Here is a 69641-nt window from a genome sequence, read left to right as displayed (position 1 = left end):
CAGCACTGCCTGCATCCCACTGTCCATCATGAGTCACCTGAAACCCTCCATTACGGTACTCCCGGGTCAGGGGGAAACACTCTGCCTGCAGCGAGCCATGGCAAAGAGAGGGAGGAAGAAAGAATAGTGGGCAGTGGCCAGCGCTGTGGCGCAGTGGGTTAAAGCCCTGGCCTGAAGCGCTGGCATTCCATATGGGCGCCGGTTCAAATCCCAGCTGCTCCTCTTCCACTCCAGCTTTCTGCTATGGCCTGGGATAGCAGTAGAAGATGGCCCAGGTCATTGCACCCACATGGGAAACCCAGAGGAAACTCCTGGCCTTGGATCAGTATAGCTCCGGCTGGTGCGGCCATCTGGGGAATGAATCAGAGGATGGAAGACCTCTCTCTCTCTGTCTCTACCTCTCTCTGTAACTCTGTCTTTCAAATAAATAAAATAAATCTTAAAAAAAAGAATAGTGGGCAAATGATACAGAGGATGGGAATGGCAAGAGGATACGATATTGGCAAGAAAGTAGTTCTGGTGGTCACCTGTGAGGTAGGTCTGGGCTAGAGGGAGAAGGATGAAGAGGAAATGGGGGCTGAAGGGTGAGTGAGTGCGGGAAAGCAGGGGTGTGGCTGAGGCTGAAGGTAAGAGTAGGGTGTCTGGGAGATCAGAGGCCCATGTCAGAGAGTCTGGCAAAGGCGAGTCCAGAGACAGGGGAGCTGTCCTAGGTGCTGACCGGGGCGGGCTGGGCGCGGTGAAGCAGCAAGGAGGTAAAAGCAGTTTGAGCTCAGAACAGGGCAGTGGGAATCCCAGGAGATGGGTGGTTGGGTGAGTTCCAGGAAGACAATGAAGTCACCCAGGATGACAGCGGACTGGGGATGGAGCAGGAAACTGTGGGGTGAAAGCAGAGTGGTCAGTGGAGGGAAGCTGACCCTGGGCCCCTGGAGAAGACAGGGATGGGAGCGGGTAGACAGAGGCCCCATCTGAAAGTAGAAGCGAAAAGTCTGAAAGCCCCACTGGGGAGCACGGAGGCTGCGACGTCTCCAGCCCCTGACAGAGACATTTCTGGGCTGTGGAAGGAAGAGCAGCTGCCAGCAGAGAGGCCTGCAGGGGAAGCGGCGTCTCTGGGGGACAGCCAAATCTCTGTCATGCTGGGAAGAGGAGAGGCCATTGGGCCAGAGACTCAGAGGGAACAGGGAGGCTTGTTGACCACAGGATTGGTTCTAAAGGGAACTGTGGGATTTTGCATTGCAATGGAGCAAGTCCAAGCAGGGGGAGAGGAGGGGTAAGCCAAGGGCAAGGCAGCACAGATACGAGGCAGGGCTGTGTAGGCTTGAGAAGCAGTACTGCAGGTTCTTCTGGGAAGAGGCCCTCCAGGGCCTGGAGAGCACCTTGAACAGATCTCGTAATTCCCAGGACTCCCCCTGTGGTGTCCCTGGAGGAAGAGGTAGCCCCAACTCACTAGGAAACGACAAGACCCTTAAGAAATGCTTCCTATACGAGGACACTCTAAAAAGTTCATGGAAACGTGGAATTCAAACATACATTTGCAGTGCAAAAAATCTTGAAATCCATATATGATGTGTTCATAATATGTACTTCCCATGAAGTTCTTGAAGATCCTCTATAAACCTCAAAAAAGCTGGGGAAAAGCTGGATAGAAATGAGATAAAGATAGATAGATAGATAGACAGACAGACAGACTTGATAAAATAAATGAATGTCCAGAAATATCTGGACCCCAAGCACCTTCCTTTCTACTGGAAAGGCAATGGCTCCAATCTTCTGTCCAAGCAAGTCAAACGGTCAGCAGCCTGCTGGGCCATAGTCCCAGGGGTCATCTCTCTTCTTGCCAAAGCTTGTGAATTACCTGCCCAGCAATTTCAGAACCTTTGGTTATGAGTTTTGATTTCTCATTAACCTTTACAAGGTTTACCTTGATAATTAAATCACACATATTATATACCAGTTCATCCTCTCCAATTAAGATGATAATTAGCTTCCACATTCTACAGGTATTTACCAGCCACTCTGAAATGGGACTTAATGAAACAATCAAGACGTGTAATCACATCCACAAGGGGGTCTCCTGGGGGGGGGGGCGGGGGGGGGGCAGAGAATCTGAGATTCTAACAGTAGAGTGGAGAATAGTGAGACTCAACAGGAAACCCAGACCCAGGGTCGGTTGTCACAGATGCACTGGCGTTTGAAGGAGGCATTTGAGAAGACTGGATGTTTTTCACCACGCTGGAACATAGAAGCAGGAAGCTGACTGTGCAACAGTGCAGGCTCTGGGTTCTTCCTAGTAGGCAATAGCAACAGCAATGAGCATGTGTCAATCGCCTGTGCTCTAGAAGTGTTGTCAGTTCACACTTCCCAAAACCTATGAGGGACGTACTACACTTCATTTTATCTCACTGGCAAAATAACTGAGGCCTAAAGAGGTTTAGTAACTCCCAAAGGTCATATTGTCATAGGATCTGTAAAGCAGAGAGTTTCTGGGGACGATGATGCCTGCTGCTAAGCCCATGTGGCTGCCACAACAATGGCTTGGCCCATGAGTGGCAAAGATATGACCCCTTCCAGCTACCCCCCACCAGGCCTCTCTAATTTATCCTGATTTACTCTCCCACTGGGCACAGATGTGGCCTCATCTTCCTCCTCCAAGCACACTCCAGGCCGCTACTGGGCCTCAGAACTGACACGTGACGTGAGAACCTCTTTGCATTCCCAGACTTAGCTGCTCTGTGAACGCCTGATTGGCAAAGCAGTGGGCTCAGTGTTTGGAGAAGCCAGTTTTGAATCCTGGTCCTCCCTTCTCAAGCTATTCACAGGGTCTGTTCAGCATCCAGAAGTCTGAGGAGCCGGGAGGACTCATTGGCATGACGCCCGCCCACATGTGAACCACAGAGTCTGCAGCAGAGTAAATCCCAGGGAAGAGTTGCTTCTTTCTTTCTCACTGGCAATCAGCACATTTAGGCTTGGGCTAGGGCCACAGGTAGATTTCTCAAGATCTCAGAAACCTCCCTAGTGGAAAAGGTATTGACACAAGAGCCTGGACATAAGGAAGTTGAAGGTCCAGAGGCTGAATCTGACAGTGACCAGAGTGACCATTGTACTACAGAGCAGTCAAACAGGTGTGGAAGGAAGTCCCACAGAAGAGAGAGGCCAGGGGACCAATTCTGGCAAAAACAGAATTCCTGGATGGTCCAACCTGGATACAAATCCGAACCCGAATCAACCAGAGTGAGCCCGTGAGGTGGTCTGAGTGAGATGTCAGGAGCCCAGGATAATAAAGAATGTGTGCCAGACAAACAGGATGTGTCCTGCTTGGTCTTTCCATTATTTGTCTCTGGCTGTCTTTGGTTTCACTTTAGTTTTCTGAAGTTGAAAAATATCACTTTCTTGATTGATCTCAGGGGAAAGGGAAACTTCACATCAAAGGAAGAAGGATAGGGTGGGGCAGGTTGCAGGGTTCTTTGGGCGCCATGAGTTCAGAGAGCACAGGGGACACTGAGGTGTGCCGTGCAGCCAGGGAAGCCAGGCAGAAGCGCCCAGGGGACCACAGGGAGGTCATTTTCAGGGGGCTTCCAGCTCGCCTTCTGCCTTTGACTTGAGTCTCCTTCTGTTTGATTAGACCACTGGGTCCCCATGTCCGGCTACTTCATTTGTCCTTTCCAGGTCTTGACTTGAAATTGACGAAGGTGGAGAAATCTAAGAAGAGTCCCTAGTGAGTGAGGTTAGCACTCACCCAGCTCAGAGCACCAATCTGGGTACCCGGGGAGGGCCTGGGGAAGCCATTGTTCACAAATAGGTCCCAGATTGGGGCAGATGTATTAGGTTCTTTAGATGGTAAAGACTGGAGGCTTTCTTGGGTCACCTGGAGGAAGTAAGTGCATGTGGGGAAGAACGTGGAAGTAAGAAAATTGGAAAGCTCATTCACGGGGCTGAGCCTCAGGGGTACCAGGGAGGGTTTAACCGAGATGTGTGAGAAAGGCAGGAGCTGCAGCCCTCTTGGACTTTTGCAGAGACCAGATCTGGAAGACTGGGCCAGATCCTAGTAGTTGTAGGCGTCAGGACAGATTGTCACCCTCCACAGTTTTCATCTCCACTGAGATGTTTTTTACTCTGCATGACTGCCTCTTTGTGTTGGTTATTCCTCAGGCTCATCTCTCTGGCTTATTGAGAATCTTGGTTTACTCATACATGTCGCTTGCTCATGCTTGCTCATGATCCTTGCTCCTCCGGACTTCCCTCTGCGTCAGTTTCTGCTCCCAGTGCCAACAGAACAGTTCTCTCTAGAGAAACTCAGAGCGCAAATTCCTAACAGGAAAAAAACCAGTTGTCCCAGCTAATCCTGATTTTTAGTTGAGAAAGGACTTCTTGGGTCAGACACCTCATGGATGGGTTGCCTGGGCTCTCCAGACACGAGAGGAGCAGTTTCCCATGAAGGCGGCACATGATTGTGCAACAGTACATCCAGTTGATGTTTAGTCTGTGTCCACAGGGCAAGGCCTGGGCAATCCCAGTATATGAGTAAGATGTTTTTGCTGAAAGTAGATAGAAAAAGAGATACCTTTAAATTCCATGCTTCCATGTGTTCCTACAGGAGAAAGGACCTGAGGTCTACAACTGTTTCCCCTCCTTCCCTCCAGGATGCCCAACTCATTCCAAACAAACCCCTCCCTGAAAGAAGGGGCCAGAACTGTTTTGTCTTTCCCAGTCAGGTTGGTCTGGTTGGAGGGCTTGCCTTGAACCAACTCACAGCAACTCAGCTCCCACCTAACTTTTCAACTCCCTGGGTAGACTCACCTGTCATCAGATCTGTCAGAGTGCAAGCAGCCAACTTGGATCTCATTGCAATGCCAACCTTTCCCCCGAGAGGGGCCCCCAAATACTGGGCTTCTCTAACTGTAACAATAGTCCTTTGTCTGAATAGCTTCCTCACTAGTGATGCCTAATTACCATGTGGCACAATAATGATTATGTATAGCACCACATGTATCACGCTAACTGTTCTTGAAGTTTTGTTCATCGCAACACCAACATAATTCCTATACATTGAATGTTAACCTCTCCAGGCCTCAGGGTATGGATTAGCTTAGGACTTCCTCTCTGTGCCGGCCAGCTGGTGCTTAGAATCCCTGGTTGGCTTTTTAAAAGTACAGATCCCAATCTCTGCCTTCCAAATTCTGCCCTAGCACATCTGGCATCGAATCCTCAAATTTGTGCTTTTTTTTTCTCTTAATCTCCCAGCTCTTTCTATTGGACATTTGGGAAACTCTTGACTAGATCATCACTGCCACCCTTCACAGGGCTCACTGATTCATTCACTTGGAGGGAAAAGTACCAGTGATGAAGCTGGAAAAAGGAAAAGACAGATGCAGCAAACTTTAAATCCATTTTAGCAAGATTAGAACTTATCTCAAAGGCAACAGGAAAACCTTTGAGGGGTTTAAAGTAGAGTGACAGGATCAGATTTCTGCTTTAGAAACCGCATTCTTATGCAGTGTGGGAGCTGGGCTAGAGCAGAGAGCCATTAGGAGGCTTTGTAATAATCTGCACGAGAGGATGATTGCATGTGTCGCAGGGCGGCTGGGGGTGGAGAGAGTGGGAGGATTTGTATGGCATTCAGGAAGGAGAATGGACAGGAATCAGTGATCCGTCTTTCCCACTGGATCTGCAATGCAGTGGATCCTTGTTGTTATTTAGCTCCATGCCTGTGCTGGAGAACCCCTCACTATGTGGTGCTGGGTGGCAGGCAGAGCCCTCTTCCCATGCAAGGGTGCAGCTCGTGATCCAGCTCACCCAGGGAGAAGCAGCTGCTCCAGCTCTTGACTCAGGAGCTGATGACTTAGAGAAGCAGGTCCGTGGAGAGTCCATTCTAGAGCTAGCACAAGTAGCCACAACTTCCGGTTTCCAGGAATGACAGGACAGAGAGCCGGGGGATGCCAGTGTCGGATGCCAGCAGCAGCAGAGATGCCATCTGGTACCCTGCAATTAGCTACGTTAGTCACGCTGAACTGTGACTCAGGCTTGAGTCTGGATGGAACTAGCTTTTTTGTGTCCTTGCCTATTTTACAATCCTGGCTCCCTCCCTCATCTCCCCTGTGAGTCTGTGAGCTACTCCAGTATGTTCAATAAATTCCCTTTCTTCGTCAGCTGCCAGAAGTGTTTGTTTCTCACCACCACGCTCCCTGATTGTGTTGGGTAAACAGAGGCCGTGAGCAGCTGCAGGCGTAGCTCTCAGAGACGGGCAGCACCTGCAGAGGAGCTGGTCGTGAGGCAAAGAGCCCCGGATGCTGCCGGCTACTTTCTAGACTAAAATCGCCACTGCGCCTTATTCACTCACCCTCAACAAAGCAAGCGAGGGATAGGGTTTTTCTTCCCCATTGACAGCTTTCTCCGAACTGCACAACTCCATTCAGAACTTGAGTAATTGAATGGACCGTGCGTTGACAGTACCTGAAATCTGTCACCCTCCTTTCATGGCCTGCTCCCATCCTGTGCAAGGGGAGCCCTTCGTAACCTGCCCAGGGCACTCCCAAATCAATGACATTCTTGACATCACACGGCTATTGGAAGGTAAATCTATTATGAGACGTATCCAAAAAGTTCATGGGAAATGTGTAGTATGCAAATCTACACTAAAATTTCAGAAAATTTTTGCACCAAATAAAGCCTGTTGTTGAATCCCATTTTCCCATGAGCTTTTGGAAATCCCCTCTTATCCACAGAAGGGGCTGAAACACTGAGAGCCAGTACCAATTGCACTTCTCTAAACAGAACTTCAGAAGTTGTCTATAAAGTGATGGTTCTCTGAATTCAGTCACTTCCCCACCTATTTACCGGGGAATCGCCAAGATGTGTTACTTTGTTTTCACATATGTTGGCAACTGCTGTGAATACTGACACAGGCATATATTATTTTATTGTGGGATGGACACATAACATGTAATAGAGATTTTTAACCATTTAACCAAACCGTTCAGTAGTATTAAGTACACCAAAACTGTTGTGCAATCATCACCACCTTTTATCTACAGAACTTCTTTCCTCTTCCAGCTGAGACCCCACACCCATTACCTATCCACTAAATACCTCCCTTTTCACTCCTCCCCCCTATCTCTGGCAACTGCCACTCCAACCTCTGTCCCTAGGGCTAACAGCTCCAGGTAACGCATGTAAGTCGAATCTTACAGCATTTGACCATTTGTGACTGACTGATTTTACCTTCCATAACGTCTCGAGGTTCGTCCGTGTTGTAGCTTGTGTGAGAATTCCCTCCTTTTGAGGACTGACCCATACCCTGGCGTATGTATACACCACATTTTGTTTGTCCATATTGACAAATACTTGAGCTGTTTCTACCAGCTTTAGGCTATTCTAAATAATGCCATTGTGGCCATGAGCGCACACATTAAATGTATACTTTATGACTTATTTCCATTAAGCCATTAAATAAATTTGGAATATGGATAATTGCAACCCAATTTATCTGTTTTGTAGTTCTGAAGAGCCATATAATAAACTTCATAATTTTGCTTCACACCTGTATTCTTTATTATTTCAAAATAGGAGGAGGCTCAGCACATCTACAAAGGTCCATTTCACTCCGAGGCGGGAAAGCCCATTTGAGTGCACCAATGGGGAAATCATTCTCTAAGGGCACGCAGATGTCAAAACTCTCAGGTAGCTCTCTGCTCCCCTGCATTTTGGTCTGAGAGGGGCCCTCCTCTCCTCCTCCAGCCCTCCCTTGGGGATTGCCAGCCTAATCCACCCTCAGTAAGTCTCCTCGATGGCTTTTTCCCACCTGGGGCTGTGGATCTCTCAGCAACATCAGTAACCAAGAATTCTGCACATGTCTAATGCTTTCTGCACTTGGTGAGACATAAGCAAGTGTAAACAAGTTCATTTTCTCTTCGCCCCACACTGCCTTTGACCCAGATGATCTGCCTACCCAGAACATGCAGGCAAGGAATCCAGTTGGAAATGGGATAACAACAATGGTGAAAGACAAGGACGACCAAAGAAAAGTTCCCAGAGCTTTAAAATTATGATCTCGGTTTTCATCTGAAAGCAGGTTGAGTGCAGAGGGGGAACTTGGGCGTGCCCTTCCGTTCTTCTCTAGCTAAAGCCCTGGCTGGGAGGAAAAGGCACTGAGCATCACTTGCAAGCATCACTTGCATCACTTGCCATTTCCAATGGATCTTTGCCAGACCACTGCCCGTAGATCTCTGCTACCACTCTATACTTGAGGATCCTGGACCTCAGAAATACTCAGGATTTGCCTGGGTGCTAAAGTTCAGAACACAGACAAAGTCCTGAGTGACGCCAGGGTTGCTGCTAAATGGCCTTCCAACCCCACTGATGAGAGCACTTGCGTTGTGTTCTGTGGCATGATTTTCTGAAGGGCTGTGACAGTCTTGTGGCTCTGTAGGTGGGTCAGAGTTTGAGACCGGAGAGGGTTCCTCCTTCCCCAGCCCCAGTCAGCTCTCCTTCTCGCCCGAGGAGGGCAGCTGTTAGAGCGCAGGAAGAAATCCTAACTCCCCCTGATTCTCTGTTGGCCCAGTCGTTTGTTTCCTGATTACAATGGGCCAGCAAACCTCCTACCTGCCCCTACCGCATCATCTAGCCCTACTATGGTCTGAAGCTGTGTGTCCACCCCAAGTTCATATGCTGGAATCCTTACCTCCAAGGTTAGGATTGATACCTTAGGAGGTGGAGCTAAGTCATGAGCCCCCATGAAAGAGATCAGTGCCCCCATGAAAGAGGTCCACGGGAGTTCATTTGTCCTGTTAATCATGTGAGGACACAGACAGTGCCTTCCACAAACCTGGAAGCAGACCCTCTCCAGCCACTGAATCTGTGGGTGCCTTGACCTTGGACTTCGCAGTCTGCAGAACTGTGAGATATACATTTCTGTCCTTTGTAAGTTGTCTAGTTTATGGTATGTTGTTACAGTGATCCAAATGGACTACAACAGACCCCAACCCCTATTATGATCCACTGACTTGTCCTTTTCAACAATGAAAAAAGCAGAAATAAAGATGCAGGTAGCACACCAGGAATTACCTCCCAACTCCTAGGCTCTTGAACATGCAAAGAATCCAGGGAGGCTGCTGTGGCCTGTTACCCAGGACAGCTATAAGGAAAGCGGATGTCCTGCCCCCATCCTGCCCACTTGGACAGGGTACAGTTCTGCCTAGAGGCAGGGGAGGCACCGAATGACCTCCAGAGGACTGGGAGCCTCTGGTGCAGCCACAATGTGGCCACAGATGTTGCCTGTCATCAATCACTCAGTGCATCTGTTGGCAGAGCCGCTTGTTTAAAGATCGAGGCGTTTGCTAATTGAAAACTAAAAGATCCATCCGTCTCACTCACAGCCAGCATTAAATTCACTCAGCCATGCGAGATCAGGGTAAAAAAGGCAGCACAGAGTGATTGTGTCCTTGGGCTGGTGCCTCCCTGTGGAAGTCATCTGGCTCCTGCTTCTTCTGACAGAGTGAGGTTCACCTCCCCACATCTCGCAGCCAGGGGCAGGGGCGGGAGGTTGCTCATATTGCAGTTTGTCTAAGACATCCTCATCTGTTATCCTCAGTGCAGCCCAGAGAGACAGGTGTCATTAGCCCCAATTTAAAGATAGGGAAACCGAGGCTCGGCAAGATTGATTGAGGCAGGTGATCCAAACGCAAGCTGATGCAAACAGCAGGTGACAGAGGCAGGACACCAATCTCAGGGCTCACTCTAGCGCGAGGCTCACCTGGTCCTGAACCTGTAGGGGTGCTGAGTTGGGAGGTATCAAGCCCCTCCGTGAGTGGACGAAACCTTGGGAAGAACGGCTCAAGGCTGTACAAGGGAAATCACAACGGTTGGGTTTGATTGCTTTAAAAGCAATGACGACAAAATGTTAGGGCTCCTGACCGCTGCCTATCTTCCTTTCGCTCCTGCAGGAGCGGGGGACAGTTCAGATTCGCACACCGGGCAAAGGCAGGGCAGCTGTCTCCTCCCCAGTGCGGGCTCCTGGGAGGGCGTCCTTTTATGTGCACCCGTTAAAGCCGCAGGTAAGCGGTGTGTTACCGGTATTTTCCCGAGGGCCTCCACTCTGGACTGGCGGCATGTGGGAACAGGAGCCTGTGGCCCCTGCCTCTGACAGTGCGGGGGAGGCAGAACAGAAGGAGCTAACAGCTGAAGGAATGAGGAGAGGAGAGGGGAAGGGAAGGAACAGGAGGCTCCTCTGGCCCAGGGCGGCCGCGGGGCAGTCCTCACCACCACTTTCTTCCTCTCCCACCACTCCCCACCAGGCTCTCCTTTGGGAGTCCGATGTGAGCTGGAGTCCCCAAAGCCGCCTTTCACATTCCCGTCCCAGGTCAACTCCAAGCAGGCTTTTCCTCCGGAAGAGTCCAGCAACCGAACTGACCCCAGAGATCCCAAGACGTAAAACCGACCCGGGTTCCTTCCCTACACCCGACCCTTGCCTTCTGGCTCCCTTGAAGATGCTTAACCAAGACAGCCGCTGCGTTACCCCGGTGCGTAGCGCGAGCTCAGCCCGCAGCCCCGGCCGGAGGGCGGACGCCTCCAGACCCCAGGCCTCCGCAACGCGGAGCAGGCTCGCCGGCGCGGCGGGGAGGGGCGGGGCGCGCCGACCCTAGGGGCGGGGCCCCAGCAGCCTCGTGGCCAGGCGGCCCCGCCCACCCCCTCGGCGCTCCCGGCGCTCAGGCGCCGCGAAGCTGTCCAGCCTCAGTGCCGGAACCGGCCGCCTCCCGCGCGCCGTGCCGCGCCGCCTCCGCGCCTCGTCCCCGTGCAGCCCGCCGCCCGCTCGCCGGCCCCTCCCCGCCCCGCCGCGGCCCGTCCACTGCTCCTCGCGGGCCCGAGCCGGCCGAGCGGCTGCCCGCCGGGGCTCTGCACGGCGCGGCGGGGCCGGGACCAGGCGCCCGCCAAGGAGAGCGGCGGTCCAGGACGGCTGCCGGAGGGGCAGCCGCGCGTGGATGCAGCGGGCGCCAGGAGCCTCGCGCAGCCGGTGCCGTCTCTGCCCCCGGGCGCCCTATGGCTTGAAGGTAAGCCCCGACCGGATGGAGCGTCGGCGGCCGGGCCCGGCAGGGCCCCGGAGACAGGCGGTGGGGGCTCGAGGGCGGCGTGGCGGGGACAGAAGTTTGCCCGGCCGCTGGACTCGGGCTCCCCGCGCGCCCTCCGTCGGGCTGCTGGCCCGGGACGTCCCCGCCCTTCTCCCCAGCACCGCCCGCGTCGCCCGAGCGGGAGTCCCGGCCACGAGCACGGCCCGGCCAGCCCCGAGAGCGAGCCCGTGGGCCGCGCGGCTTCGGAGGGCGAGCGGCTCCGACCTTGCCCGAGAGCGCGCACCGGAGTTTCCGCCCGCCGCGTAGCGGGAAGGGTTGATTTTTGGCAGCTCCGCATTGGGGCGACCCCAGACTTTAACATTTGAAACGGCAGAAGCGAGGGACCGGAGGAGCAGGGCCGTGGCCCTGGCCCGTCTCTCCCACGCCTCGGCTCGCGCTGGCCTTGGTCCTGAACGCGCGTTCTGCTTCGCCTCCGCTCGGTTCGAGACCCACTCAGGGAGCGAGGGCGGGAGTCCCGACCCCTGTGGACTGACGGTGGACGCAGAGGCGGGGGCGGGGGGTGACCGTCCAGCTCTGGGTTGAACCTGGAGCCCCGCCAGGCGCCGTGCGGAAACGAGAGGCAGCCCTAAGCGGCAGACCGCGCGCGTCCCCATCGCTGTCCTCTGCGGACGGTCTGTGAGGCGCCTCTCCAAGAGCAGAGGTAAGAGGGTGCCTGTGCGTCTACACAACAGGCTTCGCCATGGACACGAGGCACAGCGCGGCAGCTCCGCGGGGACAGGCCCTGCTCTGAGCTGCAGGGAAGCTGCCTGAGCGAGACACTCTTGCCTGCCAGGCCCCGCGCTTTAGGTGCTGGGGCTGTAGGGGTTGGATGAGGCATCAGGCACTTGGTGGACGCTTTCTAGATGCTGCTGTAGATCCAGTAATTTCTAGGTTTTGACCAGGCTAGAAACCTTTTAGGATAATCTTTGCTTCTCCTCAGGGAACAAGGTTTCCGTGGACCCCCCCCCCCCATGGTCCTATGAAAATCCTTGTACTTACCCCCGATTTATCCTAGAGCATTGGGATCGCTTGAAAAAGACAGCATTCTTTTGCCTCCCCTCCTTAGACTGCTGTTGGAAGAGGGTGGGTGGAGAGAGTGGACAATTTCCAGAGTCAGCAAGCAAATTTGCTGGGTTTCTCAACTCCTGCCTGAGACTTCCGTGTGAAGTGTTCACAATCCCTGGCCTGTTAGTTTCTAGGGGTTTTCACGCTGTCTGAACTCCAGACAGGGAAGAGATTTGGGGGATTAAACCTGTACCCAACTGCAAGCCATGGTAGTCCCAGCCTTGGGCTCCTAAAGAGGATTCTGAGTTCCTTCTCCCCTTTCCTGCACAGCCTGAGCATGAGCGATGCCTGGAGAGGGGCAGAGTCAGGTCTGCTGTAGGGGTCTCTGCCACTTGTTTGTTTTGCTTTGTTTTCATGAACTGCCTGTGTCTGAATCACCTCGGAAGCTGATTAAAAATGCGTGTTATTGCTTCTTCCCTGAAGAACTGCTGAATGAGATTCCCAAATGGATGCTCAGGAATTTATATCTTTAAAGTATTTCTGGATGATTCATAGGTACACAGACTCTGAATTTTAAGTTTATAAAATCGAGATCTTGAATTTATCCCCCAGCCCTCCCCGCCCCAGCCCGAGTTGTACATATTAAACCCCTCAAGTGTGGGACTCCCGGCAGAAGGATCACCCCTGATATAATCCCACTGCTGCAATGAGTGGTGCAAAGCGACCCCATTTCCCTCAGCCTTCTCCTGGGCTTTTCTTCTTCCAATATAGATCTGCACCCTCTCTAGGATTCACCAATATGGCTTCAGGTTGACTTGTGTAAGTACTAACTGCCCCTCTCTGGGGGCTAACCTACTGTGTCCCTTTTCCGTCCCCTTCTGGGTGAGTTACTGTTTTTCATTATGCATGTGCAGTGATCTGCTAACCCAACTGCTCCTGAAATGCCAAGGAGTGATTAGTTCAACCCAGTAGCATGTCGTGCTCCCCCAAGGCTGGAAGCCACTCATGCTCTGCTGGCAGTGACATATTGACTGTATTGATTTGGTTCCTGTGCTGCATAAACTCAGGGGCTTGTAGGGCTGAATTGGCCAGATATTGTTTATGGGATAGTCAGCCCTCTACTTGCATCTGCAAGATTGGATTACTTCTGTCCGGAATGCGTAATCTTAAGATCTGAGTATATAAGTGAAAGGGAAAGGTGGGGTGGACTCTGCCTGGAGAGAGGTAGCTCTGTTTCCCCTGAAAGTGAAAGTTGCATTCTGGTGTTGAGAAGTATAGCACTGTGTGTATGTGTGTGTGTGTGTGTGTGCACGCGCGCTTGGAGCAGGTGTTATGAGATCTCCTTGAGCCAACCCTGCCCTTCCAATGTCTCATTTTCTGACCTGCCACCCCTCATTATACCCTCCTCTGTGGTTTAAGACCAGTGAGTCTCTAGTAGGCAAGGTGTTTTGGCAATGAGGAAGGAGAGGAAAATCAGAGTGGAGGTTTTATCATGCCAGGACTCCAAGCCTCAGTCTCGCCCAGGATCAGGTTGTGTATCAGCAGGTGAGGTTTGGGGTCTTGAACTTACAAGGACAGTCTGTTCATTCGCATTTCGACACTGTAAACAGTCTCAGGACTTGGATCCTTGGGTTCTTTGGCTTCACAGAGGTCATTCTGGTTGCCCGTGACCTGCAACAGAGCAGCTACTCTGTTAGTCCAGAACACTCCTGTTATTAAAGTCCTGTCCAAAAGGAGTGGCATGAGCCTTTAGTTCCTGGGCACTGATATTGGACCCAGCAAGCAAAGCTGTTCTATCCCACCAGGAGCTCTGCCCAGCAGGGGAGCGTTCTGCATATAAGAAATGTGTGGAAACCACAGGCAGAGGCAGCAGAGAGAGCACAGTTCAGCTGAACTTCTTGGCTATAGTCTCTCCCTGAGCTGTACCCTAGCACCATTTTCCCTCCCAGCACCCCCAGGGAGGCATCTTGTGGATGTGGGAGGACTCAAGACTTGGCTCTGGGATTGTATATAAGCCCACGAGCTCTCCAGGATATGAAATGATGCCATTTAAGCTGTGCATGTTGCTCATTTACCAATTCTGGGTTCTAGACTAATATTATCTCCAGCGTTTTTAATTTCTTGAATAGTGTTGAAATTCAGTGTTAATATGCCTCTGCCTCTCACCTGTCCCCATCACCAGTGTAATTGAAAATTTCTTTATTTTCTTTAACAACAGAGTCATATTATCTAAATGCATAGGCTTGGAAAATAGCTTATGATAATGTTAGTTATGGGGATGGAGAGTGATAAACCCGTAAGACTCAGCCTCCTTGGTTTGCTTCTGTTTGGGTCTAGAGAACTTTTCCCCTGGACAGGATACTTTTCCTTCCTGTCCTTTTCACCTCAATCTGATAAATGGGTTAAATCAACATGCTGGGTGGCCAGGATGCCCCTGGGAGTGTGCTCTCCCTTCTCTGCTTGGGAGACACAGAAATGTTTCTCTGTGGAGGAGCCAAGGCTCCCGCTGGCTTCAGTGAATAGGGATGACTCACAGGGGCCTGGGGACTCCATCCTCCCCTGGATGGAAGAGGCTGTGCTGCCGCAGTGTCCCCACCTCAGAGACCTGGAGGCTGCCGAAAGCATTTGAGGGAGGATAGGGCAGTGTATGTATGTAGGTTCTCAGGGGGCACTCAGAAGAGGCTGGTGTTAAATATGCATTGAATACTGGCATTAACTCTATGCATTTGGAGCAATTTTGTCTTAATTAGCTGGCACCTGCAAGAATTTTCACTTTTCCCAGGAGGAGAGGAGGGATTTCTTTGCCGCCTTCAGGGATGGGGAGTGGTTTGGGCTTTCCCTGACACTCTCTGAGTGATCGCTGCCTGCTCCCAGACAGAGCGTGGCTAGAAGATTAGGCTTCTCAGCCTCAAGGGCCCCAGTAGTAGGCCTCTGCCTTGCGGGGCACTGCCACTCCAAGGGCACACCCCTGCAGATGTCTGGGAGACCAAGGGAGTCCTGCGTGCTGTCCTCTCATCACTGGGCTCCTTTGCAACATGCCTGCTCTTCTGGCTTCCACCCCTGCCTTGTTGTTATTGTGTGGGCTCTAAGTGGCCCAGCAGGGGAAAGGCATTAGAAATAAAATTATTTTTGTTGCACGCTGTGTGATTGCTTCCTCTCCTTTCTGGGATCCCAGGTAGCAACACCACTAGCAATTCCCTGGGAACCCTTGATCTGCGAAAGTGCCTTACTCCTTAGAAGGGCTGCTTTTGACAAGTGGTCCTGCTCACACTGTCCCTTCATCGTTGGCCTCATCATCCAAGCTGCCAGCATTTATTATGTACTTGCTGTGTGCAGGTCACTGTGCTCAGCACTTGGCAGGTGTTTTTCATATCAACTCCTAATGCTGCAGCAAGTCTATGAACGGCCACTGTTGTTTCTCCATTTTGCAGAGGAAGAAACATGGGCTTAGAGAGGTAATTGGCTTGCACAAGGTCATGCAGCTAACATGTCGGGGAGAGATTCAGAGCTAGACTGATACCAAAACAATAGCGCTGTCTGACTTATGTAAGTGATATACAGGATAGGGATAAAAAGGTGCTTCCTTAAGAAACTGAAATGACAGTGAGCTTTGCTTATGGTACCAGAAAGTGAGGAGGGAGACAGCGGAGGGAGAAGGTGGATGACTGTCTCAGGGTTCTTAAACTGGAGGTCCATCTAGTGAGTGTTCTATCCTGGATGGAGTGCACTGGGAGCAGAAGGGAACCGGTGTCAACTCTGCCTTCCAGCTCGAGGGGAGCAAGAGGAGAACAGGTGTGGCCGGATGACCGACTGGTCAAGCTAGTCTGGAACTCTGATAATGTCGCCCTGTCTCCCAGTCTCTTCGGGGTGTGCTGAACTGTCCAAAGGGGGAAAGCCAGATTTCTGCCAGTCCTTCAGCCTTTGTTGTTGCTTTCATATTGCCATGGGTGAAAACTTGCTACATCTGTGAATCTATGCTTCTTGATTTTACGGACACGGGAGTGGGATGGCACAGGATGAGTCGTGAGTCCCGAGTTTAAGGACTAGCTGCTCAGTGCTAGTGCAGAGGCCCCAGAGGTCTGGGAAGGGCGCTTCACCTGTGCATCCATTTCTTCAGGTACAAAATGAAGGCACTGTTTATGGGCTGCCTAATAATTTGGAATGCCTAAGATTCAGCAGCACTGAAGGCTCCACTAAAATCGCTGTAGAGTGGTGTTCCCCTGGTAATCAGCCAGAACACTTCTAAGCTGTTGTAGAAACTCACCATGAGTTTTATGAAAAAGCTGCATGGACTAGTAACTGATTCCTAAGTTAAGCCCCTAAAAGCAGTTTAATATGGTGGTTAAACCTGTGGGCTCTGGAATTTGCATCCTGAATTTGTACTCCCAGAATCTGCATCCAGCTCCAACACTTGCTTAGCTTTGTGAGCTTGAGCAGGTTGATTAGCCTTTCTCACCTTGGATTTCCAATCTGTAACGTGATGCGAATTCCAACTTCATTTGGTTATGGTGATTAAGTAGCAGATATAGGACATCTGAAAGAGTCCTTGGCAAAAGTAAGCAAGCCATAATTGGTAACTCTAGTGATTGTTATTAGGAAGAAACTTAAGGGGAAACATTTTTAGCTGTTGTCCTTTTGCACTGATCTAGCACCTGACTTTGCATGTCTAAAATTATGTCTAAAATTTTCCCAAAATTCAAGCTTGCACCTCTTTCTTATCCTCTCAGCTTCGCTGCACCAGGGTTCTTGGCGGTGGCCAGGGCTAAGCTCTTACTCGTTCCAAGTGAGAGTGGCTCAGGTTGCTGTCATCCTTTTGAGTTAGGGGCCACAGAGCTCCCGTCTCACCCCGCACCCACCAGGAAGAGGCCTTGCTCTGCCGTCTTGGTGCTTAATGCTTACCCTTCAGTGTGCGCTCTTGTCTGAGGTCCTTGAGCAGAGAACCTGGCTCATAGTTCTCTCAAACTGTTACAACCTCAAGTGATGCTCAGTACTTGCTGGTCACTTAACGCTGAGTGAGGAGTGGATGAGTGATGACGGATCAGTGAGTGAGGGCTTACTTCCCCCGGTGCGTGTCTCCCCCTCCCCCTCCCCCTCCCCCTCCCCCTCCCCCTCCCCCTCTCCCTCTCCCTCTCCCTCTCCCTCTCCCTCTCTCTCTCCTCTCCCTCTCCCTCTCCCTCTCCTTCTCCTTCTCCTTCTCTTTCTCTGCTTACTTGAAGTCCAACACGAGAGTCTGGCAGTGTCTGGGGTTTCTTATTGGTCAGCAAGATGCTTGGTACCTTCTCTCTTGTATCCTCACCTGGTACAGTCTGGCCACCTGCAGCTGTGACTACATGAGAGGTTGGTTGGAAATTTTTCAGTTGTCAGAGGACGTGGCAGTGGGAGATACTGAACAGTGGAAGCCTGCTTCAATCACACACACGTTTAAGAAGAAAACTTCGGGTGAGCTTCCGGGGAGATAGATCCCAGTGTGTTGGTTCAGGTCAGTCTGGAGGCTTGGAGACAGACAAGCTAGAACAGTGGCTGGTGGAGGGGGTACCTCTAGTGCTCTGAGGGGGCTTCTGTTTTGAAATTGGGGTTCAGAGTTTGGGGAACTGGGCTGGTCCTGAGTATGAAAGGGACAGGCCTGAGAGCCTCAGGAACAAGTCGAATCTGTCTCTTCCCTCTCGTTATTCTGTGTAGCTGAGAGATCAGAAGACGCACTTGAAAGCCAGACTAATGGGGGCTCAGACCTTGTCCTGCCACTAACGAGCAAACCTCTTGGCCCTTCTTGAGCTGTGGGTTGCTCCTGTAAGACAGGATGACTGTGGTACCCACTTGGCAGGGTTTTGTGTGAAGTCAGTGAACAGGTGTGGGAAGTGTTCTGCCCAGTACCAGACACATGGTGCGCTTTCAACCAGCGTCGCTGGCAGGATGCTCATCAGGTTATCGGGAGGCACAGACATGTGCCCAGGACCCTTCCCAATCTGCGCTCCAGCTTTTATCCTCTCTTCCTGGGGGGGTGGGGGTGCGATATCGCAGGGAGTGGGGCGTGAGCAGTCTTGGGACAGCACTGTAGAGGAAGCCGTGCCCACAGTTGAGGCTGGGAGGGAGGGGCTGCTGCTGCAGCTCAGTACACGCACACTCCTCCTCTGCTCCCGCAGTAGCTCGTGAACTAGTCACATTCCCCCCTGTATGTGCAGAGCATCAGAAAGAGGAGGGTGGCACATAGGTATGAAGATGTGGGTGAGAGGTGATACAGTTGAAGAATTCAGGAAAGAGGAGAGAGAATGACCTGCTGACATTTGCTGTGTGTCTGCCTGCACCCAGGATAAAATACCTAACTTTAAAAAAAAGATTTATTTTATTTATTTGAAAGTTAGAGCTACAGAGAGAGGCAGAGCCAGAGAGAGAGAGAGAGAGAGAGAGGTCTTCCATCTGCTGGTTCACTCCTGGCCAACAGAGGCCACGGCTGGGTCAGGCTGAAGCCAGGATCCTGGAGCCTCTCCCAGGTCTCCCACGTGGATGCAGGGGCCCAAGCACTTGGGCCATCTTCCACTACTTTCCCAGGCACATTAGCAGGGAGGTGGATCAGAAATGGAGCAGCTAAGACTCAAACTGGTGCCCATACGGGATGCTGGCACTGTAGACAGCAGCTTAACCCACTACACCATGGCACCCAGTTCCAGTGCTTGCCTATTTTAAGGGGTTTGTGGTTTTGTGTGATGGAGCTGTTGAGCCACCAACATCTTCTCACAGGGAGGTAGACCGTAGGCAGGTTGGTGCTTACTGTATCAATAGACATGCACCAGCTCTTTGAATGGCATGGTCTTGTCGTTGATGGTGTCCCAGGCAGTTGATGTGCCATCCGTCAGACCGCAGGGCACAGGCCTGAGCAGAGCACAGAAGAGGGGGTAGTTTCCATTCTCTGCACTCAGCACCTCCTTGATGGGTAATAGGCTGTCAGTAAACACATGTTGCATGGATAAATGGATGAATAATTGAATGAATGCTGTCCTCTTACAGAACAGGTCAAGACCTGTATGTGGATGATTCCCTGAGCTCCAAGACATCCGGAAAGTCTCCACAGGGAGAGAAATGGTGGGGAGACCTCTGCAGCCCTTGCAGCCCTGTGCCCAAATCACTGTAGGAACAGGCAAGCTTGGGGAATGTGTTTGTTCCCTGTGGCTGCCGTGGCAAAGTCCCACAAATTGAGTGGCTTCGAAAATGGAGTTAATCTCTTACAGTTCTGGTGGCCGGAATCCAAGATGAGGGTGCCCGCAGAGCCATGTCCCCTCTGCAGGCTCCAGGGGAGAGTCCGTCTTGGTCTCATCCAGTCCTCGAGGCTCTTGGTGTGTCTTGGCTTCGGGCAGCATCACTCCTGTGCGCTCTCTGCCTCCATCTTCATGTCGTCTTCCCTAGGCTCTCTAGGATGCAACACTGGCATCCCATATGGGCACCAGTTCAAGTCCTGGCTGCTCCACTGCTGATCCAGCCCCCTGCTAATGCACCTGGGAAAACAGCGGAAGCTGCCCCAAGTACTTGGGCCCCTGCATCCACGTGGGAGACCTGGAAGAAGCTCTAGGCTCCTGGCTTCAGCCTGACCCAGCCTTGACCTCTGTGACCATCTGGGGAGTAAACCAGCAGATGGAAGATCTCTGTCTCTCAAGGGATTAGTGCCCACTCTAATCCGATATGAGCCCCTCTGGATCCTTAACCAGTTACATCTGCAAAGACTCTATTTCCAAATAAGGCCATGTTCTGACATTCTGGTGAGACACGATTCAGCCCAGTACAGGGTGCATCCTAGTCCCTGCTGCTTCCTCTGGGGCAGGGCCATTTTCTTCTCTGTCACCTGTTCATGGAACAGCTGCCCAACTTGTCTCATTGGAGCCTTATCTCCTGAGTGCAGCTGGGAGGCTAGGGTTAAAGGGATTTGCTGAGCTGCTGGCATGGGTGGAGGAGGAGATGAGGGGGAGGGTAGAGTGAGGGATCCCTTGAATGTTGCAGAATGGGGAAGCCCTTGGGATCCCTGGGTTCCTGGGGCACTCAGGCTCAGGGTCAGTGACGGAGGTGGCTGAGTATGAATGCCAAGGGCCTTCTGTGGTTATGAGGACCTCGGGGACTTGAAGTTGTCCACCAAACATTCATTCTCTGTGCATTTATTAAATGGCTCCTATGCACCGGATTCTCTGTCTGATGCTGTCAGTTTGCAAATGAGAGCATTGAGGCTCCATTTGGCCAAGTGAATTCTCCAGGGTCTCTCATGGGCCAAGTAAGGGTGGAATCCAAGCCTTCTAGCTCCTAATGTGCCTCCCTCAAAGCAGTGTTCGTCTCTCTTGTACCCTGATCTGTCACAGGGACCCCTGGTCCACCCTAGGTAATGATGGTGACCCCACTTGCACCCGGCGGAGCTTGGCCTTGCACAGTGTGTATTTCCAGAAGGTGTTTCATTGCTGCTTGCTGATGGGGGTGAGAGGCTCCCAGGCTGCTGCTGAGGCTGTTGTATTCAGGTTCAGCTTCGCTGGGAGAGGCACGGCACCTGCGCTCCCTGTGGAGAAGGGGTAGAGAAGGACCTCACAGATGGGCTCGTGGGGTCTTTGTTCTTACAAACAAACCCTAGACCCCATCGTTCAGTGAGCCCACCTGGCCAGCCCGCGAGGATGGAGAGGATGCTGACGGTGCTAGGGAGGTTTTCCTGGGCACCTGCAATGAGGAGCCTGTGACGCTGCAGAGTCACCCGCGTGTGGTTCAGCCTTGGCTCCTTGTGGAAACATTTGTAGCTGCTTAGAGCTCTTCCCAGTGGGGCTGAGCCAGCCAGAGCTGTTGAGCCTGGGTGCTGGTCTAGCAGATGCTCATTAATTACTTGTTGAAGGACTTGACTAAGTGGGGAGAGAACTGTGGATCCCCTGAGAGCGATGGGGAGGATGGGGTCAGGAACTCCCGAGGCGCTGTTCTCAGCCTAGCCTTGGATACTTGGGGCCTTCGAGGCTCCATTGGGGCCTGTCTGGGGCTCTGCACTGGCTCCTGAGTAGCAGGATAGTGGGGCCCCTTTGCTTTCCTCCCCTTGCTCCTTGCAACATCTCTCACACCCTGTCTCCACGGCAACATCACAGCTGCAGGGGTCCAAGGTCCTGGTAAGTGGGGGAAGGAGAAACGGGCAGAGGCAGGAGCACCTGAGGCCAGGGTCCAGGTGCCTCTGCTGAGATCCCAGGGAGGGGTCTGCACCACAGTGAGTGGGAGGGCTGGGGCTGAGCTCTCCCTCCCCCCACCCCAGCAGTGCTCTGGAGTAGTCTTCAGTCCAGAGAAGGAGTCTGGGAGCTGTTGAGTGGCAGGTGGAATCTGTCCCCACAGGCTTTTGGAGGCTGGCTATTCAGCTGTCCCCCGAGGTGGCAATCTTGGCCAGGGCAGCTTGGGACAGAGACCAGGGTTTCTATGACCCGAGGGTGCCCTCCCGCGGTACCCCCCCACAGCCTTCCCTCCATGCCCCGTCCCTGCTCCACCAGGTTTGGCTGAGGCTGGCCGGAGGGGCGGGGCCGCGGTGGCAAAGAGGCGCTTGCAGGGCCCTGAGCGCAGAGCCTCTGGCTGCTTGGGCCCTGGGAATGGCTGGACCCAGGGAGCTGTGATAATGGCCCAGACGACCAGGATCTCACAGTGCCTCTAGTCATAGCCTTGAAACTTCTGTGTCCCAGGCACTGAGATTCAGGAAAACCCAACAGAATGGACATGAGAGCAGAGAATGGAGAAGCTAGAGCTAGAACCTGGTCTGTTTCTACCACACCCACAACACCATGCCTTGGAGCCCGCTGCCCAGTTTCTTGGGCGTCTGTTGATCATCTTGGTGATCTGCTCGTTGCCTGGGCTCTCCTACTCAAACTGGACTTACACGGGCCTGTATTGGGGTCTCTGCAGGCAGGAGTCTTGGGCTGTAGTCTCCGTCCTGTCCCCTAAGCAGCAGCTTTGCTGCACTTAAACTTTTCCTCTCCTCTGTCTCTTAAAATGACATTGCAGGGCCAGCGCCATGGCTCACTTGGTTAATCCTCCACCTGTGGTACCGGAGTCCCATATGGGCGCTGGGTTCTATCCTGGTTGCTCCTCTTCCAGTCCAGCTCTCTGCTGTGGCCTGGGAGGGTAGTGGAGGATGGCCCAGGTGCCAGAGATCAACCATTAAAAAATGACATTACAGTGGCTGCAGTCGCCTCCAGTGTTAGCAAACCGCGACCACCAAGTCATTTTTTAAATGATTATTTATTTATTTATTTGAAAAGTAGAGTTACAGACAATGAGAGGGAGAGACAGAGAGAAAGGTCTTCCTTCTGTTTGTTCACCCCCCAATTGGCCGCTACGGCTGGCGCCACGCCGATCCAAAGCCAGGAGCCAGGTGCTTCTTCCTGGTCTCCCGTGCGGGTGCAGGGCTCAAGCACCTGGGCCATCCTCCACTACCCTCCCAGGCCACAGCAGAGAGCTGGACTGGAAGAGGAGCAACCAGGATAGAACCCAGCGCCCATATGGGACTCCGGTACCACAGGTGGAGGATTAACCAAGTGAGCCATGGCGCTGGCCATGCAATGTCATTTTAAGAACAGAGGAGAGGAAAAGTTTAAGTGCAGCAAAGCTGCTGCTTAGGGGACAGGACGGAGACTACAGCCCAAGACTCCTGCCTGCAGAGACCCCAATACAGGCCCATGTAAGTCCAGTTGCTCTCACTCTGCCTCCCTCCGTCCAGAGCTGCCTCTGAGGGTCACACGCCCTGCTTTAAAACACATCCACATAACCTATTACTTTTACAATCACATACTTTCTTGCTTACTATTGAATTTCCCATGTGAACAGTATTTACCATCTTAAAATGCTGACTATGCTGTCTGCCTTCTACACATCATCTTTAATCTTTAAAAGAGGAATTAAGGGCCGGCGCTGTGGCATAGCGGGTAAAGCTGCCACCTCTACTGCCGGCATCCCATATGGATGCTGGTTCGTGTTCCAGCTGCTCCACTTCTGATCCAGCTCTCTGCTGTGGCCTGGGAAAGCAGTAGAACATGGCCCAAGTCCTTGGGCCCCTGCACCCGCGTGGGCGACCCAGAGGAAGCTCCTGGCTCCTGGTTTAGGATCGGTGCGGCTCGGGCTATTGTGGCCATCTGGGGAGTGAACCAGTGAGTGGAAGACTTCTCTTTCTCTCTCTGCCTCTGCCTTTCTGTAACTCTTCCTTTCAAATAAATAAATAAATCTTTTTCTTTTTTTAAAAAAAGATGGGAATTATTATTCCTTTTTTACAGAGAAGGAAACTGAGACTCCAAGATATTACATGTTCTACTGCTTTCCCAGGCCACAGCAGAGAGCTGGATCAGAAGTGGAGCAGCCGGAACACGAACCGGCATCCATATGGGATGCCGGCAGTAGAGGTGGCAGCTTTACCCGTTATGCCACAGCGCCGGCCCCTAATTCCTATCTTTTAAAGATTAAAGATGATGTGTAGAAGGCAGACAGCATAGTTCTCAAGGCCACAGAGGTGCTAAGGCTAGAACTGGTATTCAACTCGAGATTTGTGTGTTTACAATACCAGGCTGCCCGAGTCACGTTAAGTTCTACCATGTGCTAGGTTGATCTCTGTCATTACAGAGTATAGCACCCTGTGTTGTAATGACCTGCTCTGCCTCCCTCTGCCTCATCCCTGCCCCCAGCGTGTGAGGTCCAAAAGGGCACCTTCCAGTCCTTGGTGCTGAGTGTACACTCATGCTGATCGTTTGTGGAGTGAGTGGGTGAAGCAGTGCGTGATGGATGCACGGATTCCTACATCTGGGGAGCGCGGCTGAGTTAGAGCCTGCCTTTATATGTAAGCACAGTCCAAGCGCTCTGCACAACAGTGAGCATTTAGTCCTGCTAACTCATATGCGTGTGCGTGTGCTCGGATCAGTGCTGTTTCCGGTGGTGGCACACAGCCTGAGTCGGGGCGGACCAGCAGTTTTTCCTTTCAGATCACAGCTGACACGTATCCTTTCAAATAAATTAGTGCTTTAATCTCGGCTGACGCATTTGGAAGAAGCAGTAAATCCGCATGCCCATGCAAGGGCGATCCCTGCGGCCTCTCCATCAAAACCCGTGAAGGGCTTCGTCTTCCTGGTAGCGAACTAGGAGCAGCGGTAAACACAACCTTTCTTCTCGCATGTCCCTGGTGATACCTGTGGGCCCGGGCGGGGCAGTCCCCGTCACCCACGTGGGCCAGAAATTACAAACGCAGTGAGAGGCAGCATCAAAGGACAGAAGGAGGACATTATGGGGAACGCAGTTATCAACAGATGAGGCCCCCACCATCATTTTGTAATTAACCCTCCTCCCCACTGCTCTGTGTGTTTATGGATAAAAATTGCTCACCGCCCAGGGTAGACACAGTTTAACCAGCTGAGCTGTGGCCTCTGGAGGTTGTTTTTCTAATTGCAGGTCTTGGCGGTGTCACCAGCCCACTGGGAGCCTGAGGGGAGCTAAGAGAATCGTCTTCTGCCCTTTTAATCCCTTTGTGACAGTCTGGCCTCCCGAGTGCCCGGGAGGACCCAAGTCTTTGGTGTCCCTCCCCAGGCAGGCTGCTGCAGCTGCCCTGCTTCCCTGACCCCTCCCAGGACAGCCTTTGGAGCAGAGGGTCGGCTTCCAGCGTGGGGCGTCATTGGCCCTAGCTCCATGACGGCAGGCGTGGGCACTGCTGCCTGAACAGGGGCTAGGCCCTGCAGCACTGCCACCAGGACAGCCCATAATTTCCGAATTAGACACTTGTGAGACCAGATTGCGCAGCGCAGGCAGAGCTCAGAGGCGGCTCTGGCAGAAGCTGGAGAAAGCAGACAAACGGAAACCATCTCGGACAAGTGGTTGCACTTGCAGTCTACAGCCCATCCCCCAACCCTTCCCCGCCTTTTTCATTTAGATGCAAATAGAGCCTGTGCAGGAAAGTGGATGCCTTGGTCCTGGCCCTGGTGGTGGTGGCCACATGGGCTGAGTCTTGGGGAACCAGGGACTGGGTCTGGAGGAGCAGCTGGAGGTGCTGGTGCAGTGAGGCTCGGGCTGGTGGACAGTTCTGTAAACCTTGTAGATCCGTCCTCAATTTCCCTGCCTAGAAACAGGACTGGACAGTCCACAAAGAAGCAGTGTACAGGAGAACGGGGTTGATATTGTCCTGCTCATTAATAATTTCAATTAATAATCCTGTGGGTTCTTGCCACTTGTTCAGAGAATTCTGAATACTGGCTCAAGCAGACCAGACAATGTGGTAAGTTTTTAAGGATTTTATTCAGTGAGAGGAATGCACAGAAAAGTGAGGGCCTTAATTAGTGGGGAGAGAGAGGTCTAGAAGCTAAGTTGGGTCCATTCCAGGCAGAGAGCAGGCCAGGAGCGAGACACGTGGAGCAAGCAAGCAGGCAGGAGAGCAGAGAGCTGGCGGCCCACAGGGCATCAAGGGCAGCAAGGCTGTGCAACCAAAAAGAGAGGGGCTCACTGTGCTCCAGGCCTTTTATCAACTCCCAAACCAGAGTGGTTTTGTAGTCTGATTGGCTGGTGGGCTTCATGGTGAGATCAGGTAGGGGCACGGTCTCCAGCTCACAAATCGAACCACCTTTATCCTATCTGCCTGCCTGTATCAGGGTCACTGTTTCTTGTTGCTGAGAATTGCCCTTCTGTCTAGGCTTGTAGTTTTCTGTAGTCAAGTGAGTGGCTATTCCCTGGAGAAAACGACACTTTACTAGGTGTCCTGATTGTCCAGAGCCACCGCGGGAAGAGATCTCTCGATGTGGCCCCTGAGCCAGGTCCAGTGACTCCTCCCAGCAAGTGGCACAGCCAGGATTCAAATGCAGCTGAGTCTTCCCAGCTGCACCAAGTACTAGCGTATTAACTTGGAGGAAGGAGCACTGTGTTATCTTTATATCACCACGGGGCCTAGCAGGTAGGCACAGACGCCTGTTAAGTAAAATGAATGCATTAGTTTCAGAACTCCCCTGCTGAGCTGGCTGGGTCATCCAAGGTCAGGGTCCCAGCACCTGCTCCCCCCCCCCACCCCCAGCTCCTGTGGTATGGCTGCCTCCCAGGTGTTGCACAGGGAGCCCAGTACATCATCATTCATTTTTCAGGGGCTAAAGTGGGCTGTGAATGCCATTTAGGACCATAGTTTCTTTTCCTTTGTAGCATAAAATTTACCATCTTAACCATTCTAAGTGTATAGTTCAGGAGTGTTACATACATTTATGTTGTTACACAGCAGATTTCTAGAACTTTCCATCTTGTGCTACTGAAACTTTCCCCATTAAACACTCACCCTCCAACACCTTGGTAACCACCATTCTACTTTGTCTCAATAAATGTACCACTTTAGATACCCCATGGAGTAGAATCATATACATTTTGTCTTTTTGTTCTTAGCTTGTTTGATTTAGCATAATGTCCTCAAGATGCATTCATTCTTCTAAAAGATTTATTTTTATTTATTTGAAAATCAGAGTTACACAGAGAGGAGAAGCAGAGAGAGAGAGAGAGGTCTTCCATCTGATGGTTCACTCCCCAATTGGCTGCAATGGCCGGAGCTGTGCCGATCCGAAGCCAGGAGCCAGGAGCCTCTTCCTGGTCTCCCATGTGGGTGCAGGGGCCCAAGAACTTGGGCCATCATCTACTGCTTTCCCAGGCCATAGCAGAGAGCTGGATTGGAAGTGGATCAGCTGGGACTCGAACCGACGCCCATATGGGATGCCAGCGCTTCAGGCCAGGGTGTTAACCCACTGTGCCACAGCGCTGGCCCCATCAAGATGCATTCATATTGAAGCATTAATTGTTTTTCATACTTTGCTGGGGCTAGGTGGTATTCTACTCTTTGTGTATGAATATACTAGTTTTCTCTATCCACACATTTATCAATGGACACTTGGCTGGCCACCACCTGTTGGCTATCCTGAACAGCACTGCTGTAAACAATGCTGTGTAAATAACTCTTTGAGATCCTGCTTTCAGTTCTTTTGGAGATTTACCCAGAGGTAGGATTGCTGAATTGGATGATGATTCTATTTTTAACTTTTGAGGAACATTATAGCGCTTTCCACAGTGGCTGCACTGTTGGACGTTCTCACCAACAGTGTACAAGGGTTCCAGTTTCTCCACATCTTCACCAATGCTCCATTTCCATTTGTCTGTTTGTTTAAATAATGACAATCCTAGTGGCATGAGGCGATATCTTATTGTGGCCTTGGTTGATGTTTCTCTAGTGATTGGTCGTATTAAGCATGTTTTCATGGGTTTATTCATTTTTGGTAGGATTGAACAAGGAGCCCACAGTGGATAATACATTTGGCAGGTATCATGGGGGCTCCCACAGATCTCGGCCTGGGTCTGAGAAGCTCCAGTTTTTACAAAGAGTTTGAGTGGAAGGCGAAACCTTTCTGTTCTCCCCTTCAGCCAGGGCAAGGCTAATCTGCTGATCAAGTGCATGGGGAAATGAGGGGTAAGAGGAGGGCACAAGTTAGAGGGAATCCAGGGCTTGGGACTGGGAAGAGTTCAAGTCCTAAGTCTGCCTTCTGAGGTTGGTGGAGCAAATTATTTAATTTCTCTGACCCCTTAATTTCTCATCTGTGGGATAGATGATTGTGAGTGATCCGCACAGTTGTACACTGGTAAATGTCTTAACAACCAGATCTCCAAGAAAAGAAAATCACACTCTTGATTAGCATTTGCTGATTTCATTGTGTACATACTCAAACTGTAGCTGATTTCAAGCTGCCAACTGGCTGCCTTTGAATGCAGAGTAGGGAAGCGAGGTCCACACAGCCAACCCCAGCCACCACGGGGCCGTGTCGCACAGGCCTTTCTCAGCATCTGGGATGGGATGGGTCCTCTCTTCACATGAATTTCCCTTCCTCTTCTTCCTCCACCAGAGGAACTCCGGGTGACCTAGATAATAAGACTTGTTCAGTTCTCCATATTTCTCCAACAAGTGCACGCTGGCCTTCCATCATATACAAAACCCTCTCCTGGAGCAGAATATCAAGGTGGGGAGGAACTGGCAAGGACTTTGGAGAAGCCATGTGACCTGGCCTTGCTCTGGAGATGGAACCTTGCTGAGAAGATCCTCCCAGGTGCTGGCAGCCCAGTCACGCACCATGCCAACCCTCTGTGCACTTGGGCCACCAGTGCCGTGCTAATCACTTGTGACTTGCTTCTCCCACTGAGCTGTGATCTCCTTGAAGACTGTGGCTTTGCCTTCTTTCTTTTGGTATCCATATTGCCTAGAATTTGGAAAGTATTCAATCAATAGTTGCTAAATGATTTTATAAACTTGAAAACTACCTGAGGAGACAAAATTTGAGAATAATACAAGGAAACTGGCAATCATACTTACAAAAGCTCCCTGTTGATAAGAATCCTATCCTTTCAAAACATCTTCAGTTAAAGCAGCTAACACTGATGGAGTGTGTGCCACTGTCAGTATAATCTTCAAAGTACACTGCACCGTATCACATGGAGTCGTCACAGCAACCCAAAGCCCTGGCCCGCGGGGTAGGCATAATCCTGATCACCATCCTCATTTCACGTATGAGTAAAGTGAGGATAGCGGTTAGGTTTCTAAATATTTTCCCTCGTTGGTGAATTGTTTATGTCGAGCCAGGATGTGAACCTAAAGCTTGATGCTTATTGCCCCATGGAGTAGAGGAAGCAGCTATTATTCTCATTTAAAAAATTATTATTTTTAACTAGTTAATTCATTTGTTTGAGAGATAGATGAACAGAATTCCTATCCACTGTCTCATTCCCCAAATACCCTCAATGGCCAGAGCTGGGCTGAGACTGAAGGCTGGAGCTGAGAACTCATCCAGGTCTCCCACATGGGTGGCAGGGACCCAACCGCTTGGACCCTCATCTGCTATTCCCAGGCTCCATGTTAGCAGGAAGTGGGAGTCAGGAACCAGATCTGGGTATGGAACCCAGATACTCCAATGTGGGACATGGGTGTCCTGACCAGTGTGTTAACTACTAGGCCAAACACCCACCCCAACTGTTGTTCTCGTTTGCAAGAGAAGAGAGAGGAGAGAGGGATATTAAGTGACTTATCCAAAGTCACTCAGCTAAGAAGCTGTAGAGCCAGGATGAAGACCTAGCCTTCTAATTCCCAACAAATTACTAGCACAAGGTAAAAGGCAGGGTGGGGTGCTACAGACAAGCAGCGCCATGTGCTGGGGTGGCAAGTGGTCAGGGACGCCTTCCAGAAGGTGCGTGGCTGGAGTTGAGGGGTGACCTGGGTCAGCAGGTGTCCCCTCCTACCCCCTCACAGGCATTCACGCACATCCCAGTGGCCCTGCCCCCTGCTCCTCAGTGTGTAAGCAAAGGAGTGCACATTGGGCAAGTGTAACCCATCTTATGGAAACCACAGGACGCCTGGCACTGCCGCCTCTCCTGGGTATTTACATCCCAGGTTGCTTACACAAGGGATCAGCTTTCTGAGCTTTGCATCTCCACCTCCTGGGGGGGGGGTCCTGTCTCCAGTAGCTGGAGAGTGCCTACCTCCTCTATGTCGTTTGGAGCCACCTCTTACTTTGTGGGCAGTCCTGCAACCGCAGCAGGCCAGCCTGGGGCCATGGATCGCATGGTCAGAGGGTGGAGTGCGCTGACCCGACAGCTGACAGCCAGGGCTGAGCCCAGCATGTTGGCCAGAGGGGGCTGGAAGAGGGGAGAAGAAACGGGATGGTGGGTTCACTCGTCACTTAATCCATCCCCAGCAGCTGGATTTTCCTGTGAGTGTTTTATTTTTTGAGCCATGTAAGTTGTTGAATTAATACCTTCCAAAAGGTTTAAAACCTATTTCTCAAACAATGCCTTGTCAGAGATTTATTTAACACGTTAATGAGGGAACCAGCAGAGTGACAAAAGCTAGGTTCAAAAGAGGATATGGGAAATATATATATATGTCAGTGGGAGAAAGCTGGAGTTAGATTGCCAGTTTAGGTACCAGATTTATTAACGTTATACAGGACAATAGCATCCTGAAGCTTGGGTCTGTTTTCTCTGCGAGATGGAAACCCTCTACGTGTTACCAAGTTCTCTACCAGTTAACTGTGTCTTAGAGGCTCGGACCCCTCCTGGGTGGGGAACAGTAAACCAAGTGTGCTCCCCAGAGAGCCAGGTGATCTGTAGGTGGGCCTGCAGCCTCAGTTCCAAGTTTTGGGTGCGTTTGCTTAACTGCTCCAAGGAATCTGGCTAGTCCTGTGCAGTGGGGGATTCTGCGAGTGGCCGAATGGGTCTGTCCAGTGAGGCATCTGGAACTGAAGGAAGGGCCGTGGGAGGGCTCAGGGACCCCCTGTGAGTTGGATCTGAGTTAACACTCCACGGACCACCTGACCTCCACCAGCCCCCACTCCAGTGGGCAGAGCACGGTGACATTTGGGGTTTCCTGGAATTCATGTCCTTTAAAAACCAGTTCAGGGCCCATGCCCAGTAATCCACCAGAAGTCCAGTTTTTCTCCTTCTCTCAGTGCATAGTCCGCCCAGTAGAAGGCAGTGGGCTCTCTGGGGCAGACTCGGAGGGAGATCAGCGGTGTACGTTGGGGCAGTGTAATGAAGCTCTTCCTCAAGAGGACCCAGCCTCCCCTTGGTTCTTGGGGTTCTGTGTTTGCACACTGCCTCGAAGCCGGGGTCGGACTGAAGGGCGTTGCTCCCTTTTAGGCTTCTGTTCACTTGATGCAGAACACTTCCACTTACAGAGATGAAGTAAGATGTTAGTAGTAGCCTGCCCATCTGTTCCTCTGCCAGGACACCATGATCAGCCCGCCAGCTGCTCTGGTCTCTGGCTCTGCTGTCCGCTGGAGCCTGGAGACAGCATGAGTTTGGAGAAAGAGCCTGCAGGAAACAGTGCTGAGGCGTGAGTTCTGATCCTGTCTTTGCTATTCAATAGCCGAGTGACTTGGGCAAAGTAAAATGCCCTTCCGGGCCAGCTTGCTCAGCTCTTCAAGAGGGAATAAGCACCCTGCCCTCCTGGTCGGAGGGTGAGGCCTCGGGGGAGTCCAGTGGTGTCCTCACTGCCGCCGTTTGCTGCTTGGTGGTTCTGGTGGTGTGAGTGCTGGGTGCAAGCTGGATCTCACCCATGGCCGTGCCTTGGCTCAAACAGTGTGGCGAGTTAGTTGCCAGCCTCTAACAATAAGAGGTGTTCAAATGAGCTCCAGATTTCTGTCTTTGCTTGCGATATTAGAAGCTCTGGCACACTCTCCTAGGGCAGCAGTAGACTGGAGGGCTGGTACTCTGCTGTTTGCCAGCCCCCTCTTGCCAGTTTACTCAGGGCATGCCTTTGCTGAGGGGCCCCAGGTGTCAGGTGTGGTGCTGGATGCTGGAGGAGATGTGCGGGGATATTAAGTGTGCGGCGAGAGAGGTGCCACAAATTGGGCTGGTGCCAGTCAGGGCAGGAGCCTGGGGAGCAGGCAGTCCTACCTCGGCCTTGGATGAGCTTTAGCTTGCCCAGCACCGGCCCCAGATTCCTTCATGGACTTCCAGCCATTCTGCCCTGGCTCTGCAGTGACTTCTCACTTCGCTGCTAATCCCTGTGGCCCCCCACCTCTTGGAAGACCCATCAGGCTTTCCTGAATGTGTTTTCTCACCAGACAGTAAGGCCATTTGGAGTTCTTTCAGCTGTTACTCCAATCTAAACTCTTGGCCAAACTCCTCCACTGTTCTCCCACGGCAGACACTGTGTTGGTGGGAACAGCTCCAGGTCACGCCTGTCACTTAGCAGGTTTTCCTGAGCACCTGTTGTGATGTGTGTTCCCTGGGAGGAAGCGCCACGCTTTGCAAAACCTGCCCTTGGGACGGCTTGCATAATCTGTTCTTAGAAGGACACCTGTGGCCCACAGCTCATTTGCTTGATCTGTCTAAACGTGATGAATACCAGGCCTTTCCCATCTCACCTGCCCAAGGCTTCTCAGGGTCCCTCCTCTCCCAGGGCTTTACAATGTCATCTTGCCTGAGCTTCCCATGTCAGACCCCATGGGAGGCAGGAGGAAGAGGTGTCGATGACCTCAGGTGATTGGGGAGGACCTCTTCTGGGAGGTGAGCTTTGTCCCTTGAGGGGTCTGCAGGATTTGGGCAGCTGGGAATGGGGCAGGTGGAGAAGAGGTGGCATTCAAAGTCGGGGGCCTGAGGAGGATGAGGCAAAGCAGGGTGGGGGGGCATGGAGAAGTCCCGTCCAGCGAGAGCCCAGCCTTGCCACAGGAGAGGCAGCCAGCAGCAGGGGCAGAGCTAGGGAGTCTTGGCTGCTTCCTTCGCTGAAGGTGTTTTGAGCAAGGAGACAACGGTGAGCCTAAGGCCACGGCCTTGGGAGGTGGGTTTGGGGGGCATGTGCAGAATGATTGGGAGGGGAAGATGGAGACAGGAGGGAAAGGGGAGCCCTCATGTTCCAGCACCATCCCACCTCCTCACATCTCCTGCATCCAGGCTCTGTGCTGTGGGTCTGGTGTCGTCTGCACAAGCCATGATGGGCACAGCTCTGTGGAGGTGGCTGGGGAGCGGCCCAGATCCTTGTCTGTCCTTGCCACCTCAGGAGAGCGCTTTGCCGCAGGCCTTGGGTGAGGACAGGGGACCACCAGCCCCCTCTAGCTCTGCCTTCCCCCACTTCCTTCTCTCGGCTGGGGCTGAGTCTGCCACAGAGAGGTGATTAATGCTGCTGCCAGGAGAGCACCGAGGTGCAGCTCCTGAGGCACCCCCTCCTTCCAAAGGGAAAATATTGTGGCAGTGACTCCTGGGCTTATTAGAGTGAGAGGGAGCCAGGAGTCTGTTCCAAGAATAGCCAGGGAGTTCCCCGGGAGCTTGGGGTATGGTTTCCAGCCACGGCTCGCCTGGGCAGGGCTGCGGGGAGCACCAGGGCTGGCTGGTGGCTTGCAAGGCTGGGCTGCCCAGCTTGAGGCCAGACCCCCTGGCGCGTTGTTCTGAGGGGCCCTCTGGGCTTTGGCATTGTCCTGGCCTGTGGACCTCAGATCGCAACAGACTTGAGAGAGAGGACCAAGAGCCCTGCGTCTTCCCAGTGACTCGCCACGCACTCCTTGCTTCTTGGCTGCATCTAGCAGAGTGAGGAGCTCTTCCCAGCCTGAACTTCCCCTGGTCCTTTTTTGCTGCTAGGACCACCCCAGAGGCCCCTCAGGATCCTTCTGTGGGCCCCCATCCCCTGCTTTTTTTTTTAAATGTATTTATTTAGGGGCCAGTGCTGTGGGGTAGTAGGCTAAGCCTCTGCTGGCAAACCCATATGGGTGCCAGTTCAAGTCCCAGCTGCTCCTCTTCTGATCCAGCTCTCTGCTATGGCCTGGGAAAGCAGCAGAAGATGGCCCAAATGCTCCAGCCCCTGCACCTGAGTGGGAAATCTGGAAGAAGCTCCTGGCTCCTGGCTTTGGCCTAGCCTAGCCCCAGTCATTGTGGCCATTTGGGGAGGGAACCAGCAGTGTGGAAGATCTCTGTCTCTCCTTCTCTCTGTCTGTAACTCTACCTCTCAAATAAATAAATAAAAATCTTTTCTTAAAAACCACATTTAAAGGCCGGCGCCGCAGCTCAATAGGCTAATCCTCCACCTAGCGGCGCCGGCACACCCGGTTCTAGTCCCTGTCGGGGCACCGGATTCCGTCCCGGTTGCCCCCCTTCCAGTCCAGCTCTCTGCTGTGTTCAGGGAGTGCAGTGGAGGATGGCCCAAGTGCTTGGGCCCTGCACCCCACGGGAGACCAGGAGAAGCACCTGGCTCCTGCCTTCGGATCAGTGCGGTGCGCCGGCCGCAGTACACCGGCCGCGGCGGCCATTGGAGGGTGAACCAACGGCAAAGGAAGACCTTTCTCTCTGGCTCTCTCTCTCTCACTGTCCACTCTGCCTGTCAAAACAAAAACAAAAACAGAAACAAACAAACAAACAAACAAAAAACAAAAAAAAAACCTCACATTTATTTATTTATTGAAAGGCAGAGTTACACAGATAGAGAAAGAGACAGAGATTTTCCAACTGCTGATTCACTCCCCAAATGGCCATGATGACTGGGGCTGGGCTAGGCCAAAGCCAGGAGCCAGGAGCTTCCTTTAGGTTTTCCATGTGGGTGCAAGGGCCCAAGCACTTTGACCATCTTCTGCTGCTTTCCCAAGCACATTAGCAGGGAGCTGGATTGGAAGTGGAGCAGCTGGGACTCGTATCAGTACCCATATGGGATGCCAGCACTGCAAGCTGTGGCTTTGACCTGCCAGCCCCTCTGTGGAGCCTTATTGTTGTTGTGGCCACAGACAGCTGTAACAGGTGCAGCTGCTGGTGCCTCAGGTGGCAGGGCTGGAGGCCACGTCATGGTAGGACTGCGTCTTGGGACTGGAGGCACGGGGTCTCGTAGGTCCTCCAGTGTAGTCGCACCCACAAGGGGACAAGGAGGGTGCAGGAGAGAGAGAGCATTCTGTGATATAACAAACAGCATGGCTGAGCTGTGCAGCTGCCAAGGGGCCCAGTGGAGCAGAATGTGGCCGTGCAGTGTGATAGGTCTCCCAACCTCATGCTGCACCTTGATTCTCGGGCCAGGCTCAGGTGTGTGGGGGCTGCTGTCATCTTCGGACTCTGCACTCCAGCTCCTGAGCCTGTGTGGCAGGCAGGCAGGTGGGGAAGTGCGGATGGTTCCTTGCAAGCCCCTTCCACTCTGGAAACAGACAGCAGCATCTTCACTGGCCACGGATGCTTGGCTCTTGAGTGGAATCTGTAGAGCTTCTGTCTTGTTGTCCGTTTCCAGAAGGCCAGCTGTTTACCTGGGCCCGGGCTTTGATGGTGACAGAACACAAGAGCTTTAGAGCCAGAGGAGCCTGGGTGTGACCCTCGGTCTGCCGTTCGCTGTGCGGTCCTTGGCTTCTCAGGGAGCCCTTATCCCAGGAGCGTGCAGCACGTTAGCACAGAGACAGGACAGGGCTTCTCTTCCTTGTCTTCAGAATGCCTTGCATCTCCCTATGTGGCAAAGTGGGAGTGTTGTCCTGACTCTGAGATCATTGCTGAGGTTAGCAGTAATAGGGGGGAAATGGCCCCAAATAGCCCATCTTGCATTTGCAGCATGTTAGTAGGGGTCTCATAGCACCATGGAAAGAGAGGCTTGCAAGTAATAAAGCAGGCTTCAGGCCTCCACTGCTAGGTTCTGCTGCTCCTTTGCCTCACTCACTCCAAGGCAATCAAATGTAATAAAGGGTGTTTTCGGGATTATTAAAAAGTGTGCGACCTGGTGCCAACAGACAGTAGGTCCCATTACTGTTACTGCTGGGTTGTGATGAACAGGAGTGTGTTCTTTCTGGCACTGGCAGCAGCGCTGGCTGCTGATTCCCTCTGCGGGATGGAAGGTGGTCTTTCAACAGCAGTGACCCTAAGAATCCTCAGAGGCTCCTGGTCAGCTGGGGTGGGATCCACGGGCCTGGGGCTGAAAGAGCAGCTCTATGGACTGACCCACTCTGAGGGACTCGGCAAGGCTGAGTGGGAGGTGGAGTTCAAGACAACAGCTGCCCGCTAATGTGTTTCACCGGCAGGAAGCAGAACCCCTGGGTCCCGGGAGGAGCAGTGCAGGCCGTGAGGTCTGGCAGGAAGCCGTGGGATGCATGAGGTCTGACAGTGAGGACAACTTCCTAGCCAATGCCACAGACACCTCGCTGGGACTCACCGACTCTCTCCCTGGAAACTGTCCAGAACAGTGGGAGGACAGTGCCTCCCCGGCCAGGCCACCACCAGCATCTGTGTAGCCAGCACCGGCTGTGGGAACAGGCTGACCTCGTTAGAGTCCTGCCTCTGCCACCTAACAGCTGGGACTGCAGATAAATCGGTGATGTTTTAGGGGTCCCAGCGTCCTGAAAAATGAGGACATTATGAGGATTTAAGAGTGTTGCTGTGCCTGCAATGCAGTAGATGCTTAGAATGATTGGTATTGAAAAGAAGCAGTGAGAAGGTGTTTGTTCCTCTCTGCTTTGCCTCCTTTCCATCGTTCCAGCAGCAGCCAGCCCGGGGCTGACTGTGACATTCAGTGTTTGCTCCATCCATAGAAGCCTGAGAGCGGAGCCTTCCCTTGGCTCGGAGGAGATCGTGCATCCTCGCTTGCAGGGGAAAGGAGGATATGATGCCACAGGAAGGCCTGGCCAGCCAGGGGTGCTGTGGTCCAGCCCCTTGACGTGGGCAGAGACTGTCAGCTGACCACTCACTGGGATGCCTGTATTTTTAGTTAAGATCATTTCAGATTTGGAAAGAGCTGCACAAGCAGTACAGAGAGTTATCATGCACCTTTACCCAGCTTCCCCCAATGTTAACATTTTACATAACCATGCTACAATTGCCAAATCAGGAAAGTAATGCTGGTCCAGTACTAGTAACTAAATGACAGCGCGCATGTGTTCTTGGCCAGTGTTTCCAGTCCAGGAGCTAATCCAGGATCCACGTGGCATTTAGATGTCATCTTTCCTTCTTCTCCTCCCATGTGGGACAGATCCTCAGCCTTTGCTTCATGACCATGAGACTTCTTAAAAGGTTTACTTGAGAGACAGAGATTGAGCTCTCCCATCTGCTGGTTCACTTCGCACATGCTTCCATTGGCCAGGGCTGGGCCAAGGCCAAAGCTGGGAGCCAGGAATTCAACCCAGGTCTCCTATGTGGGTGGCAGGAACCCAATGACTTGAGCCGTCACTGCTGCCTTTTGGGGTCTTTATTGACAGGATGCTGAAACCAGGAGCTGGAGCCGGGCATTGAACCCAGGCACTCCAATATAGGACATGGGCATCTTAACCGCTAGGTCAAACACCTGTGCCCGGCCTCGAGACTTGAAGAGTACTGCTGAGGCTCTTGAAGAATCTGGGACACTTTAAACATTTGTAATGGAGGGGTACAGCCCCAAGTTTTGCAGTCTTTAGTACTTGTTTAAATAGCTTTAGTACTTTCTACTGTCTTAAGTTCTCTACACTCCCAGAGCCTTTGCTTTTTGCCACAAACCTGTCTTGTGGCGTGGAAGATCCCACGCAGCTCTGAGAGTGGTAGCCAGTTGATCTGTTGGGCGTGCTGCATTGGTGGAGTCGCCTCCCCTCTGGGAGGGGTGAGTCCTCTCTGCCACCGAGCCTGTCCGGCCAGTGCTCACGTCACTGTGTCTAAGGAGGAAGCTCCCCGGGACAAGGGGCTTCGCCTCTCTTGTTCAGTGTTCCATCTCCCATTCCTAATCAGTGCTGCATAGACAGGGGCTCCGTGACAAGTGCTGCACCAAGGTGTGGCTGCCACCCTCATCAGCCGCCATTTCCATGACAGAAGAAGTGGAGCAGGAGATGAATCATGACCATTGTGATTATTGAAGCACAAGGCTCCTTATTTTCTACGGGACTTACCCCCCATCCGGGAGACCACAGCAGGTGGAAAAGGCTTCTTACGGCCACACGGTGACTGGGGGCCCTCTTCCAGTATGACTGACCAATTGGAAGTCCTCCAAACGTTTCATTTTACCCTAGAACATTCATGTATATTCATGTACCAAGGTTTTTGTGTAGATAAGGGGATTTTACAAAGTTTATGGGAAAATGGAATGAAAAGATAAAAATGTAAAATATAAATTTTATTTCTCAACATGTTCTCCGTGAAGCGCAATGCTTCTGTAAGCAATGACAGTGGTCATTTGCTCCATCTCTAAAGAACTGACAGCCCCAAGGGTTTAATCCTGACAACATGGTCCTTTTCTTAATTTTTTAAAAAGATTTACCTATTTATTTGAAAGTTAGAGTTACAAAGAGAGCAGGAGAAACAGAGAGAGAGAGAGAGAGAGAGAGAGATATCTTCCATCCACTGGTTCACTTCCAAAAGGGCCACAATGGCCAGGGGTGAGCCAGGCTGGATCTAGGAGCCTGGAACTCAATCTAAGTCTCTCACATGGGTACAGGAGCCTAAGCACTAGAGCCATCTTCTGCTGCTTTCCTAGGCACATTAGCAGGGAGCTGGATCAGAAGTGGAACAGCTGGGACTCAAACCAGAGTCCATATGGGATGCCAGCACTGCAGATGGTGGCTTACCCCACTACACCACAGTGCTGAGCCTTTTGTTACATTATTAACTGAAGAAAAATGGATACTCTTTGAAGATTTTTTTTTTTTTTGACAGGCAGAGTGGACAGTGAGAGAGAGAGAGACAAAGAGAAAGGTCTGCCTTTACCATTGGTTCACCCTCCAATGGCTGCTGTGGCCGGCGCACAGCACTGATCTGAAGCTGGGAGCCAGGTGCTTCTCCTGGTCTCCCATGTGGGTGCAGGGCCCAAGCACTTGGGCCATCCTCCACTGTACTCCCGGGCCACAGCAGAGAGCTGGACTGGGAGAGGGGCAACCGGGACAGAATCCAGTGACCCGACAGGGACTAGAATTCGGTGTGCCGGCGCCGCAAGGCGGAGGATTAGCCTAGTGAGCCACGGTGCCGGCCAGATCTTTTCTTTTTAAGATTAGAAAACAAAAAGAAGCCAGAAGGAACCAAGTCAAGAATGTAGGGAGGAAGCCTAATGATTTCCCATTTAAACTCTGACAAAATTGCTCTTGTTTGAGGAGAGGAGTGAGCGGGAGCGTTGTCATGGTTCAGGAGGGCTCTCTGGTCAACCCCTCCTGGGTGTGTTCCTGCTAACGCTCTGGCTAACTTTCCAAAGTACTCTCCTGACAAGCTGATACTATCATTCTTTGTCCCTCCAGAAAGTCTGCAAGCAAAATGCCTTGGCATCCCCCAAAACTGTTGCCATAACCTTCGCTCTTGAGGGTTTGCTCTGACCAAAGCACTTCTGTCTTTTGCTGACCAGTGCTTTGATTGTGCCCTGTCTTTAGGGTTGTACTGGTAAAGCCACGTTTTATCTCCTGTTCCAGTTCGTCAAGAAATCCTTCTACATCCTGATCCCACTTGTTTACAATTTCCGTTGGGATCTCTGATCTTGTCTGCAGCTCACCTGGGCACAACAGTTTCGGCACTCACCCAGCAGAGTTTGCTCCTCTTTGGTATTTTAGTCAGGATTGTGAAAGCTTGAACCAGTTGAGGTATCTGTGGTGTTGGATGTCGCTTCAGCTGTTAATTGTCAGTTCCCTTCAGTTAGGGCACAAACAGGATTAATTCTTTTCTTGAAAGTTGGTGCATATGACCTAACACTGTGGGCGTCATTTTCAGCGTCATCTCATCCCTTTTAAAATCTATTTATTTAGGGGCTGATGCTATGGCGTAGTTGGTTAAGCTGCCACCTGCAGCACCAGCATCCCATATAGGCACCAGTTCAGGTTCTGGCTGTTCCACTTCCGATCCAGCTCCCTGTTAATGCTAATGCTTGGGCCTCTGCACCCACGTGGGAGACCCAGAAGAAGCTCCTGGCTCCTGGCTATGGATAGACTCAGCTCCAGCCGTTGCAGCCATTTAGGGAGTGGACCAGCAGATGGAGGATCTCTGTCTCTCTGTCCCCTCTATAACTCTGCCTTCCAGATAAATAGGTAACTCTTTTTTAAAAATTAAAATATAAAATGTATTTATTTATTTGAGAGAGTAATATAGAGAGTGGTAGTCCTTGAAAGCTTGCAATGGCCAGAATTGGGCCTGGTCGAAGTTGGGAACTCAATCCAGGTCTCCACGTGGGTGGCAGGGACATCACTACATGAAGCATCACTGTGGCCTCCTAGGCTGCACGTTAGCAGGAAGCTGGAATCAGGAGTAGAGCTGGGACTCCAACCCAAGCACTCTGGCGTCTTAACTAGTAGGCCAAAGGCCCACCCCTCATCCCTTCTTAAAATAGTTGTTTGTAAACTGCTGGCTTCTTTGGGGCCTTGTTCCCATAAACGTTTCATCAAGCATCAGTGGCTTCACCTTCAATCTGATGCTTGTTCTTGCTTTAATTTTAGCAGAATTCATGTTGCTGTGATACAGGCTCTTTTCAGAGAGATGTCTTACCTTCTTAGTGACTCAAACTACAGTCTGTGTAGATGTAATAAATTAGAGCGTGTTTATTTTTGCACAAAAAATGATATCCATGCATAGTTTTACCTAAGATGCATTTTCCATGAACTCTTTGAGGACTCCTTTTATCCTGGGTCTAGTCTTTGCATGCGAGCCCACAGGTTGGAGTTTTGCCTCATTTTGTGTGCACTGGCATACCCATAATGCTTTCCATACAACTTACCGTTCCTTAGTTTTATTTTTTAGAGAAGAACAAAGAAAGCATACATTCTTTTTTATTTATTTATTTTTTTATTTTTTGACAGGCAGAGTAGACAGAGAGAGAGAGACAGAGAGAAAGGTCTTCCTTTTTGCCATTGGTTCACCCTCCAATGGCCTCCGCGGCCAGCGTGCTGAGGCTGGCGCACCGCGCTGATCCGATGGCAGGAGCCAGGTGCTTCTCCTGGTCTCCCATGGGGTGCAGGGCCCAAGGACTTGGGCCATCCTCACTGCACTCCCGGGCCACAGCAGAGAGCTGGCCTGGAAGAGTTGCAACCGGGACAGAATCCGGCGCCCCTATAGAACCTAGAACCCGGTGCGCCGGTGCCGCAAGGCGGAAGATTAGCCTAGTGAGCCGCGGCGCCAGCCCAAAAGCAAAAAAATCTTACAATTCTTAGATTTATTTCATTCACATTGAACTGCTCAGATCTCTTGGTTTTAGCAATTTTTCTTTATCAAAATCTGCCATCTCCCCTCCCACACACATCCCACTTAGTTTTCTGGGATCAATAGTTTACTTTGGTATCCATGTTTCATTATTATGAGATAGCGACCTAAGTTGATGATGACAAGAACATCCAGTGTGCCCAGGTTTGGGAGCAGACCTGACTGGCCAGTCAGCCCACAGGTCTCCTGGTGTCCCAAGCACAGCTTCCTGGCAGGAACCATGCCTGGTGCCCGGGACAAGGACTGCAGAGAGATGATTACTCTGCTGCGCCGAGAGCAGAGGCCACCAGCGAGCTCCGAATGTGTGTGATCTTGCACTCAGTTCAGCTGTGCTGGCTGGGCTTGCTGCCGGAGCAGCAAAGGATGAGGGAGACACAAACCTCCTCACTGACAAGCACAGGAAATGGAAGAGACCCCCGCACTTTTGGATTCCGACCCCACAGGGCCAAGTAAAAAAAATCCTGTGCTGTGAAATTGGAGAGGGATGACCGACCTGCCCTGGGAGAGCTCACGGAAGGCTTCTTGGAGAAGGTGGCTTCAGACAGGCCATGAGACCGTAGTGCAGAAGAAACTGCAAGGGAGCAAAGACTGCTGGGCATGATCCTCCCAGACCACCAAACTCACAGACAAGCCTGTTCCAGGAGATGTTGGTGTTTTCAGAGATGGAAGCTGAAGGTATCAGGGCAGCTGAGTCCATCCAGGAGGGGAGCACAGGCCTTGCCTCTCCCTTACCAAGCGAAGCCTAGCGTGTTTGTTAGAATCACAGGTAAGGAAGGAGGGCAAGGATAAGAGACCCCACCTCCCCCAGAGCGCTCCTCTGTGCCCAGAGTGAGGAAGGCAGTGAAGATAAGAGGCCGGGCCAAGCCCCGCCCAGGTCACTGGCCACACTGTCCATCAGGCAGGTGCGCACAGTGGACGTCACGCCGGGAGGACAGGCTGTTTTGCTTCAGCCTGCAGTGCACACCCCGGTGGCCGACAGAATCACCGTTCCTGGGCCATGGATATAATTAGTTGATCAGGCATCAAGAGTGGAAAGCAAATGCCGCCTGTGGGGAGAGAGAGAGGTTTGTTGTGACTGTGTCACTCCGAGTATCAGCAGGAAAGACAGGCAGCCCACGGGAGCTGCTGTCTTCCAAACAGTAGGACAGGGGCCTCCAGAGACGGAGCTGAAGTCTGCAGCTAGGGCTGGGAGCTGCAGAACATCGCTGCTATGCATCACGGCACCACAGGGCTTCAGGCGGCCCCTGCCACACGCGGGCTCCTCTTTCTGCCGCCACCCGTGATGAGGAGGACGCTTGTCATTCGGCAGCGTAATTATAGCCCAGTTATCCCTGAAGCTGCTGTGAGGAGAGGACACATGCGTCATATGTTCTGAGTCCTGACAGTAAATTCAGACTGAGTGAAGCTACCTGTGGTAGGGCTATAGGGTTTGGTGGGGACTGTGGAAAACTTGAGAGCGTGAGTCCCAGCCGGGTGGGAGGTGGGGACGCTTCTGCCCTGACCTCTGCCAAAGCCCTGGGGTCCTGCCATTTCTGAGCTGGGGCAGTGAGACCACATGGGAGTGGGGGGCATTGGGTAGAGATGCAGCTCCCTCTCTTTCCCCTTCCTTCATGCTTGGGATGCAGACACAGCCCCTCCCTCACGAGCTGGGCTCCCCTCTTTCTTCTTCAGTTGGTTATGTCTTGTGTGAAGGGGGCTACCTCTACTCAATCCCAGTTGAGTGTTGCCATACAAGAAAGACCAAGTGTTTCTAAAACTTAGCATTCTCTTTAGAAAAGGCTAGAGATCTGTATTTTAATGTGAAATCTCCAAATTCTAATTTTTAAAAAGATTTTATTTATTTATTTGAAAGGCAGAGTTACAGAGAGAGAGAGAGAGAGAGATCTCCCATCTACTGGTTCACTCCCAAATGGCTCCAATGGCCAAGGCTGGGCCAGGCCAAAGCCAGGAACCAGGGACTCCATCTGGGTCTCCCATGTAGGTGTAGGGGCTCAAGGACTTGGGTCATCCTCCACTGCCTTCCCAGGCACGCTAGCAGGAAGCTGAATCAGAAGCAGAGCAGCTGGGATTAGAAACAGTGATCACATGGGACGCCAGCATTGCAGGTGGCAGCTTAATCTCACTGCACCAGAATTCCAGCCCCTGACATATCCAGATTCTAAATCTTGGCAACCAATTCCAATTTTTCCACAATGTTATGTGAGCCCAATAAATTGTATCTGCAAGCTAAATATGGCCTGTAGGCTACAGGTCTGCGGGCACGGGTACAGGAGGGCCAACCGGTGCAGAGTGTGCATCGCTGGGCTGGAGGAGACCACAGCTGCATCACTGGCAGCCTTGCCAACAGGAAGGATTCTACCAGCCCACCCTCGCCAGCCTCCGTCTTTCCCATGTAAGAAGAGAGAATGATTCCATGTTACAGTCTGCCCGTAGCCATTACTGGCTTGGGACTCTTTTTTGTTTTTTTATTTGACAGAGTTATAGACAGTGAGAAAAAGACAGAGAGAAAGATCTTCCTTCCATTGGTTCACTCCCCAAATGTATGCTATGGCTGGCACTGCGCCGATCTGAAGCCAGGAGCCAGGTACTTTCCCCTGGTCTCCCATGCGGGTACAGGGCCCAAGCACCTGTGCCATCTTCCACTGCACTCCCGGGCCACAGCAGAGAGCGGGACTGGAAGAGGAGCAACCGGGACTAGAACCCGGTGCCCATATGGGATGCCGGCGCCGCAGGCGGAGGATTAGCCAAGTGAGCCACGGCGCTTGCCCATGGCTTGGGACTCTTATAGATGACTCACCATAGGAAGACCACAACTTCTTGTTTCTCGAGTACACAAAGGGCTTAAACTTCCTGGCTGGTGACTGTGTGATGTGCAGGTGGGAGCCACGGTGCCTTGGCATCGGAGGGTGATTTGCACGCTCTTGGCAGCTCGAGCTGATCCCTGAGAAGAGCTCCCCCCTCCTTGCGCAGCCATCAAACTCCCCGTCAGCCTGTGCCGAGGGAGCTGTCACAGCCTCATTACTGCTAATTCATCTTCACTTAGTGCATCAAAAGCCTGATTTATAAAACTGGGTGGGCGCACAGGAAGTTTGATTAGCAACATTATGTTGTTTGCCACGACGGGCTCAGGAAACTTAGCTCCTCTGTGTCCCAGGAGCCCCAAGGAAGAAAGTCTCTGGATCTGAAGTCAGTGTGGTGGCTCCAGCCTGGAGGGGCGCCTTCTCTTCTCTGGCTCCCTCTCTCCCAGATCTGGAGCTACGTGGGCTGATCTCTCTGAGCAAGGTCTCTGGTCCCAGGCCATTGTCTCTGCTGCCCACAATTCCCTTGCATCTTTGTGTCCTGGGCTGTGGATTATTTGCCACTGCTGTCGCCCCCACTATCACCCACATCAGGCTGCTGGGCAGCAAATCCAGAGGTTCAGCCCTGTCTCCAGGCTCCTAAGCAGGAACAGCACAGAGAACCTCTCAAGGAAATTATGTCTGGAAACAGCATTCCCCAGGGCAACCTGGCAGGCGGCACGGCCCTGAGCCACACCCTGGATGTCTGGGGACATCACCATGAGTGCTCAGAGGACACAGAGAGGAGAGTGGCACCCCCAAGGGCCAGCTGTTGCCCCGTCTGCTGAGGACAGCTCTAGGAGAGGCGGGCGTGCGCAGAGGCTGGGTGGGGTGTGGTTGGATGCAGGGGTGACGCTCCTGGAGGCTGTAGATTTCTGCTCTAGCTGACCTGAGTTCTTTGAAGATGCAGATGATGGTGGTAGTGCAGGAGCCTGGGAGGGTGGGCTTGCTTACTTACTGCGCCCTGTCCCTGAGCCAGCCAGAGTTGCAAAGGGTAAGGCACAGCACCAGCCCAGAGGCCTTCGTAGCAGTCCTGCTCACGGACACCACTGGCTCTGTGAACTTGGGTGAGGGGTTTCACACTTTTCTGGTCCGTCTTTTAATCTGTAAAAGGAAGATATTAGATTAGGACATCTCTAAGGTTTCTTCCAGCAGTAAACTTCAACATTGTAGATTTTTCCCTGGCACCAAGCCACCAAGAGAATTGGAACAACCGAGTGCCTCTTCTTGTCCTGACACTGTGCCAAAGGTTAGGTGAATCCCATTGAATCTTCACAGTAACCCCCAAAGGAGATCAGCCTCCGCCTGCCTCCCAGCCATCTAACATGGCATTAGCACCCACCACCTCCTCCAGCACCACCGCCATCCATCAGGCACTTACTCCACTGCTAGCCTGCCTTGTAGATGCTGTGCATACACACGGGATCACAGACACATCAGAGGAACAGGAGAGACACAGAGCAAAGAGCCCAGGCATGCAGGCAGCTAATGCTGCCAGTCACAGCTGCTCCTGGGTGGGAACAGAGGGGTCGGTGACCCTAGAGGCCAGAGGAAGGGCTGTGCTTTCTAGTGTGACTGTGGCCTCTGCAAGACACTGTGAAATGCATCATTTTACACTCTGAAATTAGCTGTGAAAGCTTCCATAATTACTGTTACTGACCATCAGCTATTGAAGCGGCTGCCGGGTGCCCTGCGCTCCTCCCAGCTCTCTTGTCAGGGCAGCTGGATGCTGCAGCCTCTCACAGCAATGTTTTCTGGAAAACATCCAGGCTCTGAGGAAACTTTGTGGCCTGGAGCTTGCTGTGAGGGATTCCTACAGGGGCCTTGTGGGCACTCAGCTGAGACCTGCCAGCCCTATAGGGAGCTTGAGGCTTGGGCACACATGTGAAGCCACCACATTTCCAGGAAGTGGAGGCACCTGTCCCTGTAGGTGCACCTTGGATCTGGAGCCCCAGGACTACTCCCTCCCACCCTCGATCCAGATTCAGCTCCCGGGGAACTGCAGAGACTGGGTCTGGAGGCAGGTGGACCCCGCCCCTGGGGTGAAGCTGGGCGAGCTGCCCCCTCCCTGTACCTGCTCGGTCTGCAACAGGGGAATGAGCTCCGAGCTCCCAGAGCTCCACATGTGCCTGGCAGGTGCAAGATACCGCAGCTGTTACGGTCGTCGTTAAAGTGGGCGTTCCCATCCGTCCTGTCCCCACCTACGGAGCCATCATCCTCTGTGAAAGGAAAGGCAGGACCCATTGGGCCAAGACCAGCAGTCTTTGTGGGGCGAGGAAGGGATGAGGGTCCCAGGCCACAGAGATTGTGGCCAGAGGGCCTCTTCTCAATGCTCTGGGTGTCCCCGAGGCGCCACCTGGCCTGGAAGGGGTCTGTGGAGTAAACAGAAACAGAGAGGGACGGCCAGGCCACACTGGCAGAAAAGGAGCCAGCTTTGAAAATGAGTAGGATCAGAAAGAGAACGTGAAACCTGGCTTGCACCTGTATTTTCTTTCTTTTTTTTTTTTAAGATTTATTTTTATTTATTTGAAAGAGTTACAGAGAGAGGTAGAAACAGAGAGAGAGGTCTTCCATCCGCTGGTTCACTGCCCAGATGGCCGCAACAGCTGGAGCTGCGCCAATCCAAAGCCAGAAGCCAGAAGCTTCTGCCAGTCTCCCATGTTCATTCAGGGGCCCACAAGCACTCGGGCCATCTTCTACTGCTTTCCCAGGCCACAGCAGAGAGCTGGACTGGAAGAGGAGCAGCTGGGACTCGAACCGGCGCCCATATGGGATGCCAGTGCTTCAGACCAGGGCTTTAACCCACTGCACCACAGCGCCGGCTCCACACCTGTATTCTCTTAAGGAGGTTAAAGAATGGGTTAATTTTTGTCAATGTTTTGCTGTAGAACATTTTTTAAAAAAAAAGTAGAAAGGATAAGATCAGGTACCTCAGTTTATCTACCACCCGGCTTCCACCACAGTCAGCTTATGGCCAGCTTTGTATCTATACCCCCCATCTCCATATTATTTTCTTTATTTTTAAAAGATTTAATTATTTGAAAGTAGTAGTTACAGAGAGAAAGGGAGAGACAGAGATTGAGAGTGATCTTCCATCTGCTGGTTCACTCCCTAGATGGCTGTAATAGCCAGGGACGGGCCAGGTTGAAGCCAGGAGCCAGGAGCCAGGAGCTTCTTCTCGGTCTCCCACGTGGGTGCAGGGCCCAAGGATTTGGGCCATCTTCTACTGCTTTTGCAGACACATTAGCAGGGAGCTGGATCAGAGGTGGAGCAGCTGGGACTCAAACTGGCACACATATGGGATGCTGGCATAGCAGGCAGTGGCTTTACCTGCTGCTCCACAGCGTGGGCCCTCTTACTATTTTTAAATAAAGCCAAGACAGCATATAATGTTCTCTGTAAGTATTTCAATGCATATCTCTAAAAGATAAGGACTCTAAAAATAATCGGCAGAATATTGTTGCCATGCTAAAACTTGTTATCAGTCATTCCTGATATCATCAAAGGTCTGTTTCAATTCTCGATCGTCTCATAAGCATCAAGGGTTTTGAATGGTTGGTGTCTTTGAGTCAGGCTCCAAACAAGGCGTGCATGTTCAAGTGTCTTTATGCCAGAGGCTCCCCCTCCGTCTCCTTTCAGTTCTTTGCAATTTATTTTTGGACGAGAGCTAAAGCGTTTGTCCACACCCTGGATTTTTCAGATTGCATTCCTGCAGGGAGTTTCACCTTCGGTTGTCTCTGAGGTTCTGATGCTAAGCAGGTGTCAGCCTGGCCCCAGTGGCCCACCTTCTCCTTTGTAGCAAGGGCTCCTGTCTCCGTCCCCTGGAAGGAAAGGTCCCCGACACCAACGTGCTGCAGGCCAGAGCCAGAGGACTTGGGGAGAGGGCTTCCCCAGGGCTCCCGGCCTCATGAGTGTGGACCACACTGCCCTGGTTGAACCTGGACCCTGTCCCTGGGTTTATGAACGGGGACATTTTTTCATAACGCAGATCAATTTTCTGCCAAATAGCTGGGATTGTTTTTCCTCCTTCTAGAGCAGCGAGGTTCAGGATTTGTCTCCCTCTTGACTTTCAAGAGTGTGTTTTCTCAATGCTTTCCTGAAATTAAAGGAAAGGTCAAGGCAGCCGGTCTGAGGCCCAGCCCTGCTCCGCTCCGGCCTGCTGCCGGGGACAGGTGGGCAGCTAAGTGCATTGCTGTCTCCCTGGGCCCCCGTGGCCTGCCCAGCCCCAGCCACCCAGGGCATACCATGCTCCACTTCCCAATTCTTTGTTGGTTGTGGGGGGTACTGAGGAAGGACAGAAGTGGGGCCAAAAAGAACAGAGACAGAGCGCCAGCCGGTGGACCTGGCTCTGGGTTTAGATCTGAGCAATTTCCAGAGGCTTCATTGTGCCCACTGTGTTCCCTTCCTCGGGGGGCGGCCCCTGGTGCCCCCTTGCCTGCTTCCCACCCGCTCTCTGCTGCGCACGTGCCCCAGTGGTCTGCCCCTTCCCTCGCACTGTGCAGGGCTGGCACAGCCCCAGCACTACCCTGCTCCATATTCCCAGAGCCGTGCCCCCCTCCCCCCACGCACTGAGTCACTTCAGCTAACAGTTAATTAATTTGTGACACTTTGACAGTTGGTGAGGAGACATTTTCACGGAGCCATCGCAGTACGTGCACGGGGACGGGGCTGCCAGGCAGACACCCCTTCCCGCGCTGACTCCACCTGCAGCCCACCTCAGGCCCCCGAGCCCTGGATGGGCGGCTCAGGGCGCTCCATGCTTGCAGGGACACCTGGGCAGGCCCGGGCTCCCTGGCCACCTGGGGCAGAGGCAGAAGAACAGGAAGGTGGTCTGGGATGTGAGCCGTGGAGGCGGGGAGCCCCCATCCCACCCAGCTTGGGCCTCCCCTGCCCATATAGACTCTCAGCCAGGTCTGCTTTGCCACAGCTGGGCAAGGAGCTGTGTGTGCCCCAGCCTCTCCCTGGGGACCTGCACCAGGGGTTCATGTGCTGTAGGTGAACCTAGCTTCTCCGGGTGTGGTTGGTACCGATGTGAGAAGACTACGGTTTCCGGCTGGCCTTGGCCTGCAGACATTCCATTCCTGCAGCAGGTGCTAACTTACGTGTACTGGAACCCTGGTCCCCAGCCTCCCAGCAGCTCTGCACTGCTCTCCCCACAGAAGGCCTGTTACCTGTGCCCCATGCACCCTCACACGCATCATCATCCTCTTTGCCTCTGGGCCACAGAGATGTCCACTGTGACTGCCATAGATGGACCCCAGCCAGCTGGACATCCCGCCCCAGCTGCCAGAAGGAGATGGCAGAGGAGGCCACTGGGGAATAGGGAATGCCTGCAGGGTAGAAAGAAACCCAGGGACTAGCTCCCTCATACCTGAGTGAGCCCTGGCTCCAGCCACTGCCAGGCACCACGCTGGAAGGTGAGAGAACACGGCGGACAGATGGGCAAGCTCCTGATGAGGGGCGAGCTCACAGTTTGGCAAGAAGCAGACACTAACAAATCAAAAGACGAATAATGACACCTGTGATGAGTGTCACCAAGGAGTGCAGCACCTGGACAGCTTCCCTGGAGAAGTGACCGGGCGGATGGCCCTGCGGGGTAAGGAGGACGAGCAGGAAGCCAGCCAGCAGCAGGGGCAAGACCTGGGCACTGGAGCCTGAGGGAGAGCAGGTGCTTCCTGGGGCTGGTGGGGTTGGGATTTGGGGCCGGAAGTAGGGTGAATGTCCCACGACAGCTCTGATTTTGGCAGGAAGGGAGGAACAAGGCAGGGACTGCAGGGCAGACGGGGAGAGAGGCCCTGAGCAGAGGGCCCAGCTGCCGGCCTCAGACTGAGCACTGTGAGCCGCAGCTGGGCAGAGCTGGAGCAGGAGGGTGAGAGGCGTGCAGGAAAGCTTGGTGGTGTTCCCCATGGGTGACGCGCGTGTGCTGCGTGCCCTGTTGCCTCCTCACAGGTCTGAGCCTGGCCAGGGGCCTAGCCATGAGGGGCACTAGCAGGGGTGTCAGTGCATGGCCTCTGTCGCCACTCCTGTCCCTCGACCCCAAAGGGCAGGCCAGGCCTGTGGAGGCAGACCCAGGTCTCTTAAGTAGCCCAGACTCCGTCCCCATCACAGAGGGCACGTGGTGTTTCTCCGGGGCAGGGGCAGGGACCAGTCTTGAGGATTGATAGCACCCCTCCCCCGACCCCAAACACACAAAACATACAGGCTTGCTCTTCTTAACCCAGTGTCTTCTCCACCCACTCCCTGCCTCCTCCTACCCAGCCCAAGCCTCTCTGAGGCTGTCCCAGGCGGAGGGGCTATTCCTAACAGGAAGGAATGGGAGCCGCCTCCCCCCACCCCCCTCCCTGCCCACCTGGCCTCTTGGGAATCGCCAGAGATTCTGGGAGGCCCAGCCCTGAGTCACCCGCTGCCTTGGGCCTCTGGGCCTGCAGGATTGGGAGGGGTGTGGCTGGGCCCCCTGTTCTCAGCCAGCTTCACTCCCTCCTACAAGCTGCTTTTGACATGCAAATGCAAACTGCGCCCCCCCCCCCCCCCCCGACTTTTTCATTGAAATGCTTCAAGTCTCTGAAAAGAGGAAAAAATGATGTGTTTAAGACAGCAGTGTCTCACCCGCCAAGGAGCCTGATAAGGGATTGTTAGATTTTAATTAGACAATTAGATTCCTTCAAGTGCCAAACTTTCAGGGAGGCAGTTCCTGACTGAAGCTGACACGAGGCACGGGGTTTGCTGGGGTTTGCTCAGCCTCATCCCCCACTCCCTGGAGCCAGACAGAGCAGAGGAGCCTGGGATGGACAGAGCCTGAGAGATGGAGCCAGGGGAGGGAAGTGAGAGAGGAATAGAGAGGGAGGGAGGCAGGTGGTGGTGATGGGGGGGGGAGACAGAGAGTGCCAGAGTCAGAGATACAGAGAAAGAGACAAAGACATAGGGAGACAAACAAGGAGAACAAGAGAGACAGAGGCAGAGAGGGGTATAGAGACAGAGAGAGATACAGAAACAGAGATAGCTGCAGAGAGACAGGGAGGGGGTATACAGAGAGGGGGGGGGAGGGAGAGAGAGAGAGGTCCCCTCCCTTCCTGCCTGGACCAGCCAGCTTTCCCCAGGGTCCCAGTTGTCCTAACAGACTGACCCCACTGCACCAGCCTCGGGGCTGGGGTGACCACACCCTCCACACTCTGCTGTTTGTTCTCCTGGCAGACTGGGAGAAGCCGTGTCTGGCCACAGGCTAGGGAGCCCTGCAGGCCCTGGTGTGTGAGTGGGAGAGCAACCCCTCCTCCCCAGAAGGCCTGCCCTGCACTGCCCGCAGGGGAGGGTCCATGCAGAATGCAGTTCAGCCCCAACCCCCACAGCACTACACAGCTGGAGAAATCAAGGCCAACACCCTAGATAATGAGGTATCTGAGGTGCAGGGTGCCCGGGGCTGTTGGAGTGGGAGTTGCCCACTGCCAGCCCCACGCTGGACTCCTCCCAAGACAGCTATGGGAGCTCAGCCCCCGTTAGCGCAGGCTGGACTTGAGCTGGCCGGGAGGGTTCTGAGCGCCTGAGTGCAGGGTTCTACAAGATCTGGCCATGGCTCTGGGAGAGCAGTGGGTGCTGGTGACAGGTGAGGGGCAGATCTCGGGCTCCTTGATGCCCCAACCATCCTTCCTCTTGCTCCTGGCCCCCACCAAGGGCGGCTGGCCCAGACGAGCCTAGGAGACCCCAGACAGAGCCCTGTGAACCTTGTCTGCAAGCTGCCATGAGAAGGGGGAGGAGGAGGGAGGCTACCCTGGGGTGGAGGTGGCGGTCCCTTGAGCAGGGATGGGAACCAGCAGAGTTAGCTCATCCACCCCTCCCTCCCAGACAGGATCAAGTGGCAGTAGCTGGGAGTGCTGAGCCATGGCCGTGACCCTGCATGGATCTGGTGCTCACTAAATGGTTATTTGCTCGGGGACTGTGATTTGGAGCTTCTCTAAGCTTTTATGCATGAGGCATGAGCCACCTGGGAGGAAGAGGGAGGTGGCATTTGGAGGGTGGTGAGCCTGCTTTCATAACCCTAGATCAAAATGCTGTTTCTGACAACAGATTTTTAAATATGTGTGTGTGTGTGTGTGTGCTCTTATTTATCTGAAATAGCGTGTGACTGTAAGAATAATCCACCTCGGGTCCTGCATTTATCAGTCTCCTTTTTGAAAAAGAGTAAAACTGTTCTGTGTACTTAAAAAAAAAAGCTAAAGCCAAGATTTGAATTGTTCCACCTGAAAGCAATGATGACTGTTTGAGAAGACCAATATGCTTGCCCAGATTTGCACATCCACCCTGTATACGTGTGTCAGAATACTACTGGGGAGTCTGTGAATATGTACCTTTTTCATGTGTCAATTTAAAGCAATATATTTTTAAAAGCATTTTAAAATCCTATTACCGTTGTAAGAGTCCTAAAACCCCAGCAGGCCTATCCAAGTGACTTGAGTAAAATTATCCGCCGTTGATTTGTCCCTGCAAATCCAGATCGCTGGGTGCTGGGTGGCTTGGCCTCTCCCCTACACAAACCCCAGGCTGACATTGACCTCAGCTGGTTTCTCTGTAGTTGGGGTCAGGCTATAGCACCGGGAGCAGCCCTGAGCTGTGGCATAGGCACCTTCCCTCTGCCCCACCCACAGACAGAAGCTCTGGCCAAGTGGGGACCTGTGGGGCAGGGCAAGGGCAGGGATGCGTAAAGTCCTCCAGCCTGACTCTCCCCTTGTGCCTCCTTGGGGGGCTCCCCTTCGAGCCCAGCCACGCTTCCAGCTGCAAGCAGAAGGGATGGGCTGGAGCTGGAGCAGGTGGCGCCCGGGATCGGCGGGTTTGCTCAGGGCTCCTGCGAAAATGCCAGCAGAGAAATGCCAGGGAGGGAGGCGTTGAATTCCAAATCCATTCAAGGTGCATATCGGCTCCTTCCCCCGCCCACATTTCCGTGTCTGAAAGCAGAAGGCATTTGATAACGGATAGCTGAGAGCTGAATCGGAGAGTGGCGGCATTCTTCTTTCTTTCTGAGTGCTACATAAACTTGTGGTGCAGGGTACCTTCGCCTTCCCCCTAGAGCCTTGAAATAGGATTAGCATCACGCTTCTGGGCTGCTGCAGGGTCTTCCAGGCCAGCTGCTGTCCTGTCCTGCTGGTCACTTAAATTTATCCTTTGTCCAAGGCCCAGGGCCAGACTTTGCCCTTTCTTTACTTTTCTTCCTCCCGAGGGGTTGGTTGCTGCCTTTGGGAGCCCATTCCCTTCCATGCAGCACCCCCACACTGCCCTCCGTGGGCCAGAGGAGACCCTACGCATGGCAGGAAGTGCCCACGAGGGCCCCTGACCTCGGCGGCCCGCGCACACTTGCACAGTGCTGCTCATTTCATCTCTGAGCCTCACACTTGTTGCCTGATGGCCGATTTTCATTTCCTTCTTTTGCTCGATTGATTTTATAAAAAATTAGCTTTTTTAAAAGTGTATTCCAAAGGCAGAGAGAAAGGACAGGGAGAGAGAGAGAGAAATCTTCCATTTGCTGGTTCACTCTGCAAATGTTTGCAAGAGCCAAGGCTGGGCCAGGCCAAAGTGAAGTGCCCAGAACCTAATCCAGTCTTCCATCTGGGTAGCAGGGACCCAAGCGTTGGAAGCATCTGCTGCTTCCCCCCAGGGTGCGTGTTGTCAGGAAGCTAGGCCGGAGGCCGAGTAGCTGGGACTTGAACCGGGCACTCTGCCATGGGACATGGTATCGCAGGCCACCATGCCAAACGGCACGGAGGCCTCCCCGTGCCAGCAGCGTGTGCAGCACCTTCTTTAACCCCATCACAGGGATAACTGTCCCTAATTTATGGGTGGGAAAACTGAGGCTGTGGACATCTAAATAACCCCGCCGAGGCTCCAAAGCTAGTAGAGGCAGAGTTGAGACTTGAACCCGGGATTTCTGGTCTTTAGCCCCTGTGCCTTGCTGGCACCTCTTCTGCTGGGAGGTGGGTGGGCCGATGTTCGGATTCTTGCAGTTCAATATGGCGTGATGGGAGGTGGTCAGGCAGCCCCTGCTGTGAGAGGCAGCAGCCCCCCAGGCGACAGGAACAAGCCCCCCACCCCCCACCCCCCCCGCACCAAGATGCTAATAGAGTTTATAGAAATTTAAACATTTCCATATTTTTCCCATTTTTCTACAATTTTTAAAAATGTTTGTTTGTTTAAGAGGCCGAGTTACAGACACAGAGAGGGAGAGACAGAAAGGTCTTCCATCCACTGGTTCACTTCCCACATGGCCGCAACGGCTGAAACTGAGCCGATCTGAACCCAGGAGCCAGGAGTTCCTTGGGGTCTCCCACGCGGGTGCAGGGGCCCAAGCACTTGGGCCATCTTCAACTGCTTTCCCAGGCCATAGCAGAGAGCTGGATCAGAAGAGGAGCAGCTAGGACACGAACTGGCGCCCATATGGGATGCTGGTGCCGCAGGCAGAGGCTTAGCCTACTACGCCACAGCACCGGCCACATCATAATTTAAATACACTATTTTTGGATCTGCAAAAGCAATGGCAACCATCAAGAATCAATACTTAAATAGGACACTCAATGCTCGTGGCCTTTCCCAGCAGCCTTAGATGTAGGAACTCACACTTCCCTGCAGAGTGGCCAGCACTCAGGGGAATGAACCACTGGTACCCAACCGCCCGGTGACCTGTAGTTCTCAGATTTTCCCTCTGAATTTTGCTCATCATTTTAAGTCTCAGTTTGCGTTCTCCCTCCTCCAGGCAGTCCTCCCTGATCACCCCAGCAACGCACACATGCATATCCTCTCTTAGAGGGCTGAACATTGGCTGTGGGGGACACTGTGGGGCACCCCTGGGTGTCCCATAGCACTCAAGCCACTCACTCTCCCCCTCCCAGGAGCACTGCAATACACAGCTCTTGGCGATTGCCACTGCTGAAGAGACACCTCTCTTGAGGTCGCCGTGTTCCCTGGCTCAGCCGCAGGCCCTCAGGTCTGTGCGAGGGGATAGGAGCGGAGTAAAGCTCTGATTCTGTTGCTCTGATGCAGCCCTTTGATGTGACGGCAGAGCGGGCACCAGCCCCGTCTGGTCTGTCTTGCCCCAGGTGCAGGCCCTGGTCCAGGAGTATTCCCCAGCTCCCTGCATGCCCGTTTCGTCCCGGGCGTCTGCTTCCGGGGCCTGTGCCCCTCTGCTCGGCTCCATTAAGAAAATAGCACAGACTGCGTGGCTTAAACATCAGACATTCATCTCTCACAGTTCTGGAGCCTGGACGTCCAGGACCGAGATCAGCAGAGCCGATTTCTCGGGAGGCCTCCCTCCTCGGTCTGCAGACGGCTGCCTTCTCGCTGTGTCCTCACATGGCCTCTGGTCTTTCCCCTGCACATTCCCTGGGTGTTTGTGCATGTGTGTGTGCGTGTGCATGCCCCAGTTCTTTTTATGAGGATGCAGGTCAGATTGGATTAGGGCCTGCCCAGCGGTCTCGTTTGAGCTTCCATCTACCTGTTTAAAGGCCTGTCCTCAGGTACAGTCATGCCTCAAGGTACTGGGGGTTAGGACTTTGGCATACGAGATTTGTGATTTGCAGAGAGCAGAACGCATTCAGCTTATATATGGGACCAGCGTGGGACACCATGTGCTTTCTTGCTACTCACCCGTCCTAGGTTAGCAGGTGCATTTCAGGTCGGGAGGAGTTTTCTTCTCTGTGAAACTGACAGAGCTTTTGATTCAGTGCAGCAAACATCTGTCTGAGAACCACAGAGCCTGGAGTCAGTTCCCCCAAAAAAGATGAGGCTTGAGCATCACGAGCAACCCTTGTGAAAGCAGCAGGCACACACATGGGATGTATTCAGGACCGAGCCACGAGAAGTGCTGCAGGGCCTGAGGAGGGTGGGTGATGGTCCTGACAGGAGACATCTGAGCAAGCCCTGCCCTGGAGGGTGTCGGGGACTGGGTGAGCAGAGGAAGGCGAGCTTTCCAGGCTTCTCCCCTGTTTGTAAAGTGGGCACAGCAGTGACAAGCCTTGGAGAGTAAGTGAGGTGGTGTATCCACATGAGCTTGGCGGGGTGTCAGACCCTTTATGTCAGCACAGGTGGCCTCTGCAGGGTACTGTGGGACCAGAAATCTGATTTGAGAGTGGGGTTGGCTGGAGAATGGGTAGGGACTGGGGAGACAGGGAGCGGAGAGTCCTGGCAGGGCCCTTAGCCCGACCAGGGAGAGAGGGATGAAGGAAGAGAGGAATGATCAGGATGTGGTCCCACGTCTCCACAGGGCATTGACCTGTGCTTTCCTCCTAACAAGTTCAGTAGAGGCCGATTGAGTAAAATAAATGTCAGAGGCAGCCCGGGCTCTGGAATCAATACATACATATGGGCCTCCTGCTGTGTGCGCCCAGTGGGAAGAGGGACGCGTTGGCTCTGTGGAACATGGCGTCGATAGGACACAGAGCTGCGCGAGCTGACAACAGCGGGGCTTGCCGCACGCCGGCGTTCCACGACTTGGCTCCTGCAATTAGGCGTTTGCTTTCCCCTGAGACTCCGGAGTGAAGGTGCCGGGTAGGATGTCAGCCCTGCTCCTCTGCTGGGTGTGTCAGGCAGAGATGAGGGGGCAGGGGCAGGCAAAACCCCTGGCCCTGCTCCCTGATTTGCATATGGAAATGTGTTTGTCCAGAGTGGTGGAAGTTGCTGGCTTTTGAGTCCCTTTGAAGGGCAGAGTTCCTGGCATCAGAGTGCTTTGTGCAAGAGGCCTTGTATTGCTGATGGGTTGGATTCCACTGTGTGGAACAGGACCGCTTGTTAGCAGGAGAGCCGGCCCTCTGAGTGTTGCTGTGCGCGTTTCAGCCTCCACCAAGCAAGCTCACGGATGCCAGGTTCCTCCCAGGTCTCCTCCTGGGCCCCTCCGCCCCTTTCTCTTTGAGCGTTGCCACCACCAGCCTCCTGGAGCCCAAGGCAGAAATCTGACTTCTTCCCCGTGCCTTTCCTCCTCCACCACAGCCACCCAAGGACCAAGTTCCGTGACCCTGACTCCCAGGCAGTCTCCAGGGTCTGAACACAGCTCTCCATCTTCATCCCCACTGCCTGCATTCTGGCGACTGTTGTCTCTGACCTCAGCTGCAGCCATAGCTTCACTCAGTCTCCTCCATGGCACGGCAGCCAGGGACCTGTCTAGGATGTCCATCCAGTGGTCAGTCCTCCATGCCCAACCTTTCAGAGGCTCCCAAGCTAGCAAAGCCCAGGCTGGCCCGTGGATGTCCCTTCAGATTCACTTTCCCAGCCTCACGGCCGTGCCTATGTTTTCAGTGTGGCGTGGTTACTCGCTGTGTGGGACCGTGTTGTGTTCCTGCGGTTGCTCTGTGAGCTCCTCCTCCTCCATTTCAGGTGACACCTCCTGGAGGACTTCACCCGCCGGCGGGAGGTGCTGGTTCCTCAGGCTTCTCACTGCATTTGTTACTTGCATCTTTTAAAAAGATTTTATTTATTTATTTGAGAGGTGGAGTTACAGAGAGGCAGAGAGAGAGAGAGAGGTCTTCCATCCTCTGGTTCACTCCCCAGATGGTCCCAATGGCCGGAGCTGAGCCAATCCAGAGCCAGGAGACTCAAGCCTCTTCAGGTCTCCCACACGGGTGCAGGGCCCAAGCACCTGGGCCATCCTCCACTGCTCTCCCAGGCCACATGGGAGAGGGGAAGAGGAGCAGTCAGGACAGGAACTGGCGCCCATATGGGACTCCGCAGGCGGAGGCTTAGCCCACCACGCCACAACGCCAGCCCTGCTTGTGTTTCTGCTGCTGCCTCCCAGCAGGTGCACTGCTTCCACTCTGGGCCCCTCCTATCCATTCTCCGCACTGCAGCCAGAATCGACTCTCTCAAAGGCAAAGCCCATCATGGGCGTCACTACCACCCTTAATAGCAAGTCAAACTCCTGGCACGACCTTGCCTGTTACACCCTCCCAGGACCTACTCCTGCCAAGCCCCTCTACGTTTCAGCAGTCCCGAATCTCTTTCAAGCCCTCTACCAAGACACCTGCCCTCTAACTCTGCCTTGCATTTGCTGCTTCCTGAGTCTAGACCCTTCCCCCTGGCTCCCAGCTCTGTACCTGGCTGATTCCTACACATCCCTCAGGGGTCTGTTGAAGTCACTTCCTCCAGAAAGCCTTCCTTGAATACCTAAACTAGGCCGCGCATCTCCCCACCCACTCTCTTTCCAATTCCCTGCCACTGCCAGATTTCACTGTTTGATTAATTGGCTACTGCTCTTCTAGAATGTATATTTATAAAGTTCCTGCCTGTGTGTCTAGAACTATCATAGCAGATACGTACAGAATCGAGAGTGAGTGAATGAACGTCTCCTCCTGTTTGGCCACCAGAAGCTCCAAGTCCTAGCTAACTTAGAGTGTGTAGTGCGTGGGTCCTGCTTAGCGTGGCCAACAAATGACGGAGTGGTCAGCTCTCCTCAAGCTCGCCTATTTTGTTGTTCGTTAAAAATGCGTTATTTGTTAGAAGAAGGAGAGCTGGCCCTACAACTGGTGGTTGTAAAGCTTGGAATCCTGAGGTTGGAGAGTTTTCGCTGCTGCCTGCCCAGGGCTGGGTCCCACGCCAGGGCCCTCCTTGGGAGGCAGCGTGCGTTGGAGGCGCCCATGCTCATGCCTGTGTCCGCTTCTCCTGGCCAGAGCCTGGCCATCCAGTGGCCCCGCCGCCCCGATGGATCCCCTCAATCTGTCCTGGTACGATGAGGATCTGGAGAGGCAGAACTGGAGCCGGCCCTTGAACGGGTCAGAAGGAAGAGGGGACAGGCCCCACTACAACTACTACGCCATGCTGCTCACGCTGCTCATCTTCGTCATCGTCTTCGGCAACGTGCTCGTGTGCATGGCCGTGTCCCGCGAGAAGGCGCTGCAGACCACCACCAACTACCTGATCGTCAGCCTTGCCGTGGCCGACCTCCTCGTCGCCACGCTCGTCATGCCCTGGGTTGTCTACCTGGAGGTAGGTCTGGGCCCCACCTCCTGCTCCAGGACAGCCTGGACCCCCGCTGAGGGGCCTGGTGCTTCCCCAGGTCCTCTCCCTGCCCCCTCTCTGGGCTCCATTTTTCTCTTTATGTGATACACTGTCTCCTTAAACACCCTAGCTACCATTTCTAGAGTGCTAGGTGTTAAGTCCTTCATAGACAGCATTTTCCTGTGCAGTCCCTGGAGCAGCTCCGAGCAGCTGATGAGCCAGGTAGCCAGAGGCGTTAGGTGCCCTCTCCTGCATCACACAGCGGCCAGGGCCAGCTGGGTCTGTGTGGCCCTGGAGCTGGGCTCTAGGTCCCACTGGAAATGGGAATAGCTGGTGAGGATCACCAAGGGGAGGGCACGTTTGTGTCCCGAGGCCTGAAACCTTCACTCCTTTCCCCCCTGCTCAACACAGGGGCTGCCACTCTGTGCTCCCCTAAGCCCCTTCCCCCCCTCCAGCCTATTCCAGAGCCACAGGGCAAAGGCTGCTGTGCTTTGGGCTATAGCCCTCTCTGCTCGGCTCCTCCGTGCACTGGGAATCGGGGCGCAGACAGGCCCTGCCTGGCTAGGCACCATGCCAGGAACGTCGGCATATGGGCCCCACCAAGTGTTCGTCCCGGGACTCAGTGCCACTGCCCTCACTTTTCAGAGCAGGACACAGAGCCGCCTTCCTCCCCGAGGATGTGGTGCCCAAGGGGCAAGCCTCACATCCGGCTCTGCTGCACACGTGCTGCTGGGTTCCCACATCTGTGGATTCAGAGTAAGCAGCCCGTTCCTGCGGGAGTTTTCAGCACAGTAAATGCCCCTGTCCACTGCATTCCTGCAGAGTGCACGTGTTCTTCTGTTCTTGGGGGCAGCTGCTTCCGGGACCACAGACGCCCCCAGGTAAGGCTCGAGGCGGGCTGTTGTGGGGAAGCCCTCTGAAGGCAGGGCTGTGTCTGGATTGTGCACAGCTGTACCCGAGCGTGGCACATGGAAGTGTTTGCAGGCAAGGACGGTGCGCGGAGGGAGGCAGATACCCAGACCTGAGCATGAAAGCAATCCTAAGGGCGATTTTCGGGGCAGGTAGGCCTGGGCCCTGCTCAGGGGCCCCCAAAAGGGATACCAGGGAAGCCCCTTCTGTGCCCTCCACCCAACCAACATTGTATTTAGCCCTGCGGCCGGCCGCACTATGACTCGCAGTGGGCGCTGCCAGGTTGCAGCCACTCAGAGGGGCCCTCTGGCTCCTCGCTGTCCTATGGGGAGAAGCCAGTGATGCAGTTCCCTGCCCAGACTCTGTCCTCAGGGGTTGGCCAGGCTGCTTTGGGAATGTGTGCCTGTATCAACAGCAGGTATGGGTGTGTAGGCGTGTGTGGGGGAGTAGGGGTGAGAGAGAGAGAGAGAGAGCTGAGGCTAGGGGGTACATCCTATTCTTGCCAGGAGCTGGGCTCCTCATTTCCTGGCACTCCGAGGATGGCTGGTGGCCACTCCTGTCCCTAGCCATTGTGTGTTCCTAAAGCTGCAGCCCAGCTCCGGGTGCTACAAGGAGCAGCCATTTCTCCCCTGCTTCTTGGGGAGTCGCCATCTTCACAACTGTTCTTAACAGAGAATGTTGGGGGCCCTGACTCTGTGTCCCACATGATGGGGCTTCCCTGGCTTTCCCAGAATCCAAGCCAGTGCAGGACCAGAAGCTGAGCCAAAAGGCCCTGGGCAGGTCCCTGCCCTCCCCTGAGGCTGAGCTGGCTCGTGGGTGAAATGGGCATCCTACAGTGACACCTGGGGCTGATGTATGGAGGTGTGCCTGGGTGATGACACGGGGAGATCCGTGCCACTGAGCAACTGAGTTGTGCTGCTTCCAGTGCCCCTAGGAATGAGAGCCACAGAGGAAGCACCAGGCTTGGGGCAGAGGCAGAAGCAAAGATGTGGGGAAAGCCCTGGCCACAGCCTGTATTGAGCTTTCCAAGGGGAACTCAAGGCAGGGTGTGCTAAGCAGTTCAGGACCGGCTTGTCCAAGTCATTCTGGCATGGGCCCTTGCTGGCCAGTCCCTGGCCCTGGGGTGATGTGGCACAGGAAGTAGTAGCGTAGGATATGAGAGTTAGATAAGTGACAGTGGGTTTGCAATTGAGTCGTGCTGTCATGTAAGCTGCTTGGTGTATTCCGGAATTAGCCAGCTTTGGGAAGGGCAGTCTCTCCCTGGGTCTGTGAGCCCTCCCCCCCCCCCCCCCCCGATACCAGAGCATCAGGAGCACAGAAAACATCACTAACGTAGTTGTCCAGTGACAGACGCACGCCAACTAGACAGAAACAATCTGAGAGATCACGTGCGGCCCAGAGGTGAGCTGCTCACTTCAGGCTGCAGGTCTTAGCACACACAGTGGCTTCGTGTGTCGGGAGAGGAGAGGCCTCTCCTCCCCACTGCTGTCCCCCTCTCATCTAGGCCCCGGCTGGAAACCCACGAGCCTCCCACAGCTGTCCTTGAGCCTGTGCTTGACCTGGACAGGAGGACCTGTAACAGGACCTAAACTGCTGCCCCCTCTTGCTGTCACCTACTGCGCTGCTTTCTCCCCAGGTGGTGGGCGAGTGGAAATTCAGCAGGGTTCACTGTGACATCTTCGTCACGCTGGATGTCATGATGTGCACAGCAAGCATCCTGAACCTGTGTGCCATCAGCATCGACAGGTGAGCGCAGCCTGGGGAAGAAGTGACCCCGGCCACTCAGTGTTGCAGCTGTGCTGTCTGTCCTTAGGCCAGCCTCTGGCTGTGGTGCTGCCTGACTGGCTGTGTGCATGTGCATCTGTTTGTGTACATGCACGTATACAGTAGTGTGTGCTCTTGACTCCCTAAAGAGAGGCCACGTATGCACAGTGAGGCTACCGGAAATACCCAGACAATACCCAATGCAAAAGAAAAAGCCCTGGCTAAAGTCTTGGGTCCATCGCCTCCTACATACATGGCCTTGGGCGGGCTGGGGAAGTTCTCAGAACTCCCGATTTCCTCCTCTAGAAACCAATGACTGTGACAGCTGCTGTCCGAAGCTGTAGCAATGGGTTATGTTCCACGCTGGGCACCTGGCCAAGGGGGCTCAAGCCGTGCCCACCTGGCTAAGCTGAACCCTTGGAGCCTTTTGCTGATTTGCACAGATCTGCCATGTGGGCTCCCAGGGGCTCGTGAGGTTCTTAGATGGGTGAATCAGTGAATGGCTGAGGAGGGTTTGAGGGAGGATTGGCAACAGCTGCCATGTTGGGACTTACACCTTGTCCTGGGGAGCCTAGTTACCACCGTATCAACAAACACTTCCACCACCCGTGAGCCCAGCACAGGTGCAAAGACTCAGGCAGGACTGCCCCCCGCCCCCAAAAGCCTAAAATCCAAGTGGGAGAATTAGAATAATAGTCATGATGCAGGAGTACAGAGCAGCTGGCCAGTTCCCAGGTGCTTCATTGGGCATCACCAACTGCCCTTGCCTGCCGAGTTTGGGAAAGGAGGGAGGGTTGAGCTGGAGGGCCAGGCACGTTCCTGGAGGTGGGTCTCCTGTCCAGCCACAAGGAGCAGGGGCATCTCCGGTGCACACTGTGGAGCGAGGGGTCCCTGGGCCTGCACCCCTGACTCAGGGCCCCACCCTTGCAGGTACACAGCTGTGGCCATGCCTATGCTGTACAACACACGCTACAGCTCTAAGCGCCGAGTCACCGTCATGATCGCTATCGTTTGGGTCCTGTCCCTCACCATCTCCTGTCCGCTGCTCTTTGGCCTCAACAAAACGGGTGAGTCCTGCCTTCATCTGCCTGGAATTGGTGGCCCCGGGCCTTTGCCTCTGCAAAAGCTGGAGGGGCCCGAGTCTGTGGATGGAGGCCCAATGGGAGCCCATTTGCCACCTGGACGGAGGCCAGGCTGGGTCTCCTGAGCCAAACCCAACTCAGAGTTGTTGCAGGTTGGGCCAGAGAGAAGCCAACAGCCTGGGGCACAGTGGTGTTGGACGAAGAATGGGGATAATGGTTCAGGAGGATGTCTGGCCATTTTCAACTTTGCTTATTCAATTGAAACAAGCTAGACAGGCTCACACACTGAATATGTGTGTGTGTGTGTGTGTGTGTGTGTGTGCGTGCACGCACACACGCTGAGGCCAAGCCAGGCCTGGGCTGCTGGGAAATTTGGAAACAAGTGGAGGTGAGCCGACCACATCCCATTCCTGGGAGGCACAGCCAGAGCACCTCAGACAGCAGAGACACAAAGCACCTGTCACTGTGGAAATTCCTCTCGTCGGGGAAATGAGAGCAGTGCAGGTGCGCCTTGGGACAGTGGGGGACATTGTGCCTTGACAGCACATGGCTGGAATCCCAAGAGGTGGACCCAGGGCTGAATACGCTTCAGCTGACCTGGGAAGGCCCTGAGCCAGAGGACAGACCTCTGGTAGACCTGAAGGGCACAGGGAAATGGGATGCAGGAACACACGTTGAGTTCAGCCAACAGGACCAAGCTAGTTTGTTCCTGAAACTGAGAGGCGGCAGGCCTCTGCCCAACAGACAGGAAAGGCGAAAGTCAGGGTTTTCTGTCCCTGGAGTAATTTTCCTGTGTCGTTGCTTCTGGATCCCGTGGTCCCACTGGTGTGCCTAGAGCTAGAGGCACTAATGACCCAGTCCTGAGGAACAGTCCCGTTAGCTTCCCGGCCTGCTTTGGGCACACGCGCGTGTTTGACGTCCAGGCACTCGTGAGCACGGAGTCACCTCCTGCTGATGCCTGCCCCCGGCTGGCCGGGCTCTCCCTCCCGCAGACCAGAATGAGTGCATCATCGCCAACCCCGCCTTCGTGGTCTACTCCTCCATCGTCTCCTTCTATGTGCCCTTCATCGTCACCCTGCTCGTCTACATCAAGATCTACATCGTCCTGCGCAAGCGCCGTAAGAGGGTCAACACCAAGCGCAGCAGCCGAGCCTTCAGGGCCAACCTGAGGGCCCCGCTCAAGGTCCTGCCGCCCTCCCCCCAGCCCTCCCCAAGCCCTAGAACGGAGGGGGCGTGTCGCGTGCGCAGGTTGGGGCTGGGACATGGCTGACCCAGGGCTGGAACTCAGCGGAGGGGCAGGTGGGGTCCCTGGGGGTGCCAGCTCCAGGAGAAGTCTGTGCTCGGGATTTTTGCCACTGCAAGCGGCAGCTCCTGCTGGGCCCCTTCTTCTCTCCCTCTTGCCCCAGCCTCTCCTTCCTGGCTCTGCCCTCTCCCTCTCTTCCCCTCTCCCTCCTCCATCCTGGCTCCCTTGCCTGCCACGCTCTCTGCCTGCCTCTCCAAGTACCCCTGTTCCTGGCACCCACTCCTTTCCCACTTCTCTTTTCTGCTCCTCTCTCATCACCCCCCTCGCACGCCTTGTGACTTCTCCCCTCCTCTCCGCCCTCCCCGAGGACGACAGCATGGGGGTAAGGAGGGAGCTTTGGGTTAGACACGTCAGGTTCACATCCTGCCGCTGCCACTCTTCTTTTTGTTGCTGAGTAGCCTTGGGCAAGTTGCTTGCCTTCTCTGAGCCTCAGTTTTGTCATCTGTTCCCTGGGCATCGCAATGCCGACCTCACGGAGTGGTCTTGAGAATTCGATGTGAGCGTGCCTGGCCTGGTACCAGCCCCGAGCAGGCGCACATCCAAACCACAGCCTCTTGTCCCTTGTCTGTGGCCCAGCTCCTGCCTCTGGCCCCTGCCCTCCTGATCTCCTAGCCCCTGTTCCTGGCCCGAGTTCTCCATGGCCTATCCCGCCTTGGGTTTCTGTCCCCCGCCTCCCACAGCCCTGTCCCCTCCCCACCTCGTGTGACCCGTGTGCTGGCTCACTCCACAGGGCAACTGTACCCACCCCGAGGACAGGACACTCGGCACGGTTATTATGAAGTCTAATGGGAGTTTCCCAGTGAACAGGCGGCGAGTGGTAAGTGTGCAGGCCAGGGACCCAGAGCCAGCTCTGTCCCCCGCCAGGGCCAGGACTCAGACCTCAGCACCTCCCACATCCCCTCCTCTGCCTCGGTCAAGGGCAGATTCACCAAGCATACCTCCATTCTGTAAGGCACAGTAGGTGCCCAAGCCCAGGCAGATGGTTGGGAGAGGGGACACTGCCAGCCTAAAACAAAAATATAATAACAGCTTCTCTCATTCCTCTGACACCTGCCGTGTTCCCATTATCTCATCGAATCCTCACCAAGGCCCCTGGAAGGCTCATCTTGTTGTTCCCATCAATCTCCGTTCACTGAAGTGGCGGCCGAGGCTCAGAGAGGCACAGTAACTGGCCCAAGCCTGGACAGTTAGTGAGAGAGTGCGTGCTTGAGCCCAGACCTACGTGACCCCACAACCCTGCCCATTTCCTTTTCCCCGGCAGGTGCTGCCGTACAGACAGGCAGGTTCTGGGGCTGGAGGCTGGGAACCGGGGGAGGCTGGAGTGGAGCAGCTGTGGCGGGTGGGTGTGAGGCACACCCTGGAAGCAGCACCCAGAGGCACCGTATGACAGCGAACCCCCAAGCTTTGCTGGGTCCTGGTAGCACCAGGGTCCAAGCAGTAGGTGTTCCATCACCTATCAGGAGTAGGAACCTTTATTCTGCCAAGGGTCATTTGGATATTTGTAACATCATTCGCGGCCACACAACTTTATCAACTTTAAAATGAGCCTGCTGTAGCCACTGAATTTCTGGTCCTGCCTGTGGCTGCCTTGACAAGGCCAGACCAAATGACATTACAGGCTTTATATGACGTTCCCCATGCAGCCCAGGTGGACAGGGAGCCAGGGGCCCCAGGGGCCATACATGAAGTCAGGCCAGGTGTCTAGGCTGAACTCCAGCTCAGGCTGAGACCTCTAGGGGCACAAGCAGGAGAGCCTTGGGAAGACGCTGGAGGAGTGGAGTGAGCCATGCCAGGGCCCTCCAGGACAGACCAACGAGGGGGACACAGGGTCTCAGGGGCCAGTCCCCCAGCACCTGGTTGGGTCCCACCAGGCAAATACGGAGCGCTGTGCATTCGCTGGTGCAGGCAGGAGCTCTGGGCCCCAGGTTTCAGTGGGGCAGGAAGAGGCAGAGGCAGCGTGGATGTCCTCTGTGCTGTTAGAACAGGAGTCAGGTGTATGTCCCTGGCAGCCAGCTTGGCACCTGCTCTTAGCTGGTGCTCAGGTAAGGAAGGAGACGTGCTTGGGTACCAGGTCCCCTCGGAATGCCGGCAGGTGTAGAAGCTGCCTGGAGGCTGCTCTGGGAGAGACAACCCCGCAGGGATGATCCCCACCTTCCAGTGCTCACCCACTTGGCCTCCACGGCGAGGTGACCTTGCGGTGTTTGCAGGAGTCTCCAGAGGGGGAGAGGGATGGCTGGGCGGCTGACGCCTGGGCACTTGCCTGGCTTTACCCAGAGCTCTCTGCTCCTGGTGCAGGAGGCTGCCCGCCGAGCCCAGGAGCTGGAAATGGAGATGCTGTCCAGCACCAGCCCACCCGAGAGGACCCGGTACAGCCCCATCCCGCCCAGCCACCACCAGCTGACCCTCCCTGACCCGTCCCACCACGGCCTCCACAGCACCCCCGACAGCCCTGCCAAACCGGAGAAGAATGGGCACGCCAAAGACCACCCCAAGATTGCCAAGATCTTTGAGATCCAGACCATGCCCAATGGCAAAACGCGGACCTCGCTCAAGACCATGAGCCGCAGAAAGCTCTCCCAGCAGAAGGAGAAGAAAGCCACCCAGATGCTCGCCATCGTTCTCGGTGAGTCAGCCGGGGGCCGCCCTGGCTGGGGTGAGAACCGGCGGCTGCTGGTCCTACTTGCTGCCACGCCCTTCCTGACCGTGGCTGGGAGGTCGTGGGCTCAGTGCTTTCAGAGGGACAGCCAAAGCCGCGGGTGAACAGGCAGCTGGGTTAGGGAGGTTGTGTAGTTGTACTCATTTTACAGACGGGCAAACTGAGGTGCAGAGGGATTCCGTGTCCCCAGGCAGGTCACCTTCCCTCTCTAGTCTCTCTGTCCGTAGGGTAAATTACTTCTCAGGGTTGTTGTGTCGTCAGAGGCTTAGTGAAAACATTTTATCAACCAGAGAGCAGTGCACATAGGTCAGTGTTGTTACTACTGATTGTTTTGGGGAATTAGGAAATTCAGTTCATTTGCACTCAGTCCAGATACTGTAGGACCAGAGAAGTGGTCCCTGATCTAAATGAGGGAGCAGCCCTGTTCACCAGGCAACTTTTGAAGAAAAGCCTAGAAAACCACATAATAAAGGTAAAACGTCAAGGAGTGGACTGATGTGGGTGGCTGGGGAGGGAGGGACCAGTGTGACGGCCTTCCCGACAGCACCCATGATCCCCTGGGCTCACCCAGCCGCCCTGGCATGAGAGGGGGCAGGTGTCTCGTCCTCATTTTGTGCACGAGGGCACGTGGTCCCAGCATGATCACGTGGCGGGCACGTGGCAGAGTGGGATTAGTGGGCTGTGCTCTGTGGGTCTGCTTCCCCCAGGCTCGCCTGCACAGGTGCCTCCTGTGCCTCCATGCCGAGCGTGTCACCCGAGCAGATCTTGGGGATCTTGGGGAAAGCGCAGCTGAGTCAGACGAGCAGAGCAGGAGGGAGGTCGGGGTGCAGTGTGGGGGAGGGCGTGGTCCCGAGGCAGGGGCGTGCAAGGGCGCACCCACTGAGGCCGGGGAAATGGAGGAAAGGCCAGAGCACAAACTGGGCCATCTGGGGACCCAGACAGACTGGAGTCCTTCATTGCTGCAGGGCAGAGGGACCTTGGGTGTGTGGCAGAGCCGTGGGCAGCCCCACTTCCCCCCGTGCGCCATGAGGACACTGTGAGAGCCAAGCGAGAGGGGTGTTCCGTGCTCCCTTTCCCCAGGAGTGAGCGTCGTGCTGCCGGGACCCATGCCCTTCCCTGTTAGCTTAGGAGGAAGACAGGGCTCTCAAGGCAGCCAGGACGCCAAGCGGGTGTTCCCACGTCTGCTGGCTGACTTGGGTGAGAGCGGGCGCCTGTAGGATTCGTTTTCAAACCCCCAGTCCTTCCTTAGGAGGCAGGTCTCATTGTACCCATCAGACAGCCCAGGAAACAAAGGCTGATGGAGGTGATGGGACCGTGTCCTGCAGCTGGATGTCAGAGGCAGGTGTAGAATCCAGGACCGGGACCCCCCTTGCCCGTCTCGTGGTGCTCCCGCAGCTGCAGCCGGCAGCCCTGGTGCCTGGGGCGGGCCTGGGGACCAGCCTGACCCTGCCCTCCCCCGCCCCCAGGCGTGTTCATCATCTGCTGGCTGCCCTTCTTCATCACCCACATCCTGAACATACACTGTGACTGCAACATCCCGCCCGTCCTGTACAGCGCCTTCACGTGGCTGGGCTACGTCAACAGCGCCGTGAACCCCATCATCTACACCACCTTCAACATCGAGTTCCGCAAGGCCTTCATGAAGATCCTACACTGCTGATCCTGCGCCCGCCTGCCCGGCAGCCTGCTCCCCCTGCCCAGGCTGCCAGGCCTCTTCCCTCCCCGCCGTGGGCAGGAAGGCCAGGGGTAGGCTCAGCCTTCTCCCCATCCCGGCAGGCCCTGCAGTGTTAGCTTGGCTCCGTGCCCCTCTCTGCCCACATGGCCCCCACCCTGCCAGGTAGGGCGAGGGGGCTGGGCCCCTGGCACAGGGGCAGCTCTTGGCATCCTCCTACCACCGGTCCCCTGTTTCCTCGGCACCAAAGATGCAGCCATCTTCCTTGGCCTTCTCTGGGACTCCGGGGTCGCCGGGACGAGAGGCAGGGCTGCAGGGCTGCAGGGCTGAGTGCTGTGTGTTATAGGGCCCAGCCTGGTCTGTGCAGGAGCAGGCGGTGGGGAGACATGGACAGCTCACGCCCCACAAGGCGTACTCTGGGGAAGCAAGAGCTCTGCCAAGGCTCCAGGCAGCAGGAACCCTAGGGAAGCCCAAGCTGAAATCAAGTCCCTGCCCCACCCCCTCGTAGCTGCCCTCACCTCGAGGGGCCCCACAAGGGTCTGTGGGGAGAGGAGCTCCTACTGATGCTCTCTGCTACCCACTGACAGCCCTCAGAAACCCCCCTTCCCACAGCAAATGCAGGGCAACTTGGGGCAGGCAGGGACTTGGACCTGGGACCCACGTGAGGGCCTGGGCTGGCGGCGTCTGAGGTTCACGGGGCTCCTGCCACACGCTGATGCAAAACCACTCTCCTCCTGTGGCCCTTCCGGTTCCTTCTGGCCTCTTCTCTCCCCTTCCCTTCCCTTCCACTGCCTCTGCCTTAGAGGAGCCCACGGCTAAGAGGCTGCTGAACACATTTGGCCTGGCCTGGCCCTGCCCTGAGGGAGGAGGAGGGGAGGCTGCAGCTTGGGGGGGAGCCCCGGGCCCCAGACTCTGTAACATCACTACACATGCACCAAACGAATAAAACTTGGACCAGAGTCGCTCTCGACAGGGGTGCAGGGGCCGTGCTGCCGCATCCTCAGCGTTCAGGCGTGGCCAGGTTCCTGTGTGCGGCAGGTGTCCCTGCGTCTCCAGGCCTCAGTGCTTCTGAAGGGCCAGTCCTTTGCCTCTCTGCCCCACCAGGCAGAGGTGGAAAAAGTAGCCCTGCAAGTGCCACTTTCCTGTGCCGGCTTTGTCCCTGTCGCGTCTTCTGTCTGCCGTCAGACCCCTTTGCTCTGGGGCCAGCTGGGGGAAGCAGGTGAGGCTGAGCGCTGTGGCCTGGGCAGCTCTTTCTGCTCTTGGCCTCCTGGCCACTCAGCAGCTGCAAGCCTCCTGGGCTCCAACGTGGAAGTGCCCAGACGGCAAGACTTGGGCTTTGTAAAGATGAAACATCAGTCGTCCACCTGGCGAAGCAGCGCCACTCCTGCCACCTTGAGAACAGCAGTGGTGACAAACAAGGTGGCGGCTCCCACGGGCTCAGGCTGCGGAGAGCTGTCAGGGCATAATTTGCATGCTAAATACAGTATTTTTAGCACTGGAGTTTGGAGCACTTAACTTGCCCTGAACATTTAATTATGGACTTTGATCTTCCCCCTGAACCTGAGTATAGCTCAAAGCTCGGGGAGAGGTTCCTGTCCCCAGAAGCACCCTGATTTCAGAAGGTGGGCAAAACAGGCCCCTCGTTTAGCTCGGGCCAGGGGGAGGGGCGGTAACCCAGTGACCGCCTCTGGCAGAGACCTCAGACCTCTAAGGGGACTCGAACTCCCAGGGCCTTCTCAGTTGGTGGTGCCCAACCTATAAGC

General features: G+C 54.1%; 1 protein-coding gene across 3 annotated transcripts; it reads left to right on the top strand.

The window, feature by feature from the left end:
- Positions 1 to 9713: 9713 nt before the first annotated feature.
- On the top strand, positions 9714 to 68837 carry DRD2 (dopamine receptor D2). 3 transcript variants are annotated; one of them, XM_089312737.1, is made up of 8 exons: positions 9714 to 10046; positions 58165 to 58480; positions 61038 to 61147; positions 62096 to 62232; positions 63240 to 63430; positions 64281 to 64367; positions 65846 to 66173; positions 67673 to 68837. In XM_089312737.1, the coding sequence occupies exons 2-8, from the start codon at positions 58196 to 58198 to the stop codon at positions 67864 to 67866; spliced, it is 1332 nt and encodes a 443-aa protein (XP_089168863.1). In that variant the 5' UTR covers positions 9714 to 10046; positions 58165 to 58195; the 3' UTR covers positions 67867 to 68837. The 3 variants fall into 3 exon arrangements, with proteins under 3 accessions (XP_089168863.1, XP_051705181.1, XP_051705187.1); XM_051849221.3 differs by lacking the exon at positions 9714 to 10046 and adding an exon at positions 10681 to 11039; XM_051849227.3 differs by lacking the exons at positions 9714 to 10046; positions 64281 to 64367 and adding an exon at positions 10681 to 11039.
- Positions 68838 to 69641: the final 804 nt, after the last annotated feature.

Source organism: Oryctolagus cuniculus, chromosome 1 (assembly GCF_051225735.1).
Source record: "Oryctolagus cuniculus isolate XC-2025 breed Fujian yellow rabbit chromosome 1, ASM5122573v1, whole genome shotgun sequence".
Classification (NCBI taxonomy): Eukaryota; Metazoa; Chordata; class Mammalia; order Lagomorpha; family Leporidae; genus Oryctolagus; species Oryctolagus cuniculus.
Note: the sequence above shows the minus strand (reverse complement) of the source record. Positions and strands in the feature narration are given on the sequence as shown.

Coding starts and splice junctions, on each gene's coding strand:
- DRD2 (XM_089312737.1), top strand. CDS start 58,196: ATGGATCCCCTCAATCTGTCCTGGTACGATGAGGATCTGGAGAGGCAG. Junction 58,481..61,037: donor CCTGGGTTGTCTACCTGGAG/GTAGGTCTGGGC, acceptor CTTTCTCCCCAG/GTGGTGGGCGAGTGGAAATT. Junction 62,233..63,239: donor CTTTGGCCTCAACAAAACGG/GTGAGTCCTGCC, acceptor TCCCTCCCGCAG/ACCAGAATGAGTGCATCATC.